The sequence below is a fragment of the Castor canadensis genome, chromosome 8 (assembly GCF_047511655.1).
Source record: "Castor canadensis chromosome 8, mCasCan1.hap1v2, whole genome shotgun sequence".
Taxonomy (NCBI): domain Eukaryota; kingdom Metazoa; phylum Chordata; class Mammalia; order Rodentia; family Castoridae; genus Castor; species Castor canadensis.
The window spans coordinates 145,776,757-145,848,413 of NC_133393.1; the positions used below are offsets into that span (position 1 = coordinate 145,776,757).

General features: G+C 47.7%; 1 protein-coding gene and 1 long non-coding RNA gene across 2 annotated transcripts; one reads left to right on the forward strand and one right to left on the reverse strand.

Annotated features, from left to right (window-relative positions):
• Positions 1-8,204: 8,204 nt before the first annotated feature.
• Positions 8,205-26,391, reverse strand: LOC141425834 (uncharacterized). Its single transcript, XR_012450987.1, has 3 exons — positions 25,646-26,391; positions 24,693-24,827; positions 8,205-8,454 (listed from the first exon to the last, which is right to left on the reverse strand). It is a non-coding gene; the product is annotated as an uncharacterized lncRNA (long non-coding RNA).
• Positions 26,392-27,450: 1,059 nt separating this feature from the next.
• Isx (intestine specific homeobox) lies at positions 27,451-46,181 on the forward strand. The gene is made up of 4 exons (XM_074084330.1): positions 27,451-27,796; positions 40,829-40,980; positions 44,737-44,853; positions 45,791-46,181. Exons 1-4 carry the CDS (start codon positions 27,604-27,606, stop codon positions 46,028-46,030), a joined length of 702 nt encoding a protein of 233 aa, XP_073940431.1. The 5' UTR covers positions 27,451-27,603; the 3' UTR covers positions 46,031-46,181.
• Positions 46,182-71,657: the final 25,476 nt, after the last annotated feature.

A 71,657-nucleotide genomic window follows, 5' to 3' on the forward strand; every position in this document is an offset into this window, starting at 1 on the left:
TGTGTGTGTTCCCCAAGAAAGACTTGCTGGCTTTAGCAAAAAAGGTTGTGATTTTAGAAGATGGGCCCATCCCCTGGAACAGCTAACCATGACTGCAACCTCTGGGAGACACTGTGGGGTGGAGGAAAGAGACCCCTTCAGGAGTCAGGAAACTAGGATTCTGGTCCATTCTTCCCCTTATATGACAGTAATAGCAGCAAAGTCAATAACAACAGTGTACCAAATGCTGAAACAGGACTCTTTGTAGTTTAGTTGCAATTTCAGTCCCTAAGACATTTCCATTCAAGGTGAGTGCTTAGCCCCTTTCCAGAGGTGATTGAACACCTATTTTTCAGGTAACCATCCTTGGCTGACCTACTAAATGCTGGAGCAGCCTTGAAATGATCTGAATATTGAAGGACTTTTATTTGGGGAGGTGACACTTGCCCAAGAGTACCTCTTTGTCAACCTCACATTCAGCAAGACAGGTTTCAAGGAGACCAGCAGGGACCTTCCCTGGATCTGCACACCATGGTGTGAAAAATCCAAGAGCAAGAGACTGGGGTGGTGAGCATGAGGAAGGAGGTACAATATGTCTGGATCTAACTACACATGCATGTAAGTGACATCAAAGACAGGGCAGACTGGTCACCAGATTCCCAGATTCAAAGTTGGAAACCTAATTGGGCAGTTAACCGCTGAGAGAAGCTAAAGCAGGCAGAGAGATGAGACAGAAAGAGCCTGAGTCCCTGTGAGCTCCTGGAGCTGCCAAATGAGCCCACCTTGGCCCTCCAACCTCAGGGCTTCTAAGGATGTAAGGTACCATGTTGTGCTCACAGCTGAAGATGTTTGAGTTTTCTGTTTCTCGAACCCAAGCCAATAGGAGTAATTGGCCCTAGCATATGCAAGTAGCATGGAAGAATTAACACTGGATGCAGGGTCTGATGTGCTCTAGTCGAGTGCTATCCATGGGTCATCACAAGATGTTCAGATGTTCACCTGAAAAGTGCCCAGAAAGGGAAAGTCACAGCCATGTCAGCCAAAGTCACAGCTGAGTCAGGAAAGTGTGATGACCTGAGGAAATAAGACATAGAGGCTTTAGAGAGAAAAGGCAGGAGCTCCAATCTCACATCAGAGTACGGTAAATATTTTCAATAAAGGCACATTCTATGAGACCTCCATGGACCGCAGAAGACTGGGGAGACATGACAATAAAAATGCAGTGTGGCCCCTGGCTGGCGTCCTGGAGCAAAAACAGGACATTAATAGAGTACAGGTAAATGCCAAACAAAGCCTGAGGTTACTTAATTGTAATGTGTCAGTTTCTTTCCGTTGGTAAATGTCACACAATGATGTCCAACATCAATAATGGGAATGTGGATGCACTCCTTTGCCTTACCACCCATCTAGCATTAGGGTGAGAGCCCAGTTAGGGCTGGGGAGACCCCCACCCTCTCTCTATGACCACACCAGACTTCTGTTTCTCAACATCACAGTTTATGTCTGCAGAAACCTGAAAGCAAGAAGCTCCAGTCCCTCTGTGCCCCTGCTATCAGCACCATAAATCTCAATTCTAAAATTTAATAATGTTTGCTTTTGCATTTATGCCACTATTATAGAACTGACTGCTCAGGCCCAAGGAATCGGTAAGGAATGATTGTATTTGGTAGGTTCCCTGAACCTACACCCACCAAGATGTGACCTGGCCTCCACTGATGGACCAACACCAAAAGTCACAAGAGAGAGAAACTGACCATGAGGATTCAGAATGGCTTGTGGTACAGGGGAGGGAGGGGAGGTCCCAATTAATAGTGTTCAAGTAGAGTGGGGACTGTTTCTGCAGGTTGTAAATACTTCCTGAAGTTGTCCATCACTCCAGGATTTAGAGACCCACCTGCCTTGGTGGCAGAATTCCAACAGAAGAATCCAGGGAAATGGGAGACAGGGTGGGTAAGTGAAATTGGTGAATCCTCTCCCTCCACCTGTTCCTCCTCTAGACCTGCTAGTCCCCTAAGTTCACTGAACCGCCATCATAGCACTTTTTAGAGTCAACCCAGAAGCACTCACTCATTCACTCATTTACTCAATAAATATTTTTCAAGTACCCACTGTGTGCGATGCTCTGAAGTTGTAATTTTGACCAAACCAACATGAGCCTAGGAGTCTTATTGCCTAGAGCCAATAGTTCAAGTGCTTACATCTGAGTCTGTCTCCCCCATTGAACGGTGCATTTCTGGAAGCATGGACCTATGCCTTCTTCCTCTCTGATCTGCATTGCTTCATACAATACCTGGCACATATCAGGAGCATAATACATGCTTGCTGATGCATGACCATTGTGGCTTGGATATGAAATGTCTCCTGAGGGCTCATGTGTTGAAGGCTTGATTCCCAATGCAATGTGCAGAGGCAGGATTTTGAGGAAGTGACCGGATCAGGACGGCACTAAATTCATCAGTGGATTAATCCATTGATAAATTCATAGCTGAATGGGCTATTAGGAGGTGGTGCCTTATTGTAGGCAGTATGTCACTGGGAGCACCCCTTTAGAGGATAGATCTTGTCCCCAGACCCTTCTTCTCTGCCTCTCTGCTTCCTGTCTGCCATGAAGTAAGCAGTTTTGCTCTGCCACGCCCTTCTGCCATGATGTGCCACCTCATCCCAGGCCCAAAAGTAATGGAGCCAAGAGACCATGGACTGAAACCTCTGAAACCATAAGCCAATCTTTTTTCTCTCAAGTATTTTATCACAACAATGAAAGGCTAACAAATTCAATGACTAAGTCAATGAATCAATGGACACTGAAATTCAGCCTGTCTTCTCTCTCACTTAAAGCCACAGTGGTACCCCACTGTCCACAACAAGGTCAGTAACCTAGAGGACCATGGGCCAAATCTGACTACCACCTGTTTTTCTAAATAAAGTGTTATTGGAACAGTCACACTCATTTGTTTATGTCAATGGTCACTTTTATGCTACCATGGCAACAGTGAGTAGTTGAGACAAAGACTTTATAATCCACGGAGACAAAAACATTTACTGTCTGTTCCTTTACAAAAAAGAGACTGCTGGCCCCTAACTTCTCAGAGTGGCATCAGAGTCCTGTGCAGCCATCCCATCTTTCAGTTCCATCCTGGGTTCTGGCCAGATACACCAATCTGCCCAGTTCCCAGATGGGCCCTGCCTGCCAGTCCTCTGGAATGTTTTGCCTGCTCTTTGCTCTGCTTGGAACAGTCTCATTTTCAATCCTTCCCACCCAGCTGGCTTCAAGACTGAACACGGAATCAGCTCACCAACTTCTTTCAGCTCATCTGCTTCTTTTTCCTCCCTTGCTCAGCCCCTGACTAATTCAGGTGTTCCCCCAAACTCCATGTGCCTCTCTGTGGCTTTTCTCAGTTCTACGTGCTCCCCTCTCAAGGCCCAACCTCAGAACAGGAGCACAGAAACAGAATCCAGACAGAAAAATCCAGTTATATAAACTGTTACCTATGTGTGGGAGGCCAGAGTGATGGGAGCCTGGGTGTTGTTATGACACAGTAGAGGACAGGAGTGGGAAAGGACAAAAACCCAAGATTGGCCCTGAAACCAGGAGAAACCAGCTAGGAAACCAGCTGGGGGCACCTTCCAGTGGTGGTCCAAAACTGGCAGTGCCACCAGGGTCTGACTAATGGCAGTAAGGACAGCTGTTTAGTACATCACAATCATGATCTCTATCGCATCAACGAGTAAGCCTAACTTCAAAAGTCAGATACAGTGGCTCATATCTGTAGTTCAAACTACTTTGGAGACAGAGATCAGTTGGGAGGCCAGCCCAGACAAAAAGCTAGCAAGACCCAATCTCAACTAAACAAGCCACGTGTGGTGGCAAAGGCTCATAATCCAGGAGTTATAGGTAGGAGAATTGCTGTAAGAGGCCAGCCTCAGGCAAAAATCACAAAACCCTAACTAACTAAAGCAAAAATGGGCTAGGGTGTGGTTCTCTGTGGAGAGAGGTAGAGCGCCTGCCTAGCAAGTGTGAGGCCCTGAGTTCAAACTCCAGTATAGGAAGGGGCCAAAATCTATTTTAAATTCCTAAGAGCTCAGAAAGCTTTTGTCTAATAATTCTGGATTTTCTCCTTCCTCAGTTCAAATTTTATTCTCTGGGCAAGGAGCTAGAATGCTTTGTTGGGCACTTTTGCAGCCATGTTTTGGATCTGGTAGACTCTAACTGGCACTGAAGAGGGAAGCAGAGACTGGTGACCAGTAGCCAGCCTGCCAGAAGCTGGATGATGTGCTTGTTTCTCTACCTATAGGGTCTAAAACAGTGCCTGGTATGACTGGGTACTTCGCTAATATTTGTTGGCTGGATAGAGGGATGATCCTAAGACTAGACGGCAGCTTGACTTAATTCTAAGACTCTGTGTGCTGCAACTTGCACTGTTCCAGATAAGACAGGCTCAGTGGCTCTGACACATCCATATATCAGCTTCAGGAGTCAGAAAGATGGAGGTGGGGAAGACAATGAACCTACAAAACCAGAAGGGAGCATCACGACCAAAGCTCCAGTCTTCCTCTCACTGGAGGAACCCTCTTATCCTCACATAAAACCCTCCTGGATGGTAGGAAGGGGGCTCTGGGCTTTGGCAGTGCTACCCCAGACTACAGAACTACAGCAGGTACACTGGGAGACCCCAGGGCTCAGAACAAGTTCAGAGTGCAGGCACCCAGTTCAAGATCCCTCTCAGAAGACTTGGGTAAGGAGGTAGCTGGGAAGCCAGAACCTCAGAGGCTGGAAAGTGAGCAAGCAGCAGAAAGGGCAGCTCAAGGGGGCAGATGGTAACTCTGAGACCCAAAAAGGACCAGTGACTTACCCTGGTTCACACAGCTAATAAATGGCAGAGGCAGGATCTAAGCCAGCACACCAGGAACTACGATGATGATAATAACTGTCATAATAGCTAGCCCTTCCTGAACTTGAACTGTGTTCCTTCATAAACCATCTCACATTACCCTCATCATGAGGGAAGTATTGATCTCCATTTTGTAGATGGGGAAACTGAGGCCCAGAGAGCTTTAGTAATTGACTCAAATCACACAGCTACTAAGTGGCAGAGTTGATGTTTGAGATCAGATCTCTCACTCCAAACTCAGTGCTCTTAATTGCTGTGATACTAGAAACCAGTCGCGTGCATTGCAGGTCCAGCAGAGGAGACCCAAGGGAGTCAGAATTAGAGCTGGGGACCCAGGCCCCAGTTAGAAATTAGAACTGGGAAGAAGCTCATGAATCACAGAGCAGGGCAGGGCCAGGAGGAGGGAGATAATAAAAATGAGAGCCATGATGCCACACAGACTTTCTATAAGTTGGATGTCCAGACTCTCACCACACACTAACTTGTTCAATCCTTACGACAGCCTTGAAGGAAGGACCCAGTTTTACCCATTTCAGGGCCCTATTGGGGCTCATCTGGAGACAGCACTGCCATCCCTTGTTAGGCCCAGAGTGTAACGAAAGTGCCTGGAAGGTTCTGGCTTACCAAGGGCTGAAGTCCATCTCTCCTTGTTAGGTTCTCCCATGGGTCCTCTCTCTCCTCTACGGTCATAAGGATCAAATCTACCACCTACTCCACGGTTGTCCTTGTCTCCATCTTCAGCCTCACCCTTCTGCCCTTGGTGTGGCCTTGTCCCACCCTCTGCATGAAGGCTGGACTGTAGCATCCCTAAGCCCCAGGTTCAGCTGTCCTGGCTCCCCACACACCACTTCTGGACACACAGGGCTTCTAGAGAGGTACTGTCTGGCAGTGTCTTGTATACATACCCTGATCTTCCACACAGCACTGCCAGACTCTTGTCAGATCCAGCTAGGCAGGCTACAGCTCATTCCCTCAGATCCCCCAAAAAAGGCCCAGCTTGTACCAACCTTCTCTTCCCAGGCCTTCACACAGGTGCGAGAGAGGGCACTGCTCAACCCAGCCTCCATCACGGCCAGCAGGTGCCCAGGCTCCCTGGTTCTGGTCAGTTCGTCTGAGCCAGATCCCAGTGCATCTGTCCCACAGAGCTGTCCTAGCTGCAGCCCTGCCCGAAGTTTTGTCCCTAGGCTGCAACTCTTCAAAATCTTTGCCTACATTTGGCCCCAAGAGGAGCTGGACATGAACGGCGATTGTCGGAGTGCACTCTGCAGAACACTCAGTTAAAGCATGTGGAACAGGGAGCAGGTTCCATGGGTTGGTAAGACTGAGAAACCCCGAGTGATGCAAAGCCACATGGTTTCTTTACCATCAGACTTCTCAGGGCCATGAGTGAGCCCAAGTGCATTAGAAAGCTACTAAAATGATATTGATCCAATAAATATTAATTGAGCATCTATATAGGACAAGCATTGTTCTAGGCACTAGGAATGCATCAGTCAATAAAATAAACCCAAGGGGAAAATTCTTTGCTGAGGACAGACCAGAAACATAGGAAATCAGTAATATACACAGGATGTTAGAAGGTGGCATGTGTTATTGATTTTTTTTTTTAAGTTTTAGCATGGAGTGGTGGTGCACCCCTATAATCCTAGTGCTTGGGAGACTGAGGCAGGAGGCTGGAGAGTGTGAAGACTGCCTGGGCTCCATAGCAAGACCCAGCCTCAAAATAAAAAGTTTTTTTAAAGCAAAATAATAAGAGGGATTAGAAGGGCATCTGAAGAGTTTCAGCTTACTGCAACTTCAAATAAGGTGCCTTTTGGCTGGGCGTGGCAGACTGGAATGAGTGAGTCAGGAAGACCCTGCAGAGCCACCAGTCAGTGCAAATGCCCTACTGCCTCAGTGTATCTGGTGTGTCCAGGAGCAGTGGACACTGGCATGATGGGAGCACAGGGAAAGGGAGAGTGGCAGGGGACAAGCTAAGAGAAGTGGTAGGGTGGATTGGATGGAGCTCTCCTGGCCTAGGCATTGTTGCCATTGGGTTGTACAAGTCTTTGTCATAAGGGACTGTCTTACGTATCATAAGAACCCACCCAGCACCACAGACCCCACCCATTCTATGCCAGCAGCACCTCCCAGAAGTGAAATCACTTGCCCAAGGCCACTTGGACACATACAAATCTCATATCACATTAACTCAAAGGCAGGCAGCCACCCTAACTGCAGAGTCTTCACAAAGTTCTGTGTGCACAGCCAGCCTGAACCGAAGTCTGTTCCTGCCACCAGAGAACAGCACTGTGCCTGGTCCCACCACCAGCTCAATAGTGCCAGCCTCCTGTCCCTCCCCACTCAGCAAACTGGCACATCCTCCATTTCATTTCTGCTCCAGGCAGGACCCCAGGACCATAAGGAGATGGGTAAGCAGCCAGGACCACCCCTGAGGATCCAGACTGACTGTGCTTGAACTCGACCCTGCTGCTCCCCAGCTACGTGAGGTGCTGCAAACAGGGGTGCTAAGTTGGTCTCCTCCACCTGGCTGTGTGAAGCTTATAGTGGAAAACGTGTGAATGCAGGCACAGTGCAGGATGGCGTATGCTGGTTTCTTTCTTAGCACCTTGACTCAGTTTCCTTGTGCTGCCAAAACGAATCACCCTGATCTGGGTGATTTAAAAGAGCAGGTTGTATTTTTTCAGGCTTGTGAAGGACAGAGAGGAGGATCCTTGCTCTTCTCTTCCAGTTTCTGACTGCCCTTGGGTTCCTTGGCTTGTGGCAGCCTCACTCCAGTCTCTGCCTCTTCATGCAAGTTCTTCCCTTTATTGTGTCCCTCTTTGTGTCCCCCCCTTAAAAGCATGCCACTCATTGAATTTAGGGCCCACACCTCCCCCACCAAGGAGGACATGGGCAGGTCGTCCTTTCACACAGTCTGTGCCTGTGTTTCCCCTCCTGCAAACCAGACCCTCTTGGTCCCTGGTCCCATTTTAGGGCATCCAAAGTCCTGACTTGGAACAAGGAGAAAGAGCATCTTTTCCTAGCATTTCCTATTCTGAATTAGCCCGGAGGGATCTCTAGTGACTCCGAGGGCTTGGTGGGAACCACGTGGAAAAAGCAAGTTGGGAGGCGCGTGCGCATTTTAGCACTTTTCTTGCGCGCAAATCAACCACCTGCCCAACCAAGGCCACGGTCTAGGTTAAAGCTGAGGCCACAGCGCCCCCTGACGGTTGGCACGAGGGCGCGCGGCGTCTCCCCTGTGCTCAAGCAGCCGAGCGCGGTGGAGGTGGCTGTAAATGAATTTAGCATCAGCACAGTTATTTAAATTGTTTTAATTAATCACAGATTGAGCAGTAAATGAACCACTAAGTGGAGAGAGAGAGCGGGAGCGAGCGAGGGAGAGGTTAGGGGAGGAAGGCAGAGCCTAGGTGATGGCTCCAAGCACAGACAGCCTCCGCGGGGCAGAGAGAGGAGGGGGCAGCAGGCGGGTGGCGGAGCTTCTCCTGACCCCGGGCCCTGGCGCCGCTCCTGGAGGCAGAGTGGATCTGGGGGCGCCGTGGGGCTGGGGGATACCTTCTTGCAGACGAAAAGGCTGGAGCACGGGCTAAAGGGAAAACAGCAGACGGGAAGATACACTTAGAACGAAATTAACACGAGCCTGCCCTGTGCCCCGCACGCTTGTGCCTGTTAAAGTATCTGAAAACACAGTGTGAAACATCAGGCATCCTCCCGCCAGTGCCCAGAGCAGGCCGGGCACCTTAGCGTGTGCAGCCCTCCTGCACCGGCCTCCCCTCCCCTGTGATTAAAGGAAACAGTGACGTCCAGGGAATCCCCAGGCCCGGTGTTCTTTTCTCGTGAGTGAGACATTTCCATGACTCTCTGGGCCTGACTTTGTCATCTGTAAAACAGGTTTATCACTTTACATTGAATTGTCATACACCATCCAGCAGACTCCAGCCCGGAGGCCGATTTTTCGCACAGCTCACCGGCTAAGAACAGTTTCCCACGTTCCTAAACTGTTGAAAAAATCGAAAGGAAAATAATGTGTCATGGCACGTGAAAATTATGAAATTCAAATCCCGTAAATAACATGTTATTGGAATGCGGCCACATTCGTTTAAGCATTGTGTCTGGGTGCTGTCGAGACCCAGGGCAGAATCAGTAGCTGCAAGAGAGACCAAGTGGCCAGGGAAGCCTGGAATTTTTATTGTCTGACCTTTGATGTAGAAAGTTCGCTCACCCCGTTTCACATGTCATGTGTAAGGTGCATGATCTTTCAATGCCATAAGAAGAAAGAACACTGACAAGCTACACCAGACCACAAGTCTTTCATATTGCACAGAGTATTTTATTTTTATTTATTAAGAGTTATTTCAAGCTACATAAAAATAGACTTGTATCGCACATCTCGCTTGTAAATATATAAAAAGCAAAATGGATGCAAAATGGGTTAAGATACTCTTTAAGTGTCTTCTTACCTGTAATCCAACCTTTCTGGTTGGCTTATTGACTCAAAATCTCTTTTGTCCTTGTTTTATGCACAAGATTGTCCTGGGGCCCCTGTGTGAGGCAGCAGTTCCTGAAAGAACAGGCCGCTATGGTCTCAGGATTGTCTTCACAGGGGCCACTTGCTGTCTGGAAATGCTGATTCCAGTGTTCAGGAGGGGACAAGTACATACATCATGGCTGCTGCTACCAGTGGTCATTTTGAGAAGCATGCCAGGTTCAGAAGATATTCAAATGTGGAAGGACAATGACCTGAATAATAAACTTTTTCAAAATTGGGGCGATTGTCACCTGGTTCCAATACCAGAGGGAGCAAAACAGATAAATGTTCCATTCCGGAGGAGCTACAATGTAGGGGTGACGAGGACACAGACAAGTAAACATGGATACATGGGTATATGAGGAACAGCATGTAAATAAGCGGGGGGAGGAAAGGAGAGGAAGGAGGCAGAGGCATAAAAAAGAGAAGAGAGGAAGAAGAGAGAGAGGGAGAAGCAGAGCATAGAGGAGGAAGGAAAGAAGGGAAGGGGAGGATGAAGAGGAGGAGAAGGAATTTGCAGGGAGGAGACCATTGAGGTTTAGAAGGCGGGTGGAGGGTAAGGAAGACTTGGAACACAGGATGCTGTTCCCTAGGGGAAAGGAAGGTGGGAGCATCTGCCCCCAGAGGAAGGAATATTCTATTTCTGACACTGTTTAATATGGGGAGAGGGGTAATAAAAGGTAGACTGACTTCTCTTGGTTTTATTCTTATTTTTAAGTTCTCTCCAGACAATGCAATCTTCTTGCCTAAACCTGGGATTGTCAGCACCACTGCCCTGGGTGGGCCACTGACTGGGCCGTTCAGAGATGGGTGAGACTAAATCAGGTCAGGGGTCCACCAACATCAGTAGGAGGCAAGAGTCTGTGGGCCTCGGAACAGCTCCCCACCATGGTGCTGCCCTTTTATTCAGGATTTATGCACAGCAACTCATCAAATCCTACCCACCACCCTATGAACGAGGCTCTGCAGTCTGCCCCATATTACAGGAAACAGACATCGAGAGGCAAGTGATGTGCCCAAGGGTCCACAGCGTACAAGTGGCAAAGGTGAGGCTCCAACCAAGGCCATTGCCCCGGAGGAACCTGTGCTGTGTTCTCTGTTCTTCCAGCCTCACCCTGGCCTCCACTAGGTGACTGGGAGCCAGGCTTCTCATCCTGGTTGGCTCGGGCTGTTAAGGCAGGAAGGGTGTGCTTCTTCAGTGACACCAGCAGCTGTATTGAGGCAGAAGAGGGTCAGATCTGTGGCATTAAGGGCCTCATGGTCCCCGGCAGCTCCTCTGTCTCAGGACAGACATGGGTGGTTCCTGCTCTTGGAGACAGGGAAGGTACAGGATTCCTATTTCCAGAGATACAGAAGTTCCTTGCTCAAGGCAGCTGAGGTGGGGTTTCCTTTTCTTGCAGGCAGAAGCTGTCTAGCTAGGTCCCAGAGAGGGTCTGCAGCACCTGAGGTCCAGGGCTGAACAGCCTGGAATCTAGGAATGGCCAAGAAGTGGAGACCCAAGTGCCAGAGAGGCCTGGAAGCCAGGCTCTCCCGCCGGAAGGTGTGGTTAATCCTTAACAGAGGCCCTGGCAGAAGCAGGACGAGGACATGGGGGAGGAACCAACATGGCGGGGGTTCAGGGAGCACCACACCAAGAGGCCAGGGATGGGAAAGGCAGGGCACGCACGCTGATTAGCCATGTCTCCTTTTGCACTTCTCTCCAGCCCAGGTGTCGTCACCCTCATCAGGTGCCAAGCCTCATGCCTGACCATGCTGAGCAGGAGATGACTTTCATGAAGAGTCATCCACCTTCTCTGTTCCACACACTGCTGCCTGGGGGCCTCACCCCATCTGTCCAACTTTAGGAAGCAAGCCGAGGTGTCCTCTCCTCCAGGAAGCCTTCCCTGCCTCCCTCCCCCTCCAGTCCAGGTAGATGGCATCTCTGTACTTCCCCCAAGGTTCTCTCCAATCTGCCTCTCAGTACTTTTGGCTTCTTGAGGTGCTCGGCCATGGTTGAAGGAATAAGCCAAGAACATGGGGACCAGGACACGGTGCTGGGGCTGAGCTTCCAGGTCCTCCTGGTCTTACAGCTGTTTGCACTCATGTAACAAGCATTACAGAGCCTCTCCTAGAGCCATACCCTGCTCTTGGCACTAAAGATGCACCAGTAGACAAGACGCTAATTCCCAGTCTCTTAACTTAGGTTCTAGAAGCCAAGCAAGATATGCAAGGAAATACAAGAGAATTTCAGATCAAAGTAAGTATTTGGGAGAAAGCAAGAGTGCATTGACAGAGCCGGAGGTTGGAGCAGGGAGTTCCTCTAAATGAGGTAGTCAGGGAAGACACTCGAACCCAAACAGGCATCAGGACAAGAGGGAGGAGTCCAGGCCAAGACCTGAGGAAGGACTTCCCAGGCAGAAAGAACCAGCTGCAAGTGCAAAGGTCCTGAAGCAGGATCAAACTTGGTGTGGTAGAGGAACTGAAAGGAACTGGGAGGTGGAACTTGGGGAATAAGAAGAAATGGTGGTAGGAGGTGAAGACACAGAAGCAAAAGCCAGGCCAAGAAAGAGCCCTTAAGCCCAGATATTCCAAAGGCACAAGAAGCCTGTGGAGATTTTAAGATAGTTTTAATATGATCTGCCTGCTTTTTAAAGGAGCTCCTTTTTAAAGGAGTTAGGATTTGACTGTAGTGGGAGGCCCAGGCATGGCAAGCTCTGTTACACGCTACACAGGGCACAGAACAAAGTCAGAGGAAGGGCGAGGTTACAAGCTCTGCCTAGCAGACGAAAATCTGAGTTTGGATGGCATTCCTTGCCTTGAGGGTCAGGTCACAGTGACCAGGACGCAGAGCCAGGGACAGGTTCTTGCCTGACCTCTGGAATTCCAGGGGGAGACCACTCTCCACCCTGCATCCGCCTCTTCCACATTCTTTCACATAAAACCTCACTTCTTAACAGTGGCCACAGCTTATGAACTCTCTTCCAGGTTGATGAGCCCATAGTCCAGGAGGTGAGCATGAAGACCCTCTCTGCACAAATGAGGACACTGAGCCTCTAAGAGGCCATAGCACCGCCTGCCATCACCTGGCACCTCAGAGGCAGAGCCACACCAGGACTCAGGCCCCATGACTCAAGCACCTACCTGCTCTGGCCTCTCTCTGAGGCTGGCCCCTTGTGCCAACAGAAGGACCTGTTCTTTAGGACATGAAGGATGTTGCCTGGCCATAGAGCAAAATAGGCAAAGCCAGCAGGACAGCTGGTCCAAAAGACTCATTCACAGATATGGAAATCAGAGGCTCAGAGAGGAAGGGTGACTTAGCCAGTGTCACCAGCCCAAGAGACCTGGGTCTCCTGCCCCAGAGTTCCAATGCTCCTTCCTCTAAAGCACAGCTACTCTGAAGATCAAGTTTGCTCGACCCCATAGGCCAGCTCCTGCTGCTATAACAAAACAGGGCAGACTGGTTAATTTACACCCAATATAAATGTATTGCTCACAGTTCTGGAGACTGGGAAATCCAAGATCAAGGCACCACCAGGTTCCATGTCTAGAGAGGGCTTGCTCTCTGCTTCTAAGATGGTGTCTTGAATGCTTGGTCCTCATGTGGTCCTCATGTGGAAGGCAGGGAAAAGGGGCCTACGGACTTCCCTCCAGCCCTTTTACGGGATCAGCAGCGCACTCACCTCTTCATATTAACACACTGTCAGTTGCTTCAACAGGTGGATTTGGGGGCTACATTCAGACCAAGCAGGCAGGAAACCACCACAGGTTGGCTTCTACCTGGACCTGGGCTGGGTCTTCCACACATCAATGGCTGGGAGCCATTGGCTGGTGTGAAAGCCCCTGGTCACAGCCGGCCCCTGAAGCAAGAAACAGCAGCCCCATCTAAGGAAAAAAAAAACCATTCCTCCAGCACCCTCTGCTGGCCAGAACTAGCACTGCTAGTAAAGAATGGTTTGCAGGGTCCAGCTCCACTGTCAGGAAGCATGGATTCTGAGCTGAAAGACAATTGGCTGATAGCCAGCACACACACACACACACACACACACACACACACACACACACATCAGAGGAAACAGATGGTTCCCTACATGACACAGTGCCCTCCAGCTCAGCCTCTCCTACCTCTTCAGGCCTGTCTCTTCCATACTCTTCATTACCCTGCCTGCTCTATGCCCCTCCTCACTCAGGCTGGAACCACTGCCTGGAACACCTTACCCCTCCTCCTGCTCAACCTCCATCTTATCTAAAGAACAAAAAGACCTCCTGTGTTCACTTCTGTACCCAGCCCTCCTCATATATCATCTCATTTTAATACTGGATAGTGATCCAGCTGAGAAGTACAAATAGCCCCATTTCACAAGCTAGGAAACTGAGGTTTGGAGGGGTGAGGTCACTCAGCAAACACAGGAGGCGCAGAATCCAAGCGCTGTCCCCATCAGTCCTCAAGGGCTCTGCTTCTTGCTTTTCAGGGCTGCCCTGTTGTGGCAGAGCTCAGTGCCTGCCTGGTTCTAGCCAAGGTCACCTGGCAGGGAGGGCCACACCTGGGTTCCACCCAAGTCTGTGGATCTAAAAAGTGCGGCTCGTGACCACTTTGCCTGAGAATGGATTCGTTCCCATGTGTGTCCTTGATCCCAGTGGAGAGCCACCTTCCTCAACTCCACCTTCCAGCTCCAGAGCCATCAGGCAGGCAGCTGGGGACCATCCACCAGGGATGGTAAGGCCCATTTTCAGCATTGCAATGTTTCTGAATTTTAAAAAAGACACAATTTGAATCATTTACAACTTAAGGCATTCCCAGACAGTTACAGGCTGAATAAAACCCTCAACATGAGCAAAGACATCTTCCTCCAGAAGCATTCTGACCACACACATGCACACAATCCTTGCATAAAACAGTCCCCAGGCATCTTGCTGTCATCTAAAGTCCATTTCTGAAGTATGAGAGTTCAAATGAGGTCTGGGTGAGCCAAAACCATGATCCACATCACAGCGTCCAGGAGCCAGGACAGGAGATGGCCAGCCAGGCCTGGGGAAGTCCACGCATGCATGGGCTAGGCAGGCAGATGCCCCTGGGGTTTATCTCCTGTCGGCCCTGTAAGGTAATCCACTGCGTGTAATTGGTGCATGAATTAGGAGATAGACTCCCTTTATGTGCCGTGGCCTCCACTGAAAACCTCACTCTATCCCTCTGCCTCACCCTGGTTCTTCTCCATCTGGTCAACCTGACATTTCTGAGGCTGGCAGAAAAGATACTTTGTTGCAACCCCTAAATTGAGGAGTGACAAATTCTCAGGCTTCTGTAAGTGGCAACAGTCACATCATCAGAAGGTCATCCTCTTCTTTCTTTCCTAAAAAACAAGTCTATTTCTAAAAATAAGAAACTAGAGGACCCAGTTGGTGGCCCATGGGACAAACAAGTAAGTTGGCTGGGTTTATCCTGGGTTGCCTCACTTCCTACAGGCCTGGCTTCTCACATTCAGCCACCTGGCTGCCTTCCAGACCACCCCCACCCCCATCTCTTCTCTCTGCCCTAGTGAGGAGGCCATGCAGGACACTGTAGACAGTCTGGGTTTGGGAGACCCCCACACCCAAATTCCAATCTAGACCTGAGTGCCTAGGCCACGTGACTTCACCTCAGTTTCTTCATCTGTAAGATAAACATAACAATACCCTTCCTGTGTGCTCAAATCTCCCCATGAGCCTGACCCAGGTTTGCCTCCCTCTACTTCCCCTCCACCCTCCACCTCCAGTCCCCACCCCCGCCGTGTCAAACTGTCATGAATGGTTTTCCATTATGTCAAAAAATGAATCCAGGCTACATCCTGGGCTCTTCACTCAAACAGCTGTGTGTTTACTTAGCTCTAGAGTAGTTCCTGACCAAACAATCACCACGGGCTGGCCAGCTCACTCAAATGACCCCACCCCATTTAGCACCAGCCTCCCCATGGCCCATGACATCATTGGGTCAGTCAAGGATTGTGAGACTTTAACATCCCAGTTTGCTGTGCACATGACATGCAGATTCGTGTCACTTGAAATCACACATTTCACAAAGGAGGCAGGATTTCTGAGCTCAATGAAAGTGACTTAGAGTATGGCTCAAATCATACACCAAGTCTTTGAATGAGTGATTAAACAAGCTGACTTCAGCTGGGGCCCCATGCTCCCCTTACAAGGCACACAACCACGAGCAACTTAATCATATAAACAGCCACACAGAGTGGAAGTAAAAATAAAGCCATTAACACCCATGGAGAGGCCAACATATGGTAAGTGCTCAAAAAAAAAATGTTACTTAATAGTAGCTTTGGAGAAGAGTTGGACCCCTTACCAATTACCAAAGAGAAGATAATGAATAAGTACCTCAAGAGAGAATAATTTGAATATCAAAGTTCTAAGAGAGCCCTTAGGAAAACTTATGAAGCCCTCAAGCATTATTATAAAAATGACCCTCTTTCTAGTTGGACTGTGAAAAATCTAGTACAAAGTGAAGGTTGTCCTGACATAGCATTTACCATCTTGTCAGAAAAATTCCACCAAAAAGAGAACAATGTGATTCAGTCTCCGTTCATTCTAAAAAAAAAGAAAAAAGGAAAAAGAAACATAGTGCACAGTTTTAATTGCAATAAAATAGTGTTAGTCAAAAGATGCATTGAACTTACTTTCATTATAGTGTTTAGTTTTCTGTTGCAGTGACAGGTTGGTCTGGCCCAACAGGATGACACATCAGGCTGACATTGGACAGATGGAACCAATACTCAAAGGGGTGATTTGCAGCTTGTGACATAAATATATAAATACTTGCGTGGCCAGAAATGTGGCCCAGGCTAAAAAAAACTCAAAGCAGTTTCTTCAAGTTTCTTTCTTTTAATGAATAAATATTTACTGTGATGACTAAATGTCTGTGACACTGTGCTAGATGCTTGGAATGCCAGAGTGAATAAATAGACCAAACATCCTGACCCTTTGGGCTTGCAGTTCAGTTGGTGGAGAAACAGGAGACAGGCATTCTAACTAAGTGAATGAGAGCACATGGGCACTGGTGGCTCATCCTGTAATCCCAGCAACTCAGGAGGCAGAGATCAGGAGGACTGCAGTTCAAAGCCAGCCCAGGCAAATAGTTCAAGAGATCCTATCTTGAAAAAAACCATCACAAAAAAAAAAAAAGAGCTGGTGGAGTAGCTCAATGTGTAGGACCCTGGGTTCAAGTCTCAGTACCACAAGAAAAGGTAGTGGGGGGAGGGGATACGTGCTTTGGAAAAAAGAAAAGGTGGATCGAGATGCCAGAGCAGGGGTAAGCAGGAGAGGCCTGCTTAAAAGGTAGCATTTGGGGGGCAGGTGTGGTAGAGCAAACTATAATTCCAGCTACTCAGAATAGGAGGATCAAAGTTTGAGGCCAACTTCAGGAAAAATTGCAAGACCCTACTTGAAAAACAAACAATTCTAAAACAAACTTGGGGTGTGGCTCAAGGGGTAGAGCCTGCCTAGCAAGTAAGAAGCCCTGAATTCAAACCCCAGTAGCACCAATAAGGAGGAGGAGAGAAGGTAGAGGAGGAGGAGGAGGAATGGCATTTGGAAAGATGGAAAGAATGAGTCCTGAGACTGTGTGGGGAAAATCATTCCCAGTAGAATGAACAGCAAGTGCAAAGAGGCAAATGGCTGTTCCAAGGGACAGCCAGGAGGCCTGTGCAGAAGCACAGAGACACTGCAGGGTTAGGGTCACAGATCCTTGCAGGTCAGTGGCTCTCGCCTGGACATATGGGGAGCAGGGCAGACTCAAGCAGAAATGGCCAGGCAAGGCTGACTGGAATGGAGGAGAGGAAAGAAGGATGCCCAAGGTCTGTCACATTGGGGAACATAAGTTGCTCACCCCAGGGACCCCTGGGGTGCTGGCAGGAGATGGCTATAGGTCTGACTAGCAGCATTGGCTGATGGTGAGTGTGGGGCGTGAAGAAAAGGAGTCAGGGATGGCACATAGGACTTTGGTGTGGGTCAATCGGAGCCCAGACCTGCAACCTAGGTCCCATCCCTAAGAGAGCTGCCGCACGTTGGCCCCAGCATCCATCACAGTGCTGCCATGGAAATACTGAACAGCATGAAGCAGCAGGGACCCACTGTGTGCCAGGCTCTGTGCTATGCTCGTGTAGACAAACTTAATGCTCACAATGAGCCTGTGACATGGGAGCCATTGGTCCTGCTGACGGGATGTCTCGCCACCACTCTCACCAGGCAAGCCATTGAACCTGAACTCCTGCCCTATGGAAGAAACCCTCCCAGGGTCCGGGCTCTGGCATGTTCTATACTACAAAATCAGGGGTGAGAGAGCCAACTGTCTCCTCCACCTCCTGTCTTGATTTTCCCCTCAACTGACTCTGTGGCCTGGGGAAGTTGTTTCTCCTAAGACTCACAGTTAGAGTGGCTGGACGAGCCCTCTATACTTCTGCTCAAAAACCTCTGTCTGTGTGAATACCATCACTTCTAGAAGGTTCCAACAGCACCAGTGTAAGTAAAAGATGCACTGCCTTCTAGTCAAGAAACCTCTCAGAGAAGCCCTGCTTAGCTGCCCTCAGTCCAGCCCGAGGCACGGATTCCATCAACAACCATTTTACCCAAAAAGAGACTGAAGCACTTACTGTTTATATAACTCACCCGGTGTTCCCTGGCTCTTCTCTTCTGTGTCGTGTGGCTTTGGGCAAGTCTCTTAACTTCTCTGATCCTGGGCAAATTATTCTACCACTAGCATGCCTTAGGTTTTAACTCTGGAAAATGGGATTTCTGACGTGTGGGATTTTTAAAATCGTCACCTTCGTGTTCGCTACTTAGACCTTTATGGACTTGCCCATACTCTCTAAGCATTCAATGAAGGAGGGAGGACAGGTTGGCAAGACAGAACGAATGAGCAAGTGAATGAATGAGCACGTTATGCCCTCAGGGAGAACTCCAGGATTCAGCGGGGACCCAGGGATGTGAAGTACACTTAAGTCAGACTCGTGCACAGTCTGTGCCTGTGGGTACCGAAAAACGAGGCCCCCCTCTCTACAGCCACTCTGTGGCAGCGTCAGGAGAACCTTTTGCATCTCGATGGATGGTGATGCTGAGAGAAATGTCAATTGATCATAATTGGTCCATAAATGGACCCCGGGGCACAAGTTCTCCATATAAACCCCCAGGGATGCTTTGTAATATTCCTAATTTATGGCCTCATTTGAGAAATCATCATGGACAACAAACCTAATGAATCCTGGGTTAAAAGGACTCCAGACAGCAGCGCGCAGGGCCTTCCACACAACGGGTGGCAGCTGCTGAACTTTTGAGATAATCCTAGCAACTGTCACCAGGGAGACAGCTGCAAAGGGAGTCTGGAGTCAGCAGCGGTAACAGCTGGACACAGATCATCCAGCAAGGACAGCTTTCCTGGTCCAGTGGGGCCTAAGGAGAAGAAACTGCTCTCCACTGTGAGCTGATCTTGCAGTCCACTGGTTCTGTGCTCTGTCTCATTTCAGCCCATTTCACAGATGAGGCAATGGAGGCTCAGGGAGATTTAGATTCTTGCTTCACAGCTCACCTGCCAAGACACCCACTCGGCAGTCCATGCTACTAATCACTGCTCTTTTCTGGTACCAGGTCCAGTGCACCCATCCCACCAAGGTGGAAATTGAGACCCACTCATCTAGCCACACAAGAAAGTCAGCAGCAGAACTGAGCAGAGGATCCAGGTCTTGGCACCCACCCTGCCATCCTCCAGGCATGCACCACTGCTCTGTCCTCCCCTTCTCACTTTCCATTTTCCTCAAAGCATTTATGGTCTTCCCTGTACATATCTTTGTAAAACACCAGCAGGCCTGCATTAGCAAAGACTGGGTGTAAGCGATCTCACTGAGCAGTGGTTTTTACCCCAAATGACAAAGCACACCTGGATTCCTTCGTGATAGGTGACACACACATCTCCAGGGCAAATGCTTCCCTGAAGATCCACAACCAAAGTCCACATGCTACGGTTGTCCCATGTCCTGACCCCAGAGCAGGAGAAAAGCACTGCCCACACTGGCCCCTGTGAGGGCTTTTCCGGGCCAGTCCCAGTGATCCACCCCTTCCACACAGACCCATCCTTGACAGGTTGCCAGCTGTGTGGTTCAGGTTCATTACCACCTCGTCACTGACAGGAGCACCCACACGTGAACACCGCATGCACACACACATAGGCATATGCACCACAGGCAGTTTCTTCTTTGCCTGGGCCAACAGCTTGGGTTTTGAACTTTGCCTGTGTATGGAACACTCTGTGCTCACACTCAAGCCAGGATTCCTCTCCCTTGGGGCAGGAGTGCCTCACCTCCTCAACAGCTGAGCTCTTCTTGTTAAACCCATGTGCCTAGTTCGTGGTCTGACAGGAAGACACTATAGCCAGGCAGTCGAGAGACCTGCTCCCAGCCCCCATACTCACTGATCTTTTCAGATGACAAATGGATGTTTGCATTCTTTGTGCCATGTTTAGTTACATCCCTGCTCATCCTGGAGTAGGTTGGAGTTTACTTGAACACGACGCAACATGTTTTTTAAAGGAAGGACTCTGGACAAAGATACCATAGTGAGGATTGGGAAGGGAAGGAAAAGTAAGACAAAGCCCAGCACATCCTAAGATCTGAGAGTCCAGACAACCATTTTAAGGTTAACTTCCCTGTAGCCATCAGAGGAAGGAGACAGAAACATGCATGTCAAGTGCCTAGCACAACAGGGATGCTACAAGGCAGAAAAGGTGGCCAGTGCTGAGTGGCTTTTCCTGGCTTGGTAGTCTGAGAATTGAAGTGTAGGCCACCATAAAAAGAGCATTCTGTGAGCCTCAGCAATCCCTTCCGAAGTGGGAGTTCAGGGCAGTACCTTTTCTCTCCACCTCTTTAGGGATGTGATGTGGACAGAAAACAGTTTGAAGCTTTTATTTCAAACTAAGAACTGGCCTGTGACCCCCAACATTCCGTGCTACCAACCACAGGATCATCCAAGGAAATTAGCAATTACTCAAGAGGACTGAGCTCTGCACAGAGGCCAAGGGACACCTGGGAGGATGCCTGTGGGGATTCCTGTGGCAAAACTTGTGAGTGTAACTTTGGGAACACCTATGTGATATCTGTGGGAATGCCTGCAATAATGCTTATAGGAAATCTATAGACGTATCTGTGACAATGCCCATTGAGGGTAACTATGGATCTGATCCCACACCAAGAAACAGTGTGGTAACTCATCAAACAAAGCTAAATGATTTTATTTTAAATGGCTTGCAAAGTACACTTACTAGTATCCCAAGAAGAACTTAGAAAAACCTTAACACCGTATCCACGAGACCCCTGAAGTTAAGCCTACACAGTCTCCAGCGAATCTCCCCAAGTGGCTTAGTAAGAAAATGCAGCTGATGATTGAATGAGTAAATATGATTCACAGGTTGTTGACTAAGAGCCACTCAATGCTGGAAGACATTTGCCAAAAACGACAACCGGTGGGTTGGTGCAGTTCGTCCTGAGCCTATTTTTTTTTTACAGTAATGAGGCCATTCCTGGCTTATGACAATAAAACCATGTCATCTGCATAGAAAAGATGTCTACCTTTCTGTTCCCCATAGCAAAGGGCAATGCATTCAGCTCATCCAAAAATCTTTCAAGCCATGAATACCCATAAAGGGAGCAGGGGCCAGAGCGCACGGCTATTGTGCTTGGTAGAAATTGTCATCACTCATCAGGACACTGTTCTACCCACCCTGCCCTCACACTGCACTAGGTGTGGGTCCCGGGTAAGTGCCTGTGCCATGGCGGAGCTTCATATCAAGCTCCTGTTGTTTAGCCCATAATTGGTTTCTCTCCACATAATTAGTTTCTCTTCATTGAGTCAAAGGCCAAAATCAGTCATGGCTGTTGTAATTCTTACATTATTCCTGACAAATTTTTGCACAAATGACATATATACATATATATATATATATATATATATATATATATATATATATATATAAAGGTCAATAGTGTGGAATAAATGTGCTGGAAACCCAGGGGGTCCTCAACTAAATACCAGCCTGAGAAGCCCAAAATGACAATTTTAAAGAGAGGAAAATTGGCGGGTGGTTTAGTTGGAATTTCAAGTAAACCAATAGGTCTAACATTTGGGGAGAAATAGAGAAATTCAGTACTGAGGATTGAACCCAGGGCCTCAGCTAGGCAAGCATTTTACCACTAAAGCCATGCCCCCAGTCCATTTGCTTGTATTTTCTTTTGTTTTGTTTTTTGAGAAAAGGTCTTACTAATTTTGCTGGCCTGGAAATCATGATTCTACTGCCTTCCAATTAGCAGAGACTGCAGGTGTGAACCACCATGCCTGCTAAAGATGAGCCTTTTACAAAGTGGGATAATCTACCCTTTGGGTAGACACAAGGTCACACATGTACAGTTAAAGAGAGTGAACAACCCGGGTATGAACAATTGAAATGTAAGTCCAAGTTGAGACATGCTGTCAGTGTACCCTACACATCAGATTTCAAAGTCAGAACAAAAAGAGAAAGCAAAATGTTTCATTCATAATTTTAGCTTAATTGCATGTTAGAATGCTAATATTTAGAAATTTCACATGAATAGAATATATTATTCGATGTCCCCATTTTGTGTCCCTGTAATAAAATCCCTCACATGCAGTGTTTTATAAAGAAAAGAGGTTGATTTGTCACACAGTTTTGGAAGCTGGATGTCCAGGGTTAAGCAGCCTCATCCATTCAGCTCCTGGTGAGGACCGTTTGACCATATCCTGGTGATGATATCACATGGTAAAAGCATGAGAGAAAGAGGGGGGAGGGAAGGGAGGGAGTGGAGAGAGAGAAGGAGGAGGGAGAAGAGAAGTGTCACATGGCAAGAAAAGAATCAAGAAGGCAAGAGGAGAAAACTGAGCTCACTTTGTAACAACCTGCTCTCGTGGTAACCAATCCAGTCCCAAGAGGCAGACATTTGTCCTTTCTAAGGGTTTGCCCAATGACCACATCACCTCCCACCAAGCCCCACCTCCTAAAGTTTCCACCACCTCTCAAACCATTGCACTGGGGTCCAAGCCTCTAGTACATGAAGCTCTGGGAGACAAACCTCCAAACCATAGCACCCAGCTTAATGACATCTTTTGGGGGGTTGTTTTTATGTGTTACTTTTTAAAACATGCCTAGTAGAGATTTGGGGACTTTATATGCATACTGTGGTAGTCACCTTCAAATGACCCCATCTCCTGTTGTGCACAGACCTGTGCAGTCCTTCCACCTGGCCTATGTGACCAGTAATGTGTCAGAAGCATGATATGTGTGATGGCTGCTTTTATGTCAGCTTGACTGGGTTGAAGGGATAGCCAGGTAAAACATTATTTCTGGGTGTGACTGTGAGGGTGTTTCCAAAAGAGCTTTGCATTTGGATCCATAGAGCTCAGCAAGGCAGCATCTGGGTTCCTCCAGGGGGCCATGTCAAATGCAAGTGTCAAGGGTGAACAGCAGAAGGACTGGGGCCCACTGAGAACTCAGGATCCTCTCACCAGACCATTACCATGGTGGGGCATACATCACCATTCACACCTCTTCTGCTCAGGAAGCCACCCTGTGGCATCCTGGATGCCCACAGAGGGTCAGTCCCTGAGATACTGTCCTGGAGGGAAGTAGTAGAGAGGGTGACCCCCACTTTCGATGACCCTTAACTTCATCACCAGCCCATGAGGTCTCCCCACAGATACTTCTCGGAGCTTCCTGCTAAGACTCAGGATGTAGAAATGGTTCCCTGAGGAGTCAAGGATGGGGAAAGAGCTGAAAGGTGGGCAGTGGGAAAGAAAGGGAATCTGTTAGGTGACCTCTGATAAAGGTTTTCCTCCTGGATAAAAAAGGGAGGAAAGAAAAGCCTTTCCCTCCAGCCTTTGGAAGGGTGTGTGTGAGGTCTGCAGCTGCAACAGTCTCCCACCAGCCACGGGAGACAAGCTTGAAGAGGGACCAACACATTGGGTACAACACTATTCACAATGACCAATGTGTGGAATTAACCTGGGGTCCCTTCTATGGATGATGGATAAAGAAATGTGGTACAGACCAGGTGTGGTGGTACACGCCTATAATCTCAGCTACTCAGGAAGTAGAAATTGGGGCAATCAGAGTGAGTTTCTCCAAAGAATGATGACATTTGGCCAGCCTGGTTCATGAATTGCTGTTTTCTCAAATAAACTCTAAAATTTAATTGTGTGTTATGAAAAACAGATCACAGTAAGAGGAGGTCACATACAAGAAGAGGAAGGTAAAAGAAGGAAGTTAAGGTGAATATGGTTGATGTACTTTCTATACAAGAATGAATATAGAATTTTTAAACCTGTTGAAACCATCATAAAAAAAGGGACTAAAGTAGAAAGAAGAAAAATAGAGATGAACCAATTCAAGTTATAATACATATACACATGGAAATGTGTACATGTATCTTAAACAAACAAAAATGTAACTTTTCCTTTCTTTTGCAAATCAGAGAACAAGAAGGTGGAACAGATCCTGCCTGGGGGGCAGGGGGTACAGTGGGAGAGGGGGGAGAAGATAGGGAAGGGGCATGGGAGGGTGAACATGGTGCAAATACTGTGTACACATGTATGTAAACAGAAAAATGAGACCTGTTGAAACTATTCCAGGAATGAGGGGGGGAGATAAAGGAGAATGGTGGAGCGGGTGAATTTAACTATGATATATTTGATCTATTGTAAGAACTTTTGTAAATGACACAGTGTACCTCCACCCAGCACAACAATAAAAATAAAATTTCATTGTGCCTCAGCTCATCTTTCAACATCAGGAATGGAAGACATATTAAGCACCTATTTGTTATCTGCTTGTAGTCTATCTTCTCTCAAGACAAGCTCCACGAAAGCAGGGACCTTGTCTATTTTGACTACAACCATCTCCCCTGTATGGACATCACTGGCACATCACAGTGGTGTCTGAAATGTACTTGGTGGATTCATAAATGGACAGCTGACTCTGACCTGTTTTCCCAGCATGCATTTCATAAGCACTTCCTTAAAACTCCATCTCCCATCAAGGAAAACAGAAAGCATGCACCAGGCATACCTTACATGCCCCCACTCCAAGTCTTTGTTCCTGATCTACTCATTCTTCAACACTCAACTCAAATCCTGCCTTGGAGGATCCTGAGGACACAGCAGACAGAGCAAGGCATCAGGATTCAGCAAAGAAGGCAGCTCTGCCCAGCCCTTGCTGTGGGACCCTGGCCTCTCAGCTTAGTTGCGTCACTCTAAAACAAGCAATGGATTTGTTCGCTTACTTGTGAGTTTTAGATTAGATGAGACAACTCAGAAAGGGGACTTGTATATCATGACACCTCCTTCCTCTCTCTATCCTCTTCTTCAAATCTCTCATTGATCCAAACAGCCACGCAATCTTTTACTCCTCTGTCAATCTAAAAACAGAAAATTGAAGCAAGGTTATCCAAAGAATGATGACACTCAGTGGGCTCTACATGTCCTCAGTGTTGGCACACAGTAGATGCTTAGGGACCACCTGTGGAAAGAACACCTGTGTGAATGACAAAAGACCCAAAGTCAGGAAGTCAGGCTGCAGCCAGCCTGGAAGGGAAGGTTTGGAAGGAGAGTGGGCACCACACCTTGAGGGGGTGGGGGACAGGTGTTCTTAATCTGTCCAGGGGCCAGCTCACCCAGAGAGAGGCAAAATCAAACAACAGGTACTGAAAATGGCTGGTGTAGCCCTGCACCATCTCTCTCTGCCACTCAGCTCTGTAAAAAACAGAGGGTTGGACTGGGTGATCTCTGGGAATAACAGCAAAGTGAGAGGGGAGTAGGTTGTAGAGCTGGTAGCTCCTTCTAGTTAGTGGTACAGCCTCAGACCCATCTCTCCACCTCTCTGGGAGTGTCTCCTCAGCTGTGAAGTGGTGTAAGTGACACCTCAGTGAGAGGGCTAATGAGTGGATTAAGGGGACTTAAGTGCATGTAAGAAGTTCTCCACACCTCTCTTTTTACCCCTGTCTTTTGCTGCCTCTGCTACTCCCGCTCTTGACCAGACACTGCCCCGAGTGGAAGGAAACTCACCCTCCCACACAACAACTCCACTGACCAACCATCAGGACAGGCTTCTTTGGGACTCTGCCCCTGGCCATGCAGCTCACCAAACTATTTTACTACACATGTGCGTTTTCTCCCGGCACAGAGGAAAACTCCACTGCCCAGCCCCCTTGCATTTAGGCAGTGTCAAATGACTCACCTGGCCACAGAATATGATCAGAAGTTCCTTGAACCGTTTCCACTCTGACTCATGCGAATTCCTCCTTTGTTCTCTCCCCTCCCTTGCAATCCACAGTTGGAAGATGGTGGCATCACTATTTGGAAGGTCCCTGAGTTAATGCCCAGCTGTGTCAGACCATGGCATGGGTGAGCAGTAGTAAAGCTCCTAAAATTGTTAGGATCACTTGTTACTGCCACAGAGCCTGGTCTCCCGGGCTAACCCAGAGAGGCTGACCCTCCAGCCCTCTTTACCTGTTTCCTATCTCAGGTTGAGTCCCTCCCTCTCCCTACTTCTCCTGCTCTGGGAGTAGGGACAAGCCTCCCTACCTTCCACTTTATCTCCCACCCCTACCCTCTGTAGGAGGACTGGATCCTAACACACGAATTCACGTTTGCCAGGATTTTCATTGCTTTTATGAAAATTGACTCCTTATGGCCAGTGTGGCATCCTGGGGCTTCCCTGGGAAGAGCTTGGATCCAGTCCTGCCATCCCATCTACAGCACCCCCTTCGTCTGGGCCTCAGTTCCTTACATATACCATAAGGGGCTTGGAAAGAAAGCCTTCCCTGCTCTGACTTTGCAAGCCCAGAAAGTGTATCTGAGAAAGACCGCCTGCCTGACTCTCCCCCAGTGCACCTTGGCCCAGCCTCCAGCCTCTGGGTACTCCTAGCAGAGTAAACACAGTTTATTGGGCCTGGCTGTGCTGCCCCCACCTTCCCTTCTCCTGCTCCAGCCTGGCCAATTCCCCAGCACCACACCTCCCTAGAGCACCCATTTTCTATCCTCAGATTCCCCACTCCCCACTCCCGATTTGCCACAACACCTGCATCCAGGTCCTCTGGAGGTGGAGAGTTCTTCCCTTATCACCCCTTTACTGCCCCCTCCTCCTTGGTTACACAGTAATTTGGAGCAGAATTCCTGGCTGGGACAAATAAGTGAGTATCAGCTCTCAACGGTGGTTTATTGGGCAGAAAGGCAAGGTCTCTTGCATACTGTCTCAGAGTCAGGTGAGGGGCAAGAAGCAGAAGAGAATCAGAAAGACCCCCCAAAGGAAGAGACAGACCCCAGGCAGGAGGAGAAAATTTGACCTGTGAAGTGAGGTCAGGGAGAAGAGAGCAGAAAAGAAAGTCAGCCCAGAGAGAACAGAGAAGGGTCAAACCCCATAGTCCCAGCACAGAGAGGACATGGGCTTGGCAGTGATCCAACGATCCCCTTCCTCAGCCTCAACCTGCAAAACAACAGAGGCACAGACACCCTAGAAGGAACATTCCGGAGTCTGGAAGCAGCAGAATTAAAGGAAGTCCAGGAAGGCAACTGGGACGACCATTAAGCCGCAGTGCAGCTAAGGACTGAGTTGGCCACCTCAGGCTCACAAGTGGCACCCCAGGCTCCCAGGGGCTGGCCAGAGCCAGCAGGAAGAGGCCCCAAGCCAGAGAGAGGGCAAAGGTGCACACACTGGCTCCAGAACTCCAGAGGCCGACCTCGCCCTGCCAGCCCCTACGTGTCTTCTCTTCACTCCCCCTGGGCAGTGACCATGGGGATCCTGGCCTGCACTGGCAATTGTGAAAGCCATCTCTTCCAAGGAGACCCTTCTCTGGAAGACTAAATCCCAGCATGGTACTGCTCTTCATGTCAGGCTGGTGAAGTCTGGCCCTGCAACCCAGGGCACAGCACCTATCAGCTCTTCTGCTGGGAGCTGCCTCCTCAGTGCCGAGGGTGTTTCCACGTCCATGGAAGTCCCAGTGTCTGCAGAATCGTGCCTGGATAATCCATCGGGGGGCTTCCTGTTATCCACCTCTGTGTGCCATCCTGGTTCCAAGAACCTTTGGGGAGGAGGCACGCTGTCTGTCACCGACATCATCCGGGGCACACCCAGAGCCCCAGTCCTTGCCGCAGCCCACACAGTGTGCCACAGCAGGCCCTGCTCTCCACAGGGGCATGGAGAGGAAGAACTTGGGGTGCTGTGAGGCCTCAAAGAAGCTGGGGCTATCCTTCTCCATCGAGGCCATCCTCAAGAGGCCCACAGAGAGGAGGGATATGGTCAGAACACAAAGGGCAAGTGGAGAGGACCCCAAGCAGACAGCAGCCACAGGCTCCAGCCTGGTGAGGACCCCACAGGACCAGCCCCAGGGTAAGTGACTTCAAGCCATTTGTTTCTCTTCTTCTGGGCTCAGGCAGAGAGAAAGCAGCCTGGCCCATATCAATGGAAGAGAGGGCTGGAACACTCACAGGCATACAAGGTTCTGGGCCTTATAAACCTTTCAATCTCACCCAGAAACTGTGGTGTTTGGGATGTGGGATCTCAGTTGTAAATGCAGGGACCCAAGTCTTGTTCTCGTAGCCAGGCTATGGCCAAGAACGCTCGTTACCATTCATTGAGCACTGATGAAGTGGTGAGTACCGTCCTTTCATTTCAACAAAAATTATCATAACTGGACAGTTGGGGAACTTCATCTATGAAAGAGAAGTGGATAATGTCCCCAAGTTACACAGCTAGTAGCCAAGACCCAAGCTCAGGGCCTGGCTCTGGCTGTCCCTGGAAATGTGTTCTTTCAGACACATTCTTCTCCTCATGAGCTGAGTCCAAACTTTACAGCTTTCAATGGCTGAACCTTTGCTCTCCCTGACCTTCTTCCCAACCAATCTCATGTCACCAAATAAGTGACCAGATAGATTTCAAGTCCCTTAGAGCCGGCTTGAGGAGGGAGGAGAGGTAGCACTGCGGCAGTGAAGTGGACATGCCCTGCTAGGGAAGCCTGGGTGAAGGCTTCCATTCTACCTCGGCCCTCTGTGTGACCTCAGGAAAGCTCTGGTCCACTCTGGTCTCAGCTTCTTCCTCACTGAAACAGCTGGGGTAAAGGAAGAATGTGCTCAGCACATCTCAACAGCCTCTTGAGTCAGGTTGTCCACAAGCCTGGAGTATCTCACACAAGTTTCCCAGTTCTCTCCCCTTTTGCCCCATTCATCCAAGAAAATTCTAGAAAGGAAGCTCAGAGGAGCCCCTGACATCATTGCCTCCCATGCTTAGAGCCCTAGCCCTAACCCAGTATCCCGTGGAGGTCACTGATGGGGGCCAGGCTCAGCTGCATGCAAGGCGAAGACCCAGAAGGGCTACATATGCCCAGCAGCCTGGGAGCTGGCTGCTTTCCCTATAGCTGAGCCTGTCCATGGGAAAGGGCCCAACTTAACTTTCACAAGTTCATTAATATTTTCCAGTCAATTGGGCGTCCACAGAAGCAGTCCACAGGGGCTCTAACCTGGGGCTCTCCTGCTGCAGCTGCATAAAATGCATGACCCACCTCCAGGTCACAATGAGAGAGAAGGCAGGTGTGAGCTCTCCTACCAAGCATGGCTTCTCTCCCTAAGCCTAACACCATGAAGAGTAGAGAGGAGGCACCCTTCCCAAGCCTCCACTGGAGATTCTGGCATGTTCCATGTCTACTCCTGCTGGACCCATCCCCCAGAATAGAAAAATAGCAGTCATAACATTGGAGAGTGCCCATGGCTGTCCCAGCACTTTCCTGGTCATTGTCTCATCTCAAGGTCATGCTTCTGAACCCCACTTTGTAGATGACAAAACTCAGAAAAGAAATCCGTACAAAAACTCCATGAGCAGTTAGCACTAGAACTAAAACCAGGTAGCCTGAGGTTGTCCACTACTGAATGTAATCTAAACCCACATCCCCGACTCTGCTGGCAGTTTCAAGGTGGCATTGTGGGGAGAGGCACCCCCACAAAGCATTTACCTCGGTAGTTGTGTAATTATTTCTGCACTAATCTTCTGTTATAACAAAAGGCATTGGTTATCCTGTTGTGATCATAATGTGAGGTTTTCTTTCAAAATAGATGTATTTATTTGCACAAAGCAAAAAAAGTCCATTTGGGAAAATCCTAAGCAAATAATAGTGGAGATGGAGTACAAATATGTCAGCCAGTACAAAGGCAAATTGTAGAAATCACAATTGAACTGGAGTTGGTGGGACCTGCTGGAGAAGAAGAGCAGGGACTCAAGAAACTGGACTCCTAAGCCTAGATCTGGCACCAATCCTCAGGAGACCCTCAGGCAGGTCACTCCCGTCTCTGAGCCTCAGTCTCCCGGAGTGTAACATGAAAGAGCAGAGCTAGAACACTCATAAGGCCCCTCCCAGCTATGACATACCCTGACTGGTTCTACAGCAGGCCAGCTGCTGGAAAGTCTTGGAGGACTCCCTGATGGTCAATGTCCAGGACAGAATCTTCCTCCCTGAAGAAGGGTGGTCACAATGCCAGGTAGGACCGGAGCAGGGTGGCTAGAGGTGCTCCTGTCAAAAGTCCTGCCCTTGCCTGCCCCACAGGAGCCCCCACGGGCCAAGCCCAATCCATGTTGCCTCCCACCTCCATGTCCTCTGTCCCTTCTTGTGCTCAGGGTCCCTCTAGAAGGGCAACAGGACACAGCAATGCCTTCCTACCCCAGTAGTAGCAGGGGAGGAACTAATTCCTCTTGGCCTCATTTAACATGTCCAGGACTCCATGAAGTCTCAAGGAATTACCTCCTGTCCAACTAATGGAGGGACAGCTTGTCAAATTAGCATTTCAGGTCACACTTGAAGACTGTGATACTACCTAAAGGGCAGGGCCAGGAATTTGCACCCTAAGAAACCCTCAAATGGTTCTGACGTTGGCGGTCTAAGGTCACGCTTTAGCAGGCTGGGGCTCCGAGAGGTAAAGTGTCTTGCTCCAAGCAGGTACCAAAGCCAGTACGTGCCAGAGTCAGGACTCCAAGGCCCATTTAGCATTCTTCCTGCCTGGGGCTCATGGAGGTCACTAAGTTTCCTTCCCATATCTTCTCATTCTCATGGGGACCCTCATGATGGGTGGGTTGGGCCTTCCTACTCTTAGTCAATAGGAACATCCCTAACTGAAAGGACGCTGGGCCCAGCTGCCCACTCTCTCTCCTGGGAAGGGCAAGCCCCATAAAACAAGGAGATCCAGTAGGTCTGAGTAGAGACAAAGGCCTGAAAAGAAAGAAGACATGTCTTCCCCTTTCCTACTGATGGCACTCTGAAATCATAACCCTGGGAGAAAAAAAGAGAGGACAATGGGCAAGGAAGAGACCACAAGTATGGATTTCAAGACCCCTGGGGAAGTTATGTACATTCGTCCACCCGTTCATGAGATGGGCTGGTCATTCATTCACTTGATGAATAACTGCTGAGGGCTTACACTGGGCCAGGATGAGGGCTGGGGAGGTACAGGTGAATAAATCCAGAGGCAGTGACCATCCACCACAGCAGGCTTAGGGCAGTACTGACTTCTGCCCATCTTCTCTGGTACAGCTGACCAGAGGCATTCTGGGTATTAGGAATACCCTATAGCAGGGGTCAGCAAAGGGCCAATCATAATTTCAAGCATTGGTGACCAGTGATCTCTCGCCATTACTCACCACTGCCATTGGAGCTGGAAAGCATCTGTAGACTTTGTGTAAGGGAATGGCTACATTTGTGTTCCAATAAAACTTTATTTTATTAAACAGGCAGCGGGTGGGCCCTCATGTTGCAGCTTCTCCACCCCTGCCCTCACTCATGAGTGTGATATTCACAGTCATTCATGCACTGCCTCTGCCAGTCCCCAGGCTCATCTCCAACCCTAACCCCACTGTCTACCCTAAAGCACATGGAGCTACCCTGGGACTTCCAGAACTTTCCTTCTTCAAATATCTCACATCAAAAGCCATGGCTTCACCCTTTAAAAGCCATGGCTCCCCTTCCCCCTTCTTCTTTCTCTTCTTCTTCTTCCTCCCCCTCAGTCTTAGTTACTGTGACTGTCATAACAAGACACAACAAGGCAAATGTCTTAAAACATATTCCATCACAGTTCTGGAGTCCAGACGTTGAAATGCAGGTGTGGGCAGGGTCAGTTGCCCCCATAGCGTCCAGGGGGAAATCCAATCCATGCCTCTCTTCTGGATTCCAGTGGTTCCCACAAGCCTCCACCTTTTTTGGTCCAGCCTCTGCCTCCATCTGCACAAGCATGGCCTATGTGGGTCAAGTCTTCTTCCTCTTTTAAAGGACACCAGTCACTGAATTTGGGTTCTGCTCTAAATCCTAGATGATCTCATCTTAAGAGCCTTAACTTAATCATACCTACAAAGACTCTATTTCCAAATAAAGCCACATTTGTTATTACCAAAGGTTTGCATTTGGACATAGATTTTGAGAGACACTATTACATCCACTACACCTTGTCCCCCTTCATTTTCCCTTCCTCCTTTCCCTTCTCTTTTCCCTCTTCTTTCTTTTCTCCCTCTCTCTGTCCTCTGTCCCTTGATCTCAGCCTCTTCCCCCTCACCTGCACTGTCCAGGACCAAAGACAGTTGCTCTTACCTGGACACAAAGGCAGCCATGGCTTGGAGCTGTGAACAAGGCCTCCAGTATCTCACATCACCTTGAGATTAATGGCTTTGGCTCTCCAACAGGTGGACCCAGGGCTCCCATCACAGCAGACAGGAGTAGGGCATGAGGAAGCAGAGCTGAAAGCTTATGCTCCCCCCATACAAAAAAAAAATACATGAAGTTTGTTCTCCATCCCGTGGATCCCATCTCTCAGTTCCTGCCCCCCAGAGCCACAAATTAACCTGAACATTCCATAGCTTGGTCTTGGACCTGGTGTGAGTACAAGAAAGTACCAGGCAAGACCCCTACTTGCAAAAGAAATATATGGAGCTCTCAGCTAGGCATGGTGGCTTACCCTATAATCCCAACATTCAGGAGGCTAAAGCAGGAGAATCCAGAAGTCAAGGCCAGTGTAGGCTACATGGAAAGATGCTGTCTCAAAAAAACAATAAAAATAAAGAAGAAATTACGTTAAAGAAGAAAAGTGTTCTAGCCCATAAAGACACACATAGAAAGGTTAGCAAGATGCAAGTAGGGCTTTGACAAGGTCTTCCACAATCCCACAACCCTAGAGTATCCAAGCTAGGAGAAATCTGAATGCACAGAGGAAGAGACTCAGTGTGGCTATAATTTAAATTGGATTTTTCCATTGTATTCTCTCTGAGCTTACCACACTTGCTACTGAACATCTTCTGAGTACAGGCATATCTACTGTATAACAAATCATCTGAAAACTTAGTGGCCTGAACTAACAATAAATATTTAATCGCTCACTCCATTTCTATGGATCAGGAACTTGGGAGTGACTTCACTGTGGGTTGTGGTTCAGGGTCCCTCAGGAGACTGCAGTAAAGATGTTGTTTGAGATGGACTGGTAGAAAGGATATGCTTCCAGAGTAATTCACACACATATCTGGTGTGTGGTACCAGCCCTTGATGGAGGCCTCAGTTCCTCCCCATGAAGAGGTCTCCACGTGCTGCTTGTGTGTCCTCACAAAATGGCAGGTGATGTCTCCAAAAAAATGAACAATCCAAGAGGGAGAGAGCCAGGTAGACACCACATCCTTTTTATGACCTGGCCTCAGAAAGCACAGAGCTTCACTTCTGCACTCTGATCATCAGAAACTCACTAAGTTGGGCCCACTTAGGTGAGAAGAATTTGAAGGGAGGGGTGTCAAAGAATTTACAAATCCATCTCACAGCCACATGGGTACCAAGTTGGGGGTTGGGGATGGGTGTAGAAATCAAATCACTGGACAGTACCCCCCACACACCTCGCTTATAGTCTGGCAAGGGAAACAAATGACTGTCAATTAGTCACAAGTGAAGTTGCCATTGCAACTGTGACAGGGGCTGGGGAAAGCGTGATGTGGTACTCAGAGGGCCCATGCCAGGGGAGATTTGGTCCATCAGGGAGGTCATGGAAAGCGTGTCAGCTTTCCATCACTATAAAAAAATACCTGGGATAGTCAAAGTATAAAGAGATAAAGGTTACTTCAGCTCATGGTTTCAGACACTTCAGCCTGTAATCAGTCCCATTGCTTTGGGCCTGTGATGGCACATCACGGCAGGAGCATAGGCAGAGCAAACCCCTCACCTCATGATCAGGGAGGGGTCCTAATCCTTTCAAGGGCATGCTTCCAGCGACCTGAAAATCTCCCCCCAGGCCCCATATCCTAAAGTTCTACAACTTCCCAATAACACCATAGGCTGGGGACTAAGCCTCTAACAAATGAGCCTTTAGGGGCTATTCCGAACTATAGCAGAAGGCTTCCCAGAGGAGGTAGTGGTTGGTCTGTGGTCTGTAGACTGAGAAAGTGAAAATGACGAAGGCATGCCGAGGCATCCTAGTAGTAGACTGGATGTTCAAGTGTACAAGGTGAAGCTGAGAGCTAGAGATGAGCCAGCCCACATGGGCCTTAGCCAGGGGAAGGGTTTTGTTTCCACTTTGTATTACGGTAGAAATGAGGAACCATTCTAGGTTTTAGGCAGGAAAATGTACAATGGTTACTGTTAATGAGAATTCTTTGATTCCAGTTGGCAAAAATTGTCTTAAGTGAGCTAAAAACAGAGAGGGAAATGTATTTCCTTGGAGAAAATTAAGAAGTCATTTTCCAGACTAACCCATGGGAAGGGCAGAATCAAAAGCAGGCCTCACTTATCTCAACCAGGAACACTTGTTCCTTCCTATTATTGCTTATACTCTCTCTTCAACAAAATTAGAGATAAGGGCAAAATAGTTTCTGCCAGGTAGCGAGGGGGTGGGGGAGAGAAGGAGGGGGCGGAGTAGGTGGTAAGGGAGGGGGTGGGGACAGGGGGGAGAAATGACCCAAGCCTTGTATGCACATATGAATAATAAAACAATAAAAAAAAAAAAAAAGCAGGCCTCAGCCATGATAAGAACACAATCAATACCGCCATCCAGTCTCTCCAGCTACTCTCTCCACTTGTTGACTTGACTCTCACCACCAACTGGCATCCTCCAAGTGGTTTCCAAAAGTACCAAGATTGACATCAGGTTCCCAGGACTGTCCTCAAGTTCTGTAAGGTCCCAATTCCAAAAGTTCCAGAGAAATAACCTATTGACCAAGCTGGAGGAAGATATCTGCCACTAAACTAGACAGCCGAGGTCCGAGGGTGTGACTGGTAGAAATATATGTGTTTAGACATGATCTGGAGTCTTCCTCTTGTTGATTCCCTTTTACGACCCCAGGATCGCATGCTAGGATGATGGTTCCTTACTGCAGAGCCCTTGTGACTCTTCACAGGTCATTTGTTGTCTTTATATATGGAACTCTCGAATTTCTCTGTCAATAGTGTGTTCCTAAAGAAGTTTGTACTACAGATTCTCCTTGCAAAGAGGCAGTTTTTAGTAATTCATTGGCCAGAAATGGCCCTTCCCTCTGTTTTCAGGGACCTGTGACTTTAAGTATCCCTTGTCTGGGCACCCTGCATAATCAGGGTCGCCCTTCTATATGTACTTTAACAGAAAGAATAGTTAGATGCTTTCTCAATTCTTGCAGGAAGGGTAAAAAGAACACCGCCACAAAAGTTGAGTTGCCATGATACAAATAAACATGCAAACTTGACCAAGTTAGAACACAGAGGGGAAGGCCACCCAGGAGAGCTTCAGAGAGAAGGTAGCACTTGAGATGGTTCCAGGCAGAAAAGGGGAAGGGCATGCCAGGCAGAGAGAAGCCTGCACAGCAGCCATGAGGAATGGAAAAGAATATTTATTTCCTGAAACAACAAAATTCAGTGTGGTTAGAGTTTAAATATGACAGAACAAAGGGACTGAAAGAGGTAAGGTAGACAGAAGGTCAAATGTGCCAAGTCAAGAACTCTGGCCTTTATGTATGTAGATATAGCAGCATTTGCAAAATCCACATTTGGAGAAATTCAGGGTTCATTGAAACATATAAGCAGAACTGCCTTGGATAACGGGGAGACCCCATGGGTACCACACATGCTCTGGTAAAGGGTATAACCAGACACAAGTGAAAATGGTAGGGGTGTGTGTGTGTGTGTGTGTGTGTGTGTGTGTGTGCGTGTGCGTGTGCAGGGCTTCTGCTGAAGCCCTACATACAAAATGTCATGAACGGGGGACCATAGACATGGAAGATACCAAGCCACACACTGCCTAGAGAGAAGTGCTAAACCTCTGGGCACTGGGAGCAGGTGGGCTCACACAGTCACTTCCTGCTAGGGAGCTGCTGAGCCCAGAGGACACCCAAGGATTTTCTCATTCTCAGCTTCACACAATGCTGGCGAGCTTTTCCAGGGTCTTCTTTCACTGGCTTCTTACTGTAACTTCTTTCTTCTCAGTTCTTTCCACCCTACTCTTTTTGTTGTTTTCTTACACAAGAAATCCCTGCTTATTACAAAAAAACAGGAAATACAGATAAACAAAAAGACATAAGAAAATGTAACTGTAACTCTACTATCCCACCACCCAGTAGAGACCACTAGTAATATTTTGATGGATGATAAAAACAGAATATTTTAATATGGAGGCTGGCTTGTTGCAAGCTGAAAATTAACACTTAACTTTAACATTAAAAAAAATTACTGTGCTTCCCCTAGGAGATTTACAACAGATCTTGGAGAGAAGAAAACATTTGATTGATTTGAGCTTTAACAGATGACTAGGAATTCACTAGACAAAGAAGAAAGATGAGGCACTGCAGATGTAGAGGCTAGCAAGAACCAGCACTTGGAGACTGAGACCATGAACAATTTGGGGGGAATGCAGATGGTCAGGTGGAACTGAAATCACAGAACTGAGGGCTAGGGAGAAAGTGCATGATAGAAGGCAGAATGGATAGAGCCTTGAACGCCATGCTAAGATGCTGACCTTTTACCCTGTGGGCACAAGGGAGCAATGGGAAGCCCATGGCCTAACTCAAGAGAAGAGGCCAGCCCAGGTTAGCTCAGGGAGATTCCTGACCTGCACCCCACCTTTGTGCATCAAGAGGTGTCTCTAGCCTGCAGGAGGACTGCAAATGTACTCTGGATCTCCTCCATGGCAAACCCACTGCCATTAGAGACAAGGACAAGGCCATTTCCAGAGACTTTGCCCCATGAGGATGACCCCCTGGGCCTTAAGCAGAGCAGCCAGGGCCAATTAGCAAACCGCAGAGAAGGAGCAATCAGGGAAGGGAGCTGAGCACAAGAAACATCAGTTTATAATTAGGTGGCCTAATCACCTGTGTAAATTGTGTATTTCTTATGATCGATGTGCTAACCAGCTCAGGTTTAATTAAGTTCTGCTGACTTGTTCTCTTTGAAGACCCACTGAAGTGTGATTCACATCTGCCATAATTAACAACGGTGAGAGGAGCAACCTGAAAGGGGTGGCAGGTCCTGCCACCTTCATCCCCCGTCCCTGCTCCCCAGATGCCCGTGGCCAGCGCATGGGTGGGCTAGGATAGGATACCTGCTTCTTGGCTTCTCTGCCAAGAACCTGATCAGGAGATGCTGAACCATGAGGAAAAGCCAAGGAATATCTCACTCTCGGCCCAATGCTCCTTACAGGATGATCCATCCTGCTTGAGAAAATGGGGTCCCATGCCCCATTTTCCTCTCTGACTAGGGGTCCAGAACACCCTGACCCTTTTTGGTGATTAAGAATCCCATCCAGTACCTGGGGCAGCTCCATCAATACGCTTATATTTCCAGCCTCTTGATGAACGAGGTCCTTCTGGTTCCAAAAACCTATGGACAGATTGTGTTTGGCATTCTCCACTCCATGGTCCACCTGTGCTGTTCTACCTTCTCACACCTGCTTCTCTCTTGTGATCCACTGTACCCTGTCACACACGTATCAGACTTCCTGGCCCCCTGGCAGTCTCTGCCTGCATATAGTGGGAAAGCTAAAGTGTTGATCTTCATCCTTCCTGACCTGTCCCTTTGGACACCGTTCTCCTTCCTCCCTTCCTGCCCTATGGACCATTGTCAGGTTAACAAGCAACATCCCCACCACTGACCCCCTCCTTCTCCCCAGCCTCAGGCAGAGAGATGAGTGTGGTCAAGTCTATACTTCCAGCTCCCCCAAGGCCATCAAAGTTGGCACCATGCCCATTGTGTACTTTCTTTCCTGAAGGTTTGTGGCAATTAAAGGTCATTATAATGGAAAAAGAAACAAAAAGTTAGACCTAGAACATAACTCTTTTCAAGAACACAATATTCTGTGATGACAAAAGTGTTCTATAGCTGCACCGTGGTAGCCACGCTCTCCACCCCCTCCCCCCAAAACTCCATCCCTGCAGGGGCTGTTGAGCTATGGCTAGTGTGACTGAGGAACTGAGTTTTTTATTTTATTCCATTTAAATAGCCACATGGCGTTAGCGGCTGCCATAGTGGACAGAGCAGCTCTAAGGAGTTAAACTTTGCACAATGCACAGCCTCAAATCCTAAATTTGTTTCCCTGACTCCGGGTCCAAGTTATCTGTCTCTCTCAAAACTGCACTTGGCCCTCTTGGTTGAGTCTCTTCAACCAAATATCAGGAAGCCCCACCCACTGCACACTGGAGGTGAAGTCAGCTCTGAGCTCTGGGGCCCTTTGCCTGTCACTCCTTTTTACATTTCTCTAGTTTGAGGTTGTTTGGTCTAGAATAACATCCCAAGAAGGGCAGTCTGAGGACAATCAAAATTGACTCTGGACACCCCAGGAACCTACAGCCCTTCCTTGAGGGAAGGCTTTGGCATTCTGAGTCCTTCAGGCTGGTCCACTTGGGGCTCAGCCTCCACTTCTCCCCAGTGTGAATTTTAGGCACCCTATTTATACTTGAAGGAATCACTGCCATCATCATCGTCTCGCAAAGACAAATACTTATCTTAAGGGTGTGTGGTTTAAAGCCAACAGGATGCAGTATTTTTCCCATCAGCCCATTGGTGAGTCAGGCATCCCCCCCCTTCACGAAATCAGCAGTCAAGTTATTGGACAGAGCAGAGTTTATACCCTTCCTTCTTCACCCTCCCTCCAGTCCTGCTGGGAATGTAGGAAAGCTATATATATCTTAATAGCTGCTCCCCTACTTACACAAATGGAAGGCTTGAAATCATTATTTTATTAAGGAATCTATTCTCAGTCACCAACACTTCTTTCTGGGGGGAAATGGGGGAACCAGCTAATTTTTCTTATAATCTACATTCTGCTTTGAATTCTCATCTCTATCTTGTTTTATTTTCTGTATCCTGGTTCTACATCCCACATACCGGGAGAGGTTCTACATCCTCTCCCGGTATCCTCTATTCCATGGTTCTATATTTCCAGGACAATCTTGGCTCCACACTCTGCAGCCAGCCTGGACTCTTCCCCTCTGTGAGCTTTTCTGTGGCTTCCCATAGAAGTGCACTCTAAAATGCTGATGGAGTGAGTGAATGAATGAACATGGCGTGTTGGCTGATTGTGTTATTCTCCCTCAGTGCCTCTTAGAGGCTAGAATCAGAGAAGACATTCACAAAGCTGGTGGCAGGGGTGATCACCTGCCCTTTGTTTCTACCCAATTCTGATTGGCTTCAGCTCTATTCCCTAAACACACTACCAGCTCTAAATAAATTATAGATAAAATGAATGCCTCTTTTTACAAAATAAAATTTTATCCCAGAACTTGGGAGACTGAGGCAGGAAGATCCAGGAGTTCAAGACCAGCATGGACTATATGGTGAGACTCTGCCTCCAAAAACAAGAATAAATAAATAAATAAGCAAGTAAAAATAAACAAGTGAATAAGACAAAAAAAAAAAAGGAAGGGAGTGTTGGTCCCAGAAAGGAGGCAGTTTAGGGCAAGTAAATCAAAATAGGTGCCCATCTCTATTGGAGCAGTGACTACCATAGTCTAGCTGCCACATGGCCCATATACTCTAAGTCACATGCTTGTCTGTGTCTCTCACCTCAGCCATAGCTAGAAAGATTAGGAAAGTTTAGAGAATATAAGAATGAGTTTAGGGGTTGAAGAACCAATAGAAATTAGAATTATTGACAAGAGTGGTGATCAGTCCCAGACACATGAGATAGTTGGAGGAAAACCAGAGAGATGAGCACATACCTGGCATGTTGCCAAGATGGTAAGTACACCAACTTGAGAAAGGAAGGGCATAGATTGACAGAGTAGTAGAGGCGGACCTGGCTTCATCGATATGTGGTGCCCAACATACTTGCATAGGGCCCTGTGCCCAGAGAGAGGCCCCATGAGTGGGGCTGAATGTTTGTGGTCATCCTCTTGAAATTCTTAATAATTTTATGTTTGAATCTGTGTTTTGTAAATGAAGTCAAATGGCACAACAGAGCATATGCCAGGCACTTGAGACTTGGAACCTCTACTCATAATCAGTGTCCTCTCCCCACCTTCCTAGGACGGGATCTTGACCACTGTTCCCTTGCCCCTACCCAGAGACTGCAGTCCTATTCCACCTTGGCTGGGCATGGATTCCAGGAGGGTGAAGGTCAGGATGAGGCCAAATGTTTTCACTGGACATTCACGTCTCCAGTCTCAGTGTGGCCTTCAAGCCACTAGGAGGGTCGGCAGTCCCCCTGTGAGGATCCTTGTTTTCTCTTAGGAGAGCTCACCATTAAATAGTGAAAGACCATCATAAGAGCTCAAGAGAGAGACTGTGAAAGAAATGCACAAGCTTTTGGCTTCCTTTTGAACGAGAGATTTCACATTTTCATTTCATATTGGAGCCCATACATGACATGACCAGCCCTGAGTAGAACCAAGACTGGATAGGTGGGTTGGAAACAGCCTGGCTGCTGCACAGCTCAGCCTGCACTTTTTAGGCCAAGGTTGGTTGGCACACTTTTTCAGAAAAGGAACAGATGGTAATTATTTTAGTCTTTATAGCCATATGGTCTCCATTGCAATGACTCAACTGTGCGATTATATTGCGAAAGCAGTCAGAGACAATACATAAGCCAATGACTCAAGCTGTGTTCCAATAAAACTTTATTTAAAAACAGATAGTGGGCTGGATATGTACTGCAGGCCATAGTTTACCATCTCTCATTGTAGACAAGGGGGAGTCATTGAAGGCATCTGAGCAGCACAAAGGCATAAAATCAGAAAGAATATTCTAGAAGGTTAACTTGACTTCATTATCCAGGGTAGCTGAAAGGGGTGAACCTAGAAGAGGTTGGGGAAGAGAATGTTGCAAAGCTGCATGCCCAAGGAGCCAAAGCCAAGACTCGGTTCTAGTAATGAGGTCAAGAGGGAAGAACAGGGTGATTGAACAGTCTTACTGAGGGGCTCACACCAAGATCACTAAGCCAGCCTGGACCCTTTCTCTTGCAGAAGAGAGGAAGAGCAAGCGGAGGGTCCGGACCACCTTCACCACCGAGCAGCTGCAGGAGCTGGAGAAGCTCTTCAACTTCACCCACTACCCTGACGTTCACGTCCGCACCCAGCTGGCCGCCAGGATCAACCTGCCTGAAGCTCGGGTGCAGGTACAATGCCTGCCCTCTGCCAAGCCTCGGTGCGCTGAGACCTTGTGAGGCATGCTGTGTCCTGGGCCCTGTGGGGCTGCCAGTTTCCATTGGCTTTATCTCATTAATACAGTCATTTTGACCAAATATTACTTTCCAAGAAACGATTTCTCTCTTTGGGGTGGCAATACAGTGAGGCAGCATCAGCGACCTCCAACCATCTCTGCCCCCGTGCCCTTCCCCCCCCCTTATTTACTTTTACAGACCATTGTTCACCACACAGCCACATCCATAAAATAGGCTGTGAGCAGCCAGCCACTGGGTGGCTCACGCCTTTAATTCTAGCTACTGAGGAGGCAGAGATCAGAGGATTGAGGTTCAAAGTCAGCTCAAGCAAATAGTTCAAGCAATCCTATCTCAAAAACACCCAACACAGAAAAACAGGACTGACAGAGTAGTTCAACTGGTGAAAGCTCCTGCCTAGCAAGCAGGAGGACCTGAGTTCAAATCAAAGTACCACCAAAAAATAAATAAATAAAATTTAAAAATAGGCCATGACCATCTAGACTAGGGTCAATAATCTTTTTTCTGTCAAGGGCACATGGTAAGGACTTAGGCTTTGTGGGTGTACAGTCACTGAGCAGCCATTCACCATTATCACCACAGCCTAAGAGCAGCGCAGACAATATAGAAACACATGTTCCTGGTGGCATACCAATAAAACTTTATTTATGAACGCTGAATTTGAGTTTTTATATGTGTTATGAAATATTCTTTTGATTTTTTTTTTTGCTCAATCATTTAAAAATGAATAAACCACTCTTAGCTCATGGGCCGCTCCAAAACAAGTGGAAAGGCAGATTTAGCCATAGGTTGGTAGCAGCCAACTTCAATGTAGACCACATAGATGTCCCTTTGGAAGCAGAGAGATGGACAGACCCTGGTCCAAGGACAGAGCCTGGTTTGAGGACCAATAGCCTAATTTACCACCTGTAATCTCTTTTTTTTTTTTTTTTTGCTTTTATTTTGTTTACTTTTTTTTATTTTTTTTTTTTCATTTTTCTTTTATTATTCATATGTGCATACAAGGCTTGGTTCATTTCTCCCCCCTGCCCCCACCCCCTCCCTTACCACCCACTCCACCCCCTCCCGCTCCCCCCCTCAATACCCAGCAGAAACTATTTTGCTCTTATCTCTAATTTTGTTGTAGAGAGAGTATAAGCAATAATAGGAAGGAACAAGGGTTTTTGCTGGTTGAGATAAGGATAACTATACAGGGCATTGACTCACATTGATTTCCTGTGCGTGGGTGTTACCTTCCAGGTTAATTCTTTTTGATCTAACCTTTTCTCTAGTACCTGTTCCCCTTTTCCTATTGGCCTCAGTTGCTTTAAGGTATCTGCTTTAGTTTCTCTGCGTTAAGGGCAACAAATGCTAGCTAGTTTTTTAGGTGTCTTACCTATCCTCACTCCTCCCTTGTGTGCTCTCGCTTTCATCATGTGCTCATAGTCCAATCCCCTTGTTGTGTTTGCCCTTGATCTAATGTCCACATATGAGGGAGAACATATGATTTTTGGTCTTTTGAGCCAGGCTAACCTCACTCAGAATGATGCTCTCCAATTCCATCCATTTACCAGCGAATGATAACATTTCGTTCTTCTTCATGGCTGCATAAAATTCCATTGTGTATAGATACCACATTTTCTTAATCCATTCGTCAGTGGTGGGGCATCTTGGCTGTTTCCATAACTTGGCTATTGTGAATAGTGCTGCAATAAACATGGATGTGCAAGTGCCTCTGGAGTAACAGTCTTTTGGGTATATCCCCAAGAGTGGTATTGCTGGATCAAATGGTAGATCGATGTCCAGCTTTTTAAGTAGCCTCCAAATTTTTCTCCAGAGTGGTTGTACTAGTCTACATTCCCACCAACAGTGTAAGAAGGTTCCTCTTTCCCCGCATCCTCGCCAACACCTGTTGTTGGTGGTGTTGCTGATGATGGCTATTCTAACAGGGGTGAGGTGGAATCTTAGTGTGGTTTTAATTTGCATTTCCTTTATTGCTAGAGATGGTGAGCAGTTTTTCATGTGTTTTCTGGCCATTTGAATTTCTTCTTTTGAGAAAGTTCTGTTTAGTTCACTTGCCCATTTCTTTATTGGTTCATTAGTTTTGGGAGAATTTAGTTTTTTAAGTTCCCTGTATATTCTGGTTATCAGTCCTTTGTCTGATGTATAATTGGCAAATATTTTCTCCCACTCTGTGGGTGTTCTCTTCAGTTTAGAGACCATTTCTTTTGATGAACAGAAGCTTTTTAGTTTTATGAGGTCCCATTTATCTATGCTATCTCTTAGTTGCTGTGTTGCTGGGGTTCCATTGAGAAAGTTCTTACCTATACCTACTAACTCCAGAGTATTTCCTACTCTTTCTTGTATCAACTTAAGAGTTTGGGGTCTGATATTAAGATCCTTGATCCATTTTGAGTTAATCTTGGTATAGGGTGATATACATGGATCTAGTTTCAGTTTTTTGCAGACTGCTAACCAGTTTTCCCAGCAGTTTTTGTTGAAGAGGCTGCTATTTCTCCATCATATATTTTTAGCTCCTTTGTCAAAGATAAGTTGCTCATAGTTGTGTGGCTTCATATCTGGATCCTCTATTCTGTTCCACTGGTCTTCATGTCTGTTTTTGTGCCAGTACCATGCTGTTTTTATCATTATTGCTTTGATTTAGCCATAGGTTGGTAGCAGCCAACTTCAATGTAGACCACATAGATGTCCCTTTGGAGGAAGCAGAGAGATGGACAGACCCTGGTCCAAGGACAGAGCCTGGTTTGAGGACCAATAGCCTAATTTACCACCTGTAATCTCTTCACCTGAGTGCCCACTGCTCCATACATGGTCAGAAATACAGCAGTTTCTTGTCTCCACCAAGGACACACCCTGCTGTCCTCACACATGCTCAATTTTGCAAGTGCCAAACTGGCACGGGAAGTTCTACCAGACCCAACCACAGCCCTCTTGGCACTCTTTCTAAAATAGTTTTCTACATCATTCTTCTTTTAAAGTAAATAAATAACTAAATACAATGGACTTATTCTAATTCAAAAATTTAAACTCAGGCCCAGGTCAACAGTTCCCTCTTTATTTTATCCCAGCCTCCTTTCCTTCTGGCTAAAGCCCAGCCCTGTCTCAGACATCTCCCCTTTTCGTCCCATTTGGAAACCTGCACCAGATGAGTGTTTAGCACCTGTGTCCACAGTAAAGCCTAGAATTCAACACCTGCCTCAGCAGAATTACTGAGTGCAAGTGGCCACATGTCAGGGACTATCAGGGTACTCACGAATGCAGGGAACTGCCAGTGTTCAAAGGGTTTTATTTGGTCTGCACAGTATTTTAAAACTTGGAAGCATTCACATATAAATCAAGATTTCCACACTGGAAATTGGATAAGTCCAAAACACTGGCTCACATTTCCAGGTGGTGACTATTGGCAGGAGCCAAGAAGCTGCCCTCTTTAGGCTTTGCTCCCCACAGACCCTGCCTTTCCAATTATCACTTGTGCCTGGTCCTCCTGGCCATGTTGACACTGAATGTTGTGACCCTGGATGCCCTCTCAGAAGGCTGGCGTCCAGATCCAAAGAAATTTTGCACCTATGTAGCTTTATAAACTGTAAAGTACCCATTCCTTAGGAGATGTCCCTGTTGTGCTTTTGGGGAAAGGGAGGTACTAGCTGGAGAAAACTTCTTTTACGTGTCTCCATCCTTTTTCCCTAACCACAGATCTGGTTCCAGAATCAGCGAGCCAAGTGGCGGAAGCAGGAGAAGACTGGCAGTCTTGGCACCCCACAGCAGCTAGGCGAGTCCAACTTGGCTCTGTTCACGAGTCTGGATGTGGCTGTAAGTGGTCCGGTCATCAAGGAGGGCTAGAGGGACCATCATCTAGGAGCATGCCAGTTCCAGAACCTGGAACTGTGTCTACAGTACTGAGTGCAAGGGAAATCCTAGAAACAGTATGAGCAAGGAGTCTGAAAGACAAGGACCTGAAGCAAGTGGCTGGCTCTCTATCCCCTGTCCTCATCCTGAGGACATCCCTATTGATTATATTGCCTCTTCTTCCTCCTGGGAGTGGTCTGTGTGACTTGTACAAAACTTCAAACAGGGTCATCAAGTAAAGCACAGAGCATGGAGGTTGGGCAATTGGCTCCTGAGTCAGACTGCCGGGGTTCAAATCCCAGCTCAACCTTTACCCATGGGTGAGGCCCAGAAAAGTCACTTTGTCCCTAGAGGACAGTACTACAGTTTAGACAAGGATGAAATGACTGAACCATGGATAACCCTTGCCACCTAGGAAGCACTTCCTAAATATTAGCTGTCATGGAACCCACACAAGTCTTGGATGTGCACCAGGCACCAAACAGGGAGGGTAGAGCTGTGAACAAAACAGACAATTCTGCCCTTCCCTAGGGTCACAGGGTTTTATACACCATACGAGACTCTGGGATGGGATTTCTCATTTACTAAATTTTTGCTGCTGCAGAAAGAGGGCTCTGAGAAGCAAAGTGACTTTTTGGAGAAACAATTGCTATAAATGCCAGAATCAGGTCTAGGTTTACCAGCCTAAGTCATGCACTTCCTAAGCAACTACCTGTCAAGGTTTGCATAGGCCCACACAGACCAATCAGTGGCAAACCCAGAAAGTCCTGGACAAACAGGACAAGACAGTCACATTGCCCACCCTGAGCTGCCTGGGCCATGGGGACAGCTGGGAAGCTACAGGGAGGGTCCAGGGTAAAGCATGGGACTTACCTCTCTTCCTGATGTCTCCCCATGACAGGGCCCCGTGCTGACACCCACTGCTCTGCACAGGCTGGCTCCTCCCACTGTATGTTACCCACGGGCTCAGAATCAGACAACCTCTGCCTGGTTCCCTGCCCAGATCACCCTCATCCCCCAGCACCCATGGGAGCTGCAGCCCCTCCCAGGCCTTCATGTCCAGCAGACCTGCATCCCTGCCCTCTGTGTCCTGCCACCTCCACACCCCAAGTGGGGCAGCATCTGTGCCACTTCAACATAGGAACCGGACATCCTCTCCCAAAGAGAGCTGCTCTCCTCCCAGCAACAACAGGTGGCAGATGGTTCCCAGGGCCTCAAGGAAAATCACTCTCGATCCAGCAATGGCCTACAGCCCAGGAAACTGCCCTGAACAGACATTGGAAGGCTGCACTGGCCACGGCTGCAGGGTAAACAGAAAAGGACATCTCTGTGTCTCCAGCTGAAGTGGCCCTCCTGGCCCAGGAGACTGGCTGTATGACAGCTCAGGATGAGCTCCAGAACAGCAAGCTGGCCTCTCGCACCTGTGCTTCCTATAGCTTGATATGCAACCTTCAGCTGGTCACTTGCCCTTTCTGGATCTCACTTGTAATACTAAGCATGTATGATTTCTGGGGACACCTATCCCTTACTTTGGTAGGTGAGCCATGGGGAGCATTGAGGCCAAGAAGATGCCATGGAGGGGTTGTATGCTCATGTATTCATCCAGGCATTTATTGAGCACCTACTGAGCACTCTAGCTGTGGAACTGGATGTGGAGACAAACAACTCCAGTTCTGTCCAGATTGGTTGAAGGGCAGTGTGGACCTTCCTCTGTAAGCAAGACTCAGTGACCCTGCACTTGGTCATGTTAACACATTCTTCATGACTTTGATGTAAAAGTCCCAGGGTAGGAGAGAAATAGAGGAAAAGTTTTTTAATTTAAAATAGAGTTTACTGCCTGGTTATTCTGGGTTGGGGAGGAATGGTGTTATTAGTGGTATGTCTTCTGGACATGTGCAAAGGGCCCAGCAGGAAGGCCAGCCTCACTCTGTCCTGGAAAGCCTGAGAGTTCATGCGACTCTCTTTCCTTGTGACTCCCCACAAGGAAACTCTAGGCAAACCACATGCCCTGCCTGAGCCTTAGTTTTCCTACCTGTAAATGAAGGCAGTGGCTCCCACGTGGCCTGCTTCACAGAGCAACAAGGAGATGAAAGTGTCCTGCAAACCACGAGGAGTGGGCCCACTGTTGTTCCCAGCTTCCCCTGGGACAGTGTCTGCTTGTCCCAGCCCCAGGAGGAGCAACTTCTGCCCACTGGGCTTGCCTTCTGATGAGAGTCTCTGAAGCCCATGGGAGGACAGGGCCAGCTCCCCTCAGCTGGGCAGCTGGGGCTGACCTCCATATACCAGTCCAGCACAAGTGCCAGGAGTCTTCTTCAGACCCCAGAACCTCTGCAACCTGCCAAAGGTCCCTAACCCACCCCAGAGCTGGACCAGAAGTTATGAAGCCTAGGTCTTAGTTCTGCATGCTCTCTGATTTGCTGTGTGGCATTGCCATTTAACCTCAGTTTCCCATTGGAGGCAGCAATGCCAGTTCAGCCTTCAGGCATGGAATATGCCAGAACCACAATCCACAGCTCGCAAGGCATGGATCAGTTCCTCCAACATCTCTCAGAGTCCTTGAGTGTTGTGATTGACACCTAGACTTCAAAGGGGAAGGATAGGCTGAGGGAGGAAAGAGCCACTTAGCAACACAGGCCAGTAGCTCACAATTTGGGTAACAGGGTATGTCAGTCATTTTTGCATCACTGACAAAATACCTGAGACAAACAACTTATAAGGAGAAAAGGTTTATTTTGGCTCACGCTTTCAGAGGTTTCAGTTCATGGTTACTTGGCCCTGTTGCTTTGGGCCTGTGGCAGCACCAGGTAGTGGGAGTGTGAGGTGAAGGGGGCCTGTTCAACTCACGGCAGCCAGGGAGGAAAAAAAGAGACAGGAAGGGACAGGAGCCTCAAGGGCATGCCCCCAGTGACCTAACTTTCCCATAATTTTCCTCCACCTCCCAATAACACCACAGGCCTGGCAACCAAACCTTCAACACATGGCCCTTTGGAGACATTTAAGACACAGATCATGGCACAGGTACCCATCTCGTGCTCCTAAACTCCAACATGCAGAATATTACTCTAGATTTACTTTCTATGTTGTTGGCAAGAAATTTATTCTAGCAGCTTCTCCATCACTGATTCTTCAGACCCTTCATTTTTAAATCCGGTCACATTTGAGATTGTCCCCCTCTGTTCTGCTCCTTCCCACAGGGGTCTTTGTTCTGCTGGTGGTGGCAGGTGGGGAAATGATTTTGTAAATGCCACCACATGTCTGGAGGGAGGGGAGGCCCACTTCTCAGACTGTATCCATCTCAGTCCCCCATTGGCATCCACTAAGGCAAGTCTCATCTACCTTTGATGAGAACCACATGCCCTGCCTGGTGTGACCTCTGACTCCCTCTGACCATGCAGTTCCTCACTCAGTCCCCTACTGGGGGGCCACTCTGCCCCACTGCTGTAGCCTCCCTGCCCCAGTTGTGAGGCCTTCCCAGTTCCTCTCTCAGGAGCAGAGCTAAATCCAAAAGCTCCTCTCCCCCACCTCCATCCCTCCACACACACCTGGGACCTGGGGCCAGGGAATCCAGGCAGCAGGTCTCACTCTACAGCTCTCAGGCCATTCCTCAGGCCCTGGTAAGAGTAGCATGGATGATATGGCAGATCTCCAAGCTCCCGACTGGAATGGAAGAACAGGTCACGTCTGGGCTGGGGTCCCCATCCCCTCCCTAATACCCTTCTACCTCCAGGCTCTTCTGGAAATGGGATTTGCCAACCATAAGAGTCTCAACTTCGCTATTGCAGTAGACCAATAGACAGTAGGGGCCATTTCTTCCTCCCTAGGGATTTTTTTCCCCCTAGAACTTGTATCCATGGGGTAAAGGAACTACTTTCGAACTCTCACCAGCTATGTGACTTTGGGCAAGTAACAGGTTCCCCGCCCCCCATCTACCTCTTCCCTTGATAACAACAGCATCTCCCATTTTAGGGTACATAAGTTAGCACAGTTGGCTCATGGCAAGCACTCAACATCTGTTAAGAACCAAACCATTTCCCAAGTCCATCTTCTACCTCTTTTACTTATCTGGAGCAGCCACTCTGTCCCAGGAGTTCTTAAACCCAGTTTCTGGGAAACCCAGGGGCTCTCAAGAGAGAGTGCAAAATTATGTGTCTATGTTTATCTTTCCCAGGGAAAGGGTTTATGACTTTCATTAGCATTTCAAAGAGCTCTGAGGCTTCAATTAATAATCCTGGAGAATCCCTTCCTGTCAGATTTACCTGATAGGTTCATATTCTAGTTGTGAGAACCAGAGATTTAGAAGATCAAGGTAACTTTTTCTAAAGTGAAATCAAATAAATACTGCTATGGTTTCAATGAGTCCCTAAAAAAAATATGTATAGGAAACATAATTGTCATTTGCATGGTGTTATGTGGTAGAATTTTTCTTTTGGCAGTACTGGGGATTGAACTCAGCTTTGCACTTGCTAGACAGATGCTCTATCACTTGAGCCACACCTCCATCAAGAGGGAGGGCTTTTAAGAGGGGATTAGGCCATAGACATGCTGCCCTCATGTACAAATCAACATTATTATCATGGAAGTGGGTTCAAAACTAGCCCCTCGGTCTCACTGTCTCTCTCTCTCTCTCTCTCTCTCTCTCTCTCTCTCTCTCTCTCTATCTATCTATCTATCTCTCTCTCCTCCCACCCACCTGTTTGCCTCCTTGCCCTTCCACCATGGTATGGAACAACAAGGAGGCCTCTCTAGATGCCAGCCCCTGGATCTTGGACTTCCCAGCCTTCAGAATCATGAGGTGATAAATGTCTGTACATTAGAAATTACCCAGCATATGTTCTTTTCTTTTTTAGCAGCACTGGGGTTTGAACTCAGGACCTCATGCTTGCTAGGGAGGTCCTTTTACTGCTTGAGCCACTCTGCCAGCCCTGTGGTCTTCTGATATAGTAACAAAAAGAGACTAAAACAAATATAAAATGAGCAAGTGCCAAAGTTGTATTTCACTCACTCATCAGTGAGTGAAACCTGCTCACGAAGCTGTAACCTGCTCAAAGAAGAACACTCATAGTCAAAGCACAGTTACAGGTATGGTGGTTCACATCTATAATCCCAGCACTCAGGAGACTGAGACAGGAGAATCTTGAGTTCCAGTCCAGTCTGGACTACATAGCAAAACAAAACACATACACAAACAGACAAAAGAGTAGTTCCACATCTAGGCAATAGGGAATGCTGAAATGAATTAGAAATAGAGATAAAGGGCTGGCAGAGTGGCTCAAGTGGTAGAGCATCTGCCTAGCAAGCATGAGGCCCTGAGTTTAAACCCCAGTACCACCAAAAACAAAAAAACAAAGACTAAAAAAGTGTCAATAGCCACAGGGAAATAATAAATTTCACCTCCACTAGACAGGATTTATTTGCATTACATTGACAAGGATCATTTGCATTACTAACAGTTTTCTACTTAAGTTAAAAAAATAGCTAAAAGACAGACACCCTGAAAAAGTGTGCTAGATAGAGCTCCTGGTAATTTTGATATGCCCATTTCAAACGTCTTTCACAATTTTCCCAGCATAGATTCTCTTTCCTCATCCATTAAGTGGGGATAAGGCAATCTACCTCAGAAGACAGCAGTGAGGGTTGTAGTACGAGATAGATGCAAAGTCTTCCTACTTGAAAAAGCAGTTTATGGAGACAGGAGATGATTATTTATTGCTTTTCAAACTCCCCTAAAGCTCAAGTTAGAAAGTTCACATCTTCAAAGTGTTTATAAATACAGTAACATTTCTTTAATATCCATCGACCTTTTCTAGTTCAATTTTTTAAAGGAGCAACCAAGCAACAGAAAATGGGCAAAGGACCAAAATAAGAGAATCCAGGGAAAAACACGATACTAAACAAATGGGTATTAAACATATGAAAATATTCTCAACTTCGGGCACAATAAAATGTAAATAAAATAGTAATGAAATACAATGATTTTTACCTTTGGGATTAGCAGATATATTGGTAAGGATTAATGAGTCACATGTCCCATGTATAAGGAAGTGTGAATTAGCAAATTAGCTTGGAAGACAATTTGTCACCAGCTATTAATATCCCAAACACTTATCTCTGTGACCCAGCAATCCTCTGTACAAGAACTTATCTGATAAATGCCTGTGTACGGTCATGTACACAATGACATTTCGGTCAGTTGCAGGTCACAAAGACAATGTTAGTCTCTTGGCCATATACCTTCTAGTGACTTCGTAGCCATCTTTGCTTGTGTATGTGCACAAGCTTCTGTATGATGTTTGCCCAATGACAAAAACACCTAGCCCTTTCTCAAAATGTGTCCCCACCGTTAAGTGACACGTGACTGTATATTAAAATGTTCACTGGAGCTTTGAGGGTAGCAGGAACTAAAAACCAACTACCTGGGACCCTGATTGAGTCTATTATTAGAAATTCATCCAGCTGTTAAAAAATAATGAGAGGCTGGAGTGTGTCTCTTGGGAGATTATCACTGACTATGACCTTAAATGGAAAGACCAAGTTGCAGAACAGAACTATGACCTTATTGGAGTAAGAAAAGGCTAATGACATGTTTCTATGCAAAAAGTCACCTATATGCAGAAGTTGTACGCATGAATTAGCCTTTGCTCCGTAACAAATCACTTGAAGCAACAACCACTTCGTTGGCTCAAGATTCTGTGGTTTGTCAGGGACTTCACCTGCTCTGGGTCAACCTGACCTCTGCTGGGCTTTCACCTAAGTCTGTGGTCAGCTGGTCATTCAATGCCACGACAAGTTCTAGGATGGCCTTGCTCACTAGAGCCCAGTGACTGCCAAGCCCTGGACTTGGCAGGCTGTCAGCCGGAGTGGTGATGTGATGGGCTCTCCTACCAGGCTTCCTCACACAGGGGTCTCTAACGGCACAAACTGCAAAAGCTACAGGGGCCTCTGAGGCTTGGGCCCAGAGCCCCTCCATCACTTCTGCTATATTCTAGGGGCAAAGCAAGTCACAGGACAGCTCAGATTCCTCTGCTCACCAGGAAGAGCTGCCAAGGGTTGGGCCTGGTTCCACCAACCTCCACAACTCTCCCTGTCCACCATACCCACGCCGCTCCCCAGAACCCTCCTGACACCTCCACTCCAATGTCTAATTGGCGACTCAAGGGAACAATGTCTACCTACAAACTTTACCACCCACATCACACCGCTTCTTCCTGGGCCTCCTCTTCCAAGTAAACAGCTACATCTTCCTTCTAGTTGCTCAAGGGAAAACTCTGAGCGTGTTCCCATAAGTCTTTCCTCTAATTGAGCAGAGAATCCAGCATTCGACCCCACCTCCCCATGTCACGCACCACTGTGAGTCACCTGCTGCCCTCACCTGCCACCCCGTATTCTCCTAGCTCTCACCTTGCCCTGTCCTCACTCAGCAGCAGGGAGATCTGGTAAGATGCGAGAGAGAGCACAACCTTGGGAAACTTCAGGTTCTTTTCCCATCCTATCTGGATGGCAATAAAGTCAGTCATTCCATGACCAACTGGGTCTTTCCCCAGTGCGTCCTGCCCTGGTCACAGTGGCCCTCTATCCACCTGTGGATCCAATGTAAAGCATAATCCTACCCCAGGGCTTTCGCTCTTGCTGTCTATTCACTGTCTGAAACAACTTTTTCCAAAAGCTATTTGCCTGGCTCACTTCTTCACTTCCTCCAGCCCCAAATCAATACTACCCTATCTACAGCAGCACACATGTGTACAGCTTGTTACTCTCTAGCCCCATACCCGTGGTAGTGTTTTTATAGCACTTATCAAAACCTGACCTATTATACATTTTATTATTTGCTTGTTGTCTGTCTCTCAACACTAGAATGAGAACTCTGTGAGGTCAAGAGCCATGTCTCATTTGTACACCATGATACTCCCAGTAACTGAAGCAAGACTTGGCACACAGTAGGAATTCAATATTTGCTCACACGTATACTGTGCACGTATACATACATACCTCCCTGTAGGCACAGAAATTTCCTAGATGGATACACACTCATATACGCACACACAAAAAAAGGCATGACAGCAATTTCTTCCAGAGCTACCAAATAAACAGACTCTTTCTCTTGCACAAAGGAGGAGAACCACTTAATCAAAAGATGGTGAGCCCCAGGGAGATGCAGATGATAAGTGGCAGTCCCCTGCCATGGGCCCAGCCATGCAGAAAACACACACGCGCGCACACACACACACACACACACACACATCTTAGGGGAAATTGCACGAGAACCTGCAACAACTAGAAGACACCCCTGTCCTGCCCTGGCTCCTCCTCCTGTTACATGTTCTTGCCCCGGGCTGTGAGATTGGGGCAGAAAAGAGACAAGACCCTACAACACCATAATTCATCCCTGTATAGAGGGTGTCTCTGAGCAGAAGAAGGGGACTACAGGAGGGCAAAAGATGCCTCCTGAATGCTGATTGATAGATATTGATAGAGTTAATGCTCTGCATTGTAAAAACATTGAATCTATAATCAGAAATAGATTGTCTGTTTTTAATAGACAGATTTCTTCTTGTTTTAAAAAAACTCAGGCCTGGCAACCAACAAGAATTGTCTTGTTGTGGCGCCCAACAAGAATTGCTCAGGGCTAAATGATAGCCCCCTTAGGAGGTGTGTGTCCCCCTGCCAGCTGCAAGCTCTCCATCATTATGATTTTCCTCACCAACACTCCAGTCACTTACAAACCTGCTGGAGCTTGGGGTCATTCACAATCCTCCACACACAGGCCTCCAACAGCCGCCAATGCCCAAGGCCTTTGAAGGAGAACCCTGGGGTGGTCTACCCTCAGGTCCAGGACTGGTTCCCCATTGTCCCAACACTTAGGGGAAATTGTTGGATGGAAGAATAATCACTTTGTACGTGGATGGACAAATTAGTGGCACGAGGATGAACTGATACAGGGATGAACAAATCGCTCACTATTCTCTTCGTCCTAAGCTTTCACATCTGATCCAATCTCACCCCACCCAAGGCGGCAGGCTCACCTTCTGCCTCCAGGTCTGCTGTTCACACCAGGCTGTCCTCATTCCCCCACCTCTGCCTCCCCTCCCAGGACCCTGCTCAGCCTCAGCCTCTCCCACACAGGTTCTGGGCACCCTTTATTGGGAACTTGATGCACAAATTAAACTTCTACCTGGGATCTGGAAAGCTGAGATCCGGCTGGCCCCCGTTTTGTGTGCTAGTGGCCAATTGGCCCCTCTTGGTGACTCATTCTCTCATGGGTAGACTCACACTGTCCCTGTGACATTTGAGGCCTCATCCAGCTCTGAGATTCTGGAACTCTCTTCATTCTGTAGAAAGCATCTGAGCCCAAATTCTGCAGGATCCCAGGAGACACTAGGCCACAAGATCCTGGTGGAAACTGACTCAGATAGTGACTCCTTTCTCCCCAGCAAAGGGACACCAGGCAGGATTGGTGAGTGCAGTCTGTTCTGAGCCTCAGGTGTGAGCAGAAAGGTTACAAATGGAAGGTGTTCTAATCTTTCTCTGGGGTTGTGGCCAACACAGGAATCCCTGCAGATCTAACACACTCAAGTTCATTCATTGTCTGGAAGTAGGCACAGAGGAGGAGCAGAGAAGGTTGTCATCAGGAGATACATGGGGAAAACAAAGAACAGTGAACAAAACAGAAAGCTGGTGTCAGAGCTGGCCCACTGCAAATGACAGCAGGGGGGCCACTGGTGAAAATGACTAAGTACAACAGGACATCCACAGCGTGTCAAGCCAAGAGTGCAGTCCTTCTGAGGTCACGTGCCCTACTGGCCCTGCCCCGGGTCCTTTCAGTAGCAAGCAAGACACTGCAGAGAGCTGGCCCATGGTGCGCCCTGGGACTGTTTGGTCTGGACTCTGCTGCATCTCTGCAGAGATGAAGTTCACTGTCAGAGGCACCCAGCTACCGGATGTTTCCTGTCCACGGGAGTGAGCAAGTGGTTCCTGCCTGCAGCAGTGCAGACGAATTTCATCTGGAAGATGATGTAAATCTCCTCTGAATCCAATTCTCCTGCAAACCAGTTGTTCATGTTCTGATTGAGAGTTAAATAAAATCTCATCTAGGTGTTCATTTACATTTGCACGAAAGTCACTATTTTCATTTTGAAAACTATCTTTTAACAAGTGAAGTGAGCTCATAGGGTCATAACCAGGATGGCCAGGTAATTTAGTATCCAAACCAGGACACCTTTGAGAATAAAAGAAGCAGCTATTAATAATTGCCAGGACTGCCAAACACACTGGGACCTTGATCACACTGTCTGGAAGAGAATGGCTGTCATTGAGACATTTGACACTTTCATTCTCATGAAAGGAGGGGAGGGGGGAAGGGAAAGGGGGAAGAGAAGGGGAGGCGGAGGGGGGAGGGGGGAAGGTTTGACAGCCACAAAGGGTTGATCCGGCTCATTGATTGATTCACACAGCACAGAGTGACAGTGGGGAACGTAACAGTCCACCCATGGTGCATGTCCTTGAGCAACTGAATTTGAAGCGGCCATCTCTCTCTGCTTCATTTTCCCCATCATTAAAGAAGCTGAAATTGATGCTCCAGGTGTCCCTTCTCCCAACAGTCATCGTATAATGGCAAAATCGGCAGAAAGGAGTCAAATGAAGCCGGATGAAACTTCACTATGATAATAATGAAGTCCTTCACTTGAGACTGGAAACCAATCAGAAGAGTTCATGCAGGAAGACAAGTGGTAGCCTAGCAGAAGTTCATGAGAAAAAGGCCTAGGCATTTGTTCAGTGGAATTTCAGCAGTGTGTGGCAGCCCTTAAATAGTCAATGGGGCCTTTGGCTGTATAAGTAGAAACAGTAGGTGTAGACTAAGAAAGGTGATGTTCCTTCTCTGTAATCCAGCTCCTTTTTTTCTTAAGAGAGAAGTATAGACAAACTGGTTTAGGTTCAAAAGGGAGGAACTGGGGAGAGACCAGGCTGACACCCTCTGATTCCCCAATCAGTCTTGGTCTGTAAGAGTGGACCAGCCCACCATTGTATGAATCCTGAGTTAAGGCCATGGGGAGTATCCAGCACCACCTGCCAGGTGTGCTTAACCTGACTCCAGTCATTCTCAAGACTTACCTACTATTTACAGGAAGAATAGAAGAGAGACAAAAAATTGAATACCGTGAAGAACACTTGGCCATCTTCAGAAGATGGGATTTTCGACAGGCCAGGTGACTCAGTTTCTACAATAACTCTATGGCATGGAAAAATTGGGAGAGGAACCGAAGCCAAATTACAGAAACAGAAAGCATCCAGACAGGTGCAATATGTGAGATTTTTTTTTTTTGATCTTTAATGTTTTAAAAAATCCATGAAAAAAAACTTGACACAAAGAACTCCAAATAAGACTATTTTCTGCTAATTGTGTTAGTTGTCATAGAAACATGGTCTAGCTTTTTAATGTCCCTCTTGTTAGAGATGCATACTAAAACCTTAGGGGTGAATGGACATTATATTTTGGTGTATTCTTTAAAGTACTCCAGCCAACAAACACACAAACAAAAGAGGGGAGGAGGAAACAGAAATCATTACCAAAAAAATGTTAATAGTTGTTGCAACTTGCTGATGGGCGTGTAGGAGTTCATTAAATTATCTTCTGTGCTTTTGTGTGCACTAAAAGTTTTTAATAATAAAAAATGTGCAATACAGGAATCACTTCTTTAAAAAGGGGAGGAGGGAAGGGAGGAAGAAAAACAGACCAGGAAAACTGATTTGGAAAGCACAAGTTCTGGAAACCAGGGCTCCAGGGGTCACACCAGGGAGCCAGGATGTTCTGAAATGCAGCTCCAAGGTCAAATGTCCAATGCTTGTGTGGAATAAGAGAGATTTGCTCTGTGCAGCTCCACAGGACAAATCTAGGACCAATATGGAACGTGCAGGAAGACAAGTTTAAATTCAATCCAAAGAACTAGCAGAGGTTTCCCACGGTCTGTTATCCCTGCGCCGCTCCAAACCCTGTCCAAACCCTGTCCACAGGCTGCCCTCTCTGCGCCCTGCATTCCAGCCAAACACAATCCTTGGAGGCCCCAGAACACGAGGGTGCTTTCCTACCTCATGCCCTTTGCCCTACACTTCCTTGGCAGGAATGCCCGCCTCGCTCCTGGCTATTGGAATGCTACGTGCACCAAGGCCCCCACTGGACCCCTGGACCCCTAGACCGTGCCCTCCCCCATTGCCCTGCATCTCCATCCTTTGGAAGAAGAACATCTTTTAAACAACACAAGTGCTTAAAATGTGCTGGTGGCTGTTAAAAACGTATGACTCTGTAGCTTAGGAAAGGCGTTATATTGTCTTTATAGATAGACATCACAGATAAGTTATATATTGTCTTTTATTATAACTCTTCCTCTTTCCCTCCACAGCACTGTGTACCTTTATTACAAGAAGAGTGGCCCCATGTTCCAAGGTCCCACATGTGCCAACACTTTTATTGTCATACCAACCCTGCGACACAGGCTTCATAAGCGTGAGACCCCCGCGCAGCCAACCAAAATCACATAGCAGGGGTCTTGCTGGAATTCAGGTGTTCCTGATGCAAAAGCTTTCAACCACTATCTATACAAAATTGTAACTCCATAATTAATTTACGTATATAAATTGTACCCATAATGTGTAATGCACACGTAAATGTGTGCGTATGTGGGTGTGTCTGTAGGTACAGTCACTGTCTATTCCTTCTAGCACTGTGACTAGCAGGTGGTTAAGTCCCACATGAGATGGTCAGTCATCTTTCTGCCTCCCTCCACTCCACCCCCTGTCCCCCCACACACACACCTCACTGTCAACTTCTGCACAGCTGCAATAAATCAAAGGACCTCTAGTCCCAGCCTCCTTACAGGATAGGAGGGAAGTCCTCATAGACAACCATAAGACCCAGACAGAGTGTCAGGGGCTGGCCAAAGTCCCCAGGAAGTCCATGTGGTGATGCAGAGTCCGTGAGGTCCCCACCTCACAGCCCAGGCTGCTCTAGGAGCTCTGCTTTGGGAGAAGAAGGCGTCTCCCCTCTTCCCCAGCTGCCAGGGCCCTGACCGCTGTGTGACCCCCAGGGGTGGGGACCTGTACTCCCCAGGGGAGTTGCTTACAGCCCTGTTATCTCCAGCAGGCAATAAAGTCATTTGGTGGCAATTAGAATCCTAACCAATTTAAGTCATTTATGGCTGCCAAGCAATTACAAAGTGGTTCTTATCACCCAAGAATCCTAAGATGTTATTTGAAAGGGGCCATAAACGGAGCCTGGATGAGGAGTGGGCAGCAGACAGGCGACAAGGAAGATGGTGGGAGACATATCTTTTTAAGTTTCATCAGATGTGGCAGACCTCTCGCCATGGACTTAGTAAGAGAACAAGCTCCTGTCTCCAGACTATTCCACTCCAGAGCACTGTCCAGTCCTACAACTCCCAAATTAGAACTCCTGGACAGCGACGGTTGGTGATGTCAGTGGATGTTTCATAAAAAGTGACACCAGGGTGAATCTGGTTGGGAAGTTTGTAACCTGTGTCTCCCTTGTGGAGACTAAGAGCTTGAAATGTGTCCCACGTTCTAGGAAGGGCTATGTGACAGAAACCAGGCTCCACAGGATAGCTTGTCTCTGTGACACTTGTGTTCCTCAGACTGTGACCACCAGAACCTAGGGACAGCATAGCACAGCACAGCTTGGAAGTGTGGATTTGACAGTCACGTTCCCTCCCAACTTGGCCGGAAGCTAGACCCCCTGGCTTTCTGCCCCTGGTTAGAATGTGTTCTTTAGTACAGGGCAGCCAACCAGCCAAGAGAGGGGGTGACCCCCATTTCTGTCTTACCTGAGAAGACCTAGAAAGAAAAGAAAGATAGAATCTTTTGGCAAATCAGTAATGGGGTCCCCAGCTGAAGGAAAGATGAGGCTCACCTTCAAAGGGGACAGGAGGAGAATTCTTCTGTGATTATCAAAAGGGCAGAATTGATCCAGTGAAAGAAGAGACTTTCTGAGAGTGAGAACAAAAGCCATACAGCACACAACTCCCTAATGACATGTGGCTGTGAGGGGAGCCAGACAGGCCTGTAGGAAAGGAGTATTCAGTCTATATTGTTCAGGGCACTATTCGAAGGTAGAAAACCAGCAGGGGCGAGTCAGAGAATTCCCTGCTGCCTTGGAGTCTACATTCTGATGAGGGAAAGAAAGAAACACGTAAGAACCAAGCAGACTAAAAGAAACACATCATTTTAGAGAATGGTAAAGCTTTTATGTGGCAGAGCTGGTTCTGATAAGACTCTAATGAGGTTAGGGTGACCAAGAAAAGCCTTTATGGAGTCAAACCCTTGAGCTGAGACTTAGGGGATAGGAAGAAGCCAGTCCCAAGAAGCTCCAGGGGCAATGTCCCAGCCCTAAGTCTCCATGGAAATGATTGTAGTGTGTTCAAAGGACAGTCATTTGTTGTCCCAGAAAAACAGCTCTCCTGCAAGAGCTAAATGAGATCACAGAGTCCTTCTCCTTTGACAAATAATGTCATCAAACCAGGCATGGTAGTGCACAGCTGTAGTCCCAGCACTTGGGAGGTAGAGGCAGGAGGATCAGGAATTAGAGACCAGCCTGGGCTACATAGCAAGATTCTGGCTCAAAATAATAATGATGATTATGGTAGTAGAGGTGATGTCATCAACAGTCAGGCTCAGGCCTCCTTTCCCACATCTGACAATTAGAAGCCTACATTGCAAAGACAGAGAAGCACACATACAGCACTATGCTATCTAAACACCTTATAAACCATGCTAAGGAATCCACTTTCCACCACCAGGAGGTAGACACCAGTACTATCCCTATGGTGTCAATGGGAAATGCAGGGACAGTTTCCCAGCACTCCTAGTACCCAGGAGATGCTAAGTGCATCACAGCTACTGTGTTTAGATACCCAAGTTCTAGGAGACATCTGCAAAATGTTCTCTGAGGTCTCTGCTTTCTCCCACTTCAGAGCTCCCCATCTGGAGTGAGCACGTGTCCTGTTGATTGTCAGCATGGAGTTGTTGAGTGCATTGTACGGACCCATTGTAGGACGCATCTCCAATGCAGAAAATAATCGAGTCTGGAAGCCAAAGGAAAAGGGTGTTGAGGGGACTGCAGAGAGTCAGACAGGCCATGCACAGTGTGTGGAACCTTGAGGGAAGAGGTATTTGTTTGGGTCCTAATCCTCAAATCCTTATTACAAAGCATTAGTAGAGGCCAGACATGGCAGTTCACTTCTATAATCTCAGCTATTCAGGAGTCAGAGGTAGGAGAATCAAGGTCCAAGGCTGGCCCAGGGCAAAAGCGTGAAACCATACCTCAAAAACAAGTTAAAAAAAGCAAAAAGGACTGGGGGTATGGCTCAAGTGGTAGAGCACCTGCTTAGCAAGCACAAGACACTGAGTTCAATCCCTAGTACCACCACCACCACTACCAGAGAGAAAGAGAGAGAGAGAGAGAGAGAGAGAGAGAGAGAGAGAAGAGACTCATAGTTTCACCAAATTGTGAAAGGATTTCATGGTTCAAAACTGTGAGCACACACCCCAGGACTTGTTCTTCTGCCCATGTCTTCGAGCCCACAGAAGCCTCTTACTCACCTCTCCAGGCAACCTGCAGGCCTGGCACCTCCCAGTTCTTCTATCCCACTGCTTCTCCCTCACCCCACAACCCACACCCTAAGCCTGGTAAGCCTGAGCTCCTGCCCAGGTGACCCAGGTGAAGGACAGGGCCATTTCCATGTTCCCAGTCAGTCCCTGGAAAGCGCCAGAGAGGTTCTGGCACACCAGAACACATGGGTGCCTCCTGGCTCCATCCTGATCACCCCTTGGCCCCAGTACCCTGGAATAGAAAAAAGTGTAATCCACTTCTAACAGGGGACCCAGTGGGGATTTGGAAGGGGGCCTTAAAACACAGGCTCTGTCTGTACCACCTGGAAGGACACCCTTCCTGGCCAATTGTCTGCACCTGACTTCAAGTTTCACTACCCCTGGTGTCCCCATTCCCAGAATCACCCCCTCAGTCCCTTGCCACAGCACCTCTGGAGAGAGCCTCCAGAAACACCACTGCCACAAACCCATCAATGCCTGCTAGACCCCGCCAGCTGCCAGGATATCCAAGCAAAGAGGCTGGAGCCCCAACCTCTTGAGATCTGTACCCCAAAACAGCTCTCCAACCTCCCCTCTCACAAGCCTCCTGCACACTTGCCATCTAACTCAGGGCACTTAAAATTATAATTTTTGCAATAGATTGTGTTTCTCAACTGTAATGTTTTCTTTTGAGATAATCATGTTCTGCATAGTTGTAAGAAATCATAGAGGAATCTGAGGTACTCTATCTGGTTCTTTTTAATGACAATTAAAAAAAACTGCTACAAACCTGCTAGGTTGTCACAACCGAGATATTACAGGCAATGAGATGGTTAAACCTCTAGAAAGGCCCAGAAGTGTGGCAAAATTAGTCCTGGCAAAGAAATTCAGTGAAAGGGAGAGGATAGTCTATATTCCAAGGAGTCTGGAAAGGTTTTCTGAAGATGGGGCAGATTCCTAACTCTCTAGAGAACCAAGAAAAAGTGAGAAAACCCCAGACACCCAGACAGATGGACAGACAGACATGGAGGGCTAGCTTTCCAGGACAGGGACAGCACATGCCAAGTCCTGGAGGCGGGAAGAAAAGGCTGGTGGGAGGGCAGGAGGAACCCTGGCTGGGAAGACTTGAGTCCTGAGAACTCTGACTCCATCCTCGGGTCCTTCCTTGAGTCTGTCACAGTGATGTCATGCAACCAGGACAAAGTTGTTTTCTTATCCTGCAAGCCATCTCTGAAATTGCATTTACAGCCCTAAAGCAAAGTTCAGTTTCGACTTTGGATGCCCCCCAGGAACGAGATGTTCCTTCCCTCAGCCTCTTCAGTGAGTACCTGCTACGTACCAGGCGCTGTCCTGGTGCTGCAAGATTCAGCGGGAACAGGACGGAAGTTCTATGGGCTCTGGGCTGGCTTCCTCCGCAGCCCTGTGATTGCTCGATTGTCGCCGTGCTGTGCTTTGCTATGTGCACAGAAGTGAGTGTGTGTGGTGGGGACTCAGGGCTATGGGGTGAAAAGCCTCTGACAAAACCAGGACAGAAGGACTGGAGGTGTGGCTCAAACACTAGAGCGCCTGCTTTCCAAGTGTGAAGCCCTGAGTTCAAACCCCAGTTCCACCGAAAAGAAAAAAAAAAAAAAAAAAACAGACCAGAAGGCACAGGGGAACCCACTTCCACCCCAGAATTCCATTGCAGAATTCTTGGCAGACCAAGGCTTTCGCACATCAGTGGGTCACCATCTGTCATAGAAGCCAGTAGCAGACAGCAAGGACGAGGACAGTTTCAAGGTTACACTTGCAGGCTCCCTTTGGAGACACAGGGTGTTAAAAAGCGTGTTGCTCCAAGAACTTTTAAAAGGGGTTGGGTTTCAATGTGAGGGTCACTAACTTGAGCAAGTTCCAACAGGTAAGAACTTTCCTAGACAGAAGTTTCTAGACCATGTTCTATCATACACAGAACTGCCCTACTATATCTGAATAGAACAAATAATTTCTTGTTATTTTATTTTCAGGGCTTCTCAGAACCTTGGATTTGCTGATGTACATTGTGACTCTTTATAATGGACCATAATTTTTAGTGCTCCCCAATCTTATTTGACTTGGAACATTTTCCCTAGGGACTCATATTAATGTTTTCCCATATACAGTTAGGGAAACTCACCTTTAGGGTTATTCTTTCTGGCTGGACCTCTGAGCCTCAACAAAAATGCTCCTTTTCAAACTGGAAGGAACACACGAGGTGATTCAATGCAGCCTTCCACCACTGAGCCCTCAGTCCTTTTGGACATCTCCAGCCACAAGATACTCACTACCTGTAGGGTAGCCCAGCCCCGCTGTGGAGGTGAAATCCACCAAACCTTCCTTAGTCTGAGCTGAAATTCACCTCCCCCACCCAGACATCTGTTGATAAGAGTAATTCTAATGGCTGTCATTTATTGAACACTTTCTAGATTATGTGTTTCCCACATATAATCTCAACAACACCACTTGAACCCTCTGTAAGATCAGCCTGTGCCTCTGGGCAGAAGTTAGAGCACTTCACAAGTAGCTCAGAGCCTCCACCCCTGACATTTTGACTCAGAGACCAAGGACCTGATGTACCCAACCACTTCCCTCTTCTGCCTTCCTCACCTACATCTGGAGCCCTTGAACTATCAACACCCACACCTGTGGGCACTTTCGGCACACCAGGCTCTGATCTGAGGGACTGGCACAGCTGATCCTTACAGCAGACTGCAGTTGCAAACCCAGCAGACCTGGGTTATTCCCAGCACAGGTGAGACACTGTCCAATCACCTGCGAATTGCATCCATCCCAGGTGGTGGTTGAGACCTTGGCACCCGAGTCATCTGGCTCCAGAGCCCACTATGTTGAGCACCACTCTGCCCACTCCTGTATCTACACTCACACCCCCCACTCTAGCTCAAGAGATCCTGTCCCCAACTCCACAGCCTCCAGTCCTGGGCCCCCAGACTCCTCTTTGTCCTTGCGGTTCTCCCACGTCCCCAGACTGGGGTTTTGTGCAAACAGCTGGGCCATTTCTATGATCCCAGAGAAGAGAAAAGTCAGGAAGCCAGGAGTGAGGACAAGAGTAAGATTCAAAGTAGCTGTCAAACAAAGGAGGCTGGCTGAGCCCAGTCCCATTTGGAGGAATTCTTTTACTAAACCCATCTGGCAACTGCAAAGCAGGATCAGACCAGGCCTGCCTGGCTGTGTGGCTTCTTTCTCCCACCCCAACAAGGCGACCCTTGGTCCACCTTTGAAGTCAGAGAAACAGTGCCAGCTCTGCCTTGGACTGGGCCAGGCTCTCTGCGAAGGCATCCCAGACAACTTCCAGGGCCCTCTGGGAGGGACACCACGGCCTCTATAACTGGCCACTATTTATGACCACTCCCGCCAAAATGGTCTTGTCACAGATGCTGAATTCTGCCTTTAAGACCCAAATGGCCTCAGTTAGGAGACATGGTACCGTCCTTCCTCAGACCAAGCTCCTGGATGGACCATATAAGGCAAGCACCCATTCCCTCAGCCTCACTCTCCCCATCAGTAGGGGCACATTCAGCAGGCCTCCCCTAGGACAGCAAGGTCTCCAGATGAATAGCCCCTGAGCATGGGTTCCAAATCTGCCTTCAATGGAGGTAGACCGCACTCAGAGAAGTTAAGCAACTTGCCTGACATGACGGAGCTAGAAAGAGTCCAGTCTAGATCTAGAACAGATGAAGAAACAGGCCAGAGAGGTGGAGGAACTTGCCCAAAGTCACATGGCCAGTAAGTGAGGAGTCAGGAGACGAGCACAGGCTGAACACAGGCTCCAGAACTCCCTCTGCCTCTCCCTTTTATGTGTTCAGAATGGGACAGGAACCAAGAAGCCCTCCTATCCGGGGGATAGAGGTGAGAGCCCAGCTGGTACACCCTACCCCCAGGAGCCTGTCTAGGGGAAGGGAAGTACCACTCAGCCCATAGGGAGTCTTCAGTCCAGGCTGAGGGCCATTGACGATGGCCACCAGAAGCCCAAGGGCAATGCACCTGGGCTCAAAGCAGGGAGGGTTACCAGCCGCCCAGGAAATGCCAGGAGTCTTGAACTTCTGAACTCCTTGCTCACCTCCACTTGAACCCAATGAATTGGCCTCTTTGCTGATATGACTTTATAGCCGAGACTGTAAATTCTTCCTTGGTCTCACTTTATGACTGTGGCTACAAACATCTGCCTGGAGCCAAGCTTAGAGCACAGCCCCTGCCTGCTTATAAAGTGGTGCTGTGGCAGCGCCAAGGAGGGGTGCAGCTCGGCACCCAGGCCCAGCGTCCAGGGTCTGCTCCAGGGTCTGGGAAGACCGAGCTGACCCAACCTGCCAGGGCACCAAGCCAGGTGCATTCACAGCCCTGAAGGCAGCTGCAGTGTGAACGTCGCTGGGACTCCCAGCATCCTCACACACAGTCCGGGCCATTTACTCACTGCACACCTGCTTGATGAAGCCAGGTCCTGTGGTCACCTCCATGCTACAGAAGAGGGGCACATGTCCCGGACATGCAATCACCCTCAGAAACCTTAGCTTTTATTATTAGTAATAAACTGAGCATGCCTGTTTCCAGGGCAGATGAACGGGAGTCACAGTTAAACCAGGGGCCTGGAGCAGGCATACCTGAGTCAAACCCTGCTCCACTTACCAGCTGGTTGTGCGTACTTGGGCATGCTGGTGTCCTCCTTTTTACTACAGCACAGCTAATAATGCCACTTCTTGTACTGGATAAATTAAATAGCACGTGAAAATGCCTGCACAGAATGAAATACAGTGGCTTTCGGCATTTGTGTATCTCAGTGTCCTTTCTCCTGGCTGTGCTGGCAACAGGAGCCTGGGGTCTAGGAGGCATCTGGAATCCACCCTACCTTGGCTGTGTCTGGGGACCAGGTGGGTCACACTCAGTGGTGGGTCTGCCCCAGGGCCAGGCCTGAGCACTTGGTTCATTTTCCTGCTGTGTCTGCTGCCCAGCACTGAGAAAAGGAATGTGAGAGCACCTGGTAGACTTGGAGTTGCTTTGCAGGGGCACAGACCAAGGCTGGGGAAGAGACCAGAGCTCCCAGAAGGGGAAGAAAATGGAATCTGTGGTCTAGGTCCCCATTGCCACTATGCTGAGTGGAGGCCACAGACTTTCGTCACCACATCTGACATCAAAAGCTTCCTCTTCGAGGCAGAATCCAGAGAAAAAGAAGGGCCAACCACACCTGCACTTTAGTCCTGGTATCACCATTTATGAATGACGGGCCTCAGTTTCCTTGTCTGTAAGAGGAGAGAGGACAAGAGTAAGAATCAAAGCACTTAGTCCAGTGGTTCTTTTTCTTTTGGCAGTACTGGGGTTTGAACTCAGGGTCTTGTGTTTTCTAGGTAGATATTCTACCATTTCAGCCACACCCCAGCCCCAGAAGTTCATTTTTAAGAACCAAATGGGAGCATGTCCATGCAAAACATTAGGGAAATCCTGAGATGAGTCTCTTCCCCTCCAAGCTAAGGAATTGTGAGAAAAGGAGCTCATCCCTGCTAGCCTCATGTCTCAATCTGTATGCAGGGATAACGGTATTTGCCCAATAGGCTTGGTATTCAAATTAAGCAACTTAAACGAAACACTTCTCGGGCATAGGAAGTGCTCAGTTCATATTTGGTAGTGTTACTATTGCTGTGATTGAACTCGGGTCACCTTCTTGTGCCTTGTCCTCACTCCAGGAGGGAAAGGGCAGCTGTCTCCTTACTGCAGCAGATAAACATTTCTAGACCAGAGGATCCAGAACCTTCACAGGGGCCCGGCTCCCAGAGTGCCCTGTGGACACCGCCCCAAGCACCCAGGAATGGAGCCATCATAAACATGTGTTTTTAGACTAACTCATTGTTCAGCCTGGCTGGACGTAAGAACCTCTATGTGGAGCTCTTTTAATCTTTCCTCACAAATCAATAACTGCTTACCTTGGAGCAGTTTTAATTAGTTGAGGCCCACTGAGTGCTCTGCTGAGAAACTGGCCTGCTATTAATGCTAAGTGTGTGCCTGTGTTTGCTAGTTTTATTACTGTTTTTGTGTGAAATCGCCTTCCTGGCCGCACAGCTGGGGCTGTTCTAACAAAGATATTCATACAGAAAGATCCTCGGCCTGAGCCTCATTCCCTAAAATCCAGGAAGTGGGGCCGTTCTAGACACTCTGGCTCCCCTCTCCAGCCCTACTAGCTCCAAAGCCCTTAACACAATGTGTACAAAGAGGCTTCCTTTCCAGGACAAAAAAATAAGCCCCACAACTTCTGATCTCTGCTTTCCTGGGGAAAAGAGTCCCCAGGCAATTGGAGCCCTGCGATGAAGGCTGTCTTCCCAAATCAACCCCCTGGTGTTGAGAGCAGAAGGTGAGAACACTTCTTAAGTGCCTAGTGTGTGTGAGCAAGGGTGCAATGTGCTTACTGCTACACTTCATCTAGTCTTCAGGGCATCCCACCAGAGTCCTGTTTTCTCAATGAACCAACAGCCCAAGGCCACAGCGTCAGCAAGTTGGGGAGTGTAGGTCTCACCACTGTCTCTGTGGTTCACACTTTAGCGAGCAGCTGGAGGCTCTGTCCCAGCTCTGGCCAACGTCTTGAGCTCCCTTGACCTCCTTTGTCGTAGGTTCCAGTTACCAGCCTGCATACGTGTCTTGTCCTCCTTTACACTGCTGCCAACTACTCTGCCTCTTGGGTTTCTGGCTGACTGGTGGGGAGGACAAAGCCGTGACACATGGTCTTTCCAGGCCAAAGGCCCACTCTATAAACCTTTGCAGTTCTTACTCCAAAAAGAGAAGGGAAACAAAGACAATTCCTTCTTGGAGGAAGGACCAATATCTGAACAGTGTGACAAAGTGGTTCAGAGCTGAAGAAACTGGAAGGCCTGGATTCAAATCCTATACCTGCCTCTTATGACTTGTGGCAACCTTGAGCAACTTGCTAGGCTCAGTCTTCTCATCTGTAAAATGGCCTCACAGAATTCGCCTCACAGGCCTGTTGGAAGGATTAAGCAAGAAAACCTATATGGAGGGCTTAATGTGCTACACAGTGTAAGTCATTCTTTCGCAGCTAGTAGGAATTATTGCCGACATAGAAGAAGCAGTTGCCACTGACCAGTGTTGTTCTGTCATTGTCTTGCTTTGTTTCATTCACTTACCATGACAACACACTCTGGCATTTCCATTTTACTTCAGGGGATCCTTGTACTGTCTCCATTTCACAGTTGGGAAACTTGAGGCAGACAAAAATGAGTACCTTGCCTGAGATTTTGCAGATTTTTAACTAAACTTTTTATTTTAAAATAAATAAGATGCAGCTTAAGAAGCAGTGCAGAGAAATCTTCTGTCCCCTCTATCCTGTTTCCCCCAATGGCAAATCTTGCCATAGCACAGTTTCATAACCAGGACACTGACACTAATATAGTCAGAGTCCGGAACAGCTCCATCACCACAGAGACCCGTGTCACCTGTCATACCACTCCCACTTCCCTCCCCTCCCTAACTTCCTTAACCCTGTTTGGGGAACTTTGTCCGTTCTTCTGGGGCTGATCTCTTGGTCACAAATCCCCTTAGTCCTTCACGGAGAAGGGCTTGCTTTCCTCTGCACATTGCAAGCACATTTACAATGGGCATAGGAATTGACGTGGTGTTCCCCAGGGACTTGCCCCACATCACTCCTTGGGTCCCAAAGCCCTTCACCAGTCTACACTCTACCCTCCTGCCTTTTGGGGCCTTATGCTTATTTTACATTTAATGCTCAGGGTTCCCAATTGTACTTAGAAGGGAAAAGTAAGAAAAAGTATATCTGTTCCCTCTTCCTACCTGTACACTTAAATGAGGAATGGAGTTGGGATTCACCCCTGGGCAGTGACGCTTCAGTGAATAGCCATAACCATTAGGCTGCACTACCCCCAGGTCACCTGAGTCCATTCAAGTGTGCTCCTCTGGGGACTGTCCCCAACTTTACTGCCATTATCACTATGAAGTCCCCAGAGACCATAAGCCAGAATCTCTTCTTAAGAAAGACATCAAAAAGTCTTGTTGGTCCAGCACAGACCTTTGTAGAATGTGGCCAGAGACTGCTCAGGTGCCCCATGCTTGCATCCTATTAGTGTGTGAGCTAAGTCATTTAAATATGCATGAGACCCACTTACTAAAGGCCAGCCTCTTGTTCTTTCCTTTCATTCATCCATTATCTATTGAACGCAAGTAACTGGGATACAAGTAACTGGGATGCAAGTCAAGTCGTAATTGCCTTTTAAATTGTTCTCTTGTTGTTACCCAGCTTGTGGCAGAGCACTTGGCATTTGGACACCATTTCAAACCTGATCAGCCTCATCTCTCATTCCAGCCACTGCACCATGGAGCCTATGGTCAGTTTCATGAACACAAAACCTGATCATGCCCCATGTCTCCATCTTGGGCCCCCCACTGTGAATCTCACTTCCTGTCCCCAAGTGCCTGGGGGAGTCCACTTGGTACCCACTGACATGCAAACTGGAAACACAGAACAATTCTTGACCAGGAGGAAACAAGAACTAGTGACAGGTACTTCCCTTTTTTTCCTTCAGAAGATAGCTCTGAAACCTTTATCAGAAAGTACTTCGTGATTGAATAGCTCGTCTTCCCTAGAGGTAGTCAGACCTATCAAAGTCTTTGAAACCAGGCACCAGTGTCTCGTGCCTATAATCCTAGCTACTTTAGGAGGCTGAGATCAATTCGGAGGATCGAGGTTGAGACTAGCCTGAACAAATAGTTCTGGAGACCTCATCTCTAAAAATAACCAGAGCAAAATGGATTGGAGACATGGCTCAAGCTGTAGAGCACCTGCTTTGCAAGCCCAAAGCCCCAATCCCACCAAAAAAAAAAAAGTCTTTGAATTGGCATCCCTTCTTCCTTATTTATTCTGTCTGGTCCTCACTCCACCTTCCTGGCATCAGAGTCCCAAATAAACAAACTAGCCTTCCATAATGGGGCAGCTGTCCTTGCAGACCACCCTGTCATCCTAAGGATTGCTTGCTAGAGCCATTTTCAGGATCCAGTGTCTCAACCTGGATTCCCTCAAAGGTTTGTGTGGAATGTGACCCCGGAAGGGAGGATCGGGGGATAAAAAGAGGGAAAACGATACAAAGGCCTGTCCTCCTTCCGGTAAGGGCAGGGATGAGATGTCCAGAGTCAGTGGAGGTGGTGCAGTGAACTCAGGGACCACCTCATCTTCAAAGCCCGAAAGAATGAACTCACTGCAGGTGACAGCAAGGCCTAGTGGCCACTGGAGGATCCATCTTTAGCCTTTGACCCGGGCTCTGCTTTGGGGGTAAAGCAGACATTTTTGTTTATTTGCTTTTTAATTTTATTAGTGTATGTTAATTACATCAAGTTTCCACTCCGGTATTTCACACGTGCGTGAATTGTACTTTGATCACATTAACCCCCCTATTGCTCGCTCTTTTCCAGGTCCCCCTGCTGACTATTTTTCAACAGCATCAGCGGATGTCCTTCTGCCATCTTCACACATACACACAATGTATTTCGATATTGTTCCCCCCATCATTGTCTTTCCCTCTCCTCATCCCCCCAAACACTCCCACGATCACAATCCTTTTATAAATGTGAGTATAAGTATACACATACACAAAAAAAGTTTAGGTCTGGATTCTGCAAATAAGATAAAACATATGGCCTTTGTCCTTCTAAATCTGGCTTATTTCCTTCACTTAACATGACGAGCTCCACCTCCACCTGTTACTAATTCCAGTCTCAGTCTCACTTAGTAAGACAGGCCAGTCCCTCTCACAGCACAGCAAGAGAAACTGAGCAGTGAGCTGAGGGAGGGGGAGGACAAGCCCTCTGGCCACCACTGGCCTTTCTCACCATAGGATTTTCCAGGGCAGAGCCAGGGAAGTTACAAGGTTCTCTCTCCCACCTGACTATGCAGCCACTCTGCAGTTTTAAATTCTGCAGCTCACTGACAGACTTGTCACCTGTCATAAGTACAGAATCCATTATTATTATCAATGGTGGTCATGCATAATTAAACAACAAATGCAATAATCTCATTAAGTCACTTTTTAAATTAATTTATTTTAATTCATGTAATTAGTTAATATGATAATGCTTTCTTTCATCCAAAGACAGCCTGCAGGCTCTCCAAAAGCCATGTATTATTATTAATGAATTTTCATACATTGAGACAGAAGGAGTTTGGGGAGTTGGTCAGAGTCACAGTCTGGCCTTGTAAGGGTCGCTTTGTCCATGGAAAGCCCTGCTCCTTGACCCTGCTCTCCCTCCCCGGGCGCTAACTCTCCCTGGCTCTCTTGCCTTTGCACTTGGCAACTTCCACACTTGGCAAGCCCTCTCCCCTTTTCTCCCTGGGTACCAATATCACCCATCCTTTGAGACTTAGCTTGGGGGTCACCTCTTGCAGGAAGCCCCCCAACCTCTCCCAATTAGGTTGGGTGGCTCTCTCTAAGGTATCCTTTGTAACACATCTCACACATGCTTGAGTGTCCCTTGATGAAAATGCAGATCCTTTGAAAGAAAGGGCTGAGTTGTGACAACAGCCACAAACACAGCAACCACCATCCTGCATTCAGCATCTGTTCTGTAGCAGGCATTTCCCTAAGCATGCTATAAAGACAGCCACTTTCATTACCCACCCAACATGGAGCAATGGAATGGTTTCCCATTTATTTTGGAAGAAGGAAACAGAAGCTTCAAGCAGTCGAGTAACTTGCCCAGGGCCACCAACCAAAACTGGGATTCAAACTCATGTTCAGATGGTTCCAAAGTCTGCACCCTCAGCTATACCAGAATGTTTCTTGTCTTTGACTTTCCACACAGCACAAGCCTGCCCACTAAATACTTCTAGAATGAAGGCCTGCCCCAATGCATCCTTCACAAATCTGGATCTCATAGCGACAGACACAAAAATTCCCCATGGCTGGAAGCAGAGAGCCATGGATAGGTTTAGAGGAATTCTGTTATTATGCTGGTCCTTCCTGGTAACATTAAAGGACATTAAAATTGTCAGTACTGTTGATGGCATTACATTTTATTCTATGTCTTGAAACCACAAATAAACAAAAATAATAATTCCATTAGTTGTTGAAAATGGTAATCAGCCCATTGAGTATGAACTGTACTGCTATGGTAATGAGACAGCCCAGGGATAGTAAATA

What these genes read in the sequence shown, in the direction of transcription:
- Isx (XM_074084330.1), top strand. Translation starts at nt 27,604, where the DNA reads ATGGAGAGGAAGAACTTGGGGTGCTGTGAGGCCTCAAAGAAGCTGGGG. An exon ending in CCCACAGGACCAGCCCCAGG is followed by an intron (nt 27,797 to 40,828) that starts GTAAGTGACTTC and finishes TTTCTCTTGCAG; the next exon opens with AAGAGAGGAAGAGCAAGCGG. An exon ending in TGCCTGAAGCTCGGGTGCAG is followed by an intron (nt 40,981 to 44,736) that starts GTACAATGCCTG and finishes CCCTAACCACAG; the next exon opens with ATCTGGTTCCAGAATCAGCG.